At 40.8% G+C, this 72089-nt stretch overlaps 1 protein-coding gene across 2 annotated transcripts; it reads right to left on the bottom strand.

Annotated features, from left to right (window-relative positions):
• Positions 1-31013: 31013 nt before the first annotated feature.
• On the bottom strand, positions 31014-71796 carry plod2 (procollagen-lysine, 2-oxoglutarate 5-dioxygenase 2). 2 transcript variants are annotated; one of them, XM_050056887.1, is made up of 20 exons: positions 71341-71796; positions 57586-57677; positions 55095-55231; positions 51068-51231; positions 48568-48680; positions 48405-48468; positions 47969-48066; positions 46694-46795; positions 44535-44660; positions 44313-44434; positions 41986-42090; positions 40935-41060; positions 39983-40124; positions 39151-39213; positions 37772-37885; positions 37399-37464; positions 37087-37191; positions 34485-34631; positions 34144-34269; positions 31014-32066 (listed from the first exon to the last, which is right to left on the bottom strand). In XM_050056887.1, exons 1-20 carry the CDS (start codon positions 71441-71443, stop codon positions 31911-31913), a joined length of 2271 nt encoding a protein of 756 aa, XP_049912844.1. In that variant the 5' UTR covers positions 71444-71796; the 3' UTR covers positions 31014-31910. The 2 variants fall into 2 exon arrangements, with proteins under 2 accessions (XP_049912844.1, XP_049912845.1); XM_050056888.1 differs by lacking the exon at positions 39151-39213.
• Positions 71797-72089: the final 293 nt, after the last annotated feature.

Below are 72089 nucleotides of genomic sequence, written 5' to 3'. Positions count from 1 at the left end.
AGAGCACGTCTTTCATCATTGTTATCCGCAGTCATGAAAAATTGAAGGCCTTTTTTCAGAGAAGTGAAATCATTTTGCAGAAATGCTGACAGAGGCATCGTCACTTTTGGAGCTGGTTCCTGGGGAAATATTTATGGCTTTAACAAATTTGTCAGAACAAATGATCGTTCTGTTAAACCTCTTACTTTGGGCAAATGTATTAGATCAGTTACATTTATCATTTCACTGTGGATGGAAAAATGCAGTTTGTGACGACATTAGTTGTGCTCGACCAGGGGAGTACAGCTTATTTGACATGACTTTGCCATTTTTTCCCCAAAGTGCATGCTTAACATTTAGTAAAGAACAAGATGACCTGCTCACTGTGCATTGATGCCAGTGTCAACATGCTAACCTTACATAGACGGCTGGCATTTGACACACTGTCCTGACTGGGAGGTATATTAACTGGATAAGCTACTGAACCACAATGCCACCTGTGGGGATTTTATTTTTTCAGTTAATACGTTGTAAAAAACTGTATTTATGTATCTGACACTTTACACAAACAAACAAAATATAGCACCTGCTCTTTGAGCATGAGTGAAACAGGTGAGAACATGCTGAGCGGCTCCTGCTCAGAGAGTGATTTGATATGCAAATAATGTTGACCCATGGTCCAGGTCTGACAGAGTGGCCATCTGTTAGCAAGCCGCAGAGTGGCTGGTGGACGAGACCTCCAGCAGTAATCCCTTCTGCATTCAGCCCTCTAAAAATAAACCTACCTTCTATGTTTGTTGTTCTATTAAGGCAGCAGTAATAATGCAAATGTATTTTGCACACTGCATTTTTGTTGTTTATGTTTTCCCGTACAGATGGACGGTTCGTAATACATATATCAGCACATGTCCAGAGGGCACTTTCAGAAATATTGATCAGGATAGAGATTTTTCACCACCATGACACTTGATGTATATGCACTACAGTACAGGGCCCTCTGCAGAATCTCAATTTTTTTAATGGTTAAAGTTAAATTCAGGGCACAACAGCACATTACATTACAGTATGTGCATTGCTCATTATTATGTTTTGTCTCACTGAGGAAACAGAAATAAAAACATTTTATGTACTTAACCCTTGCAAAGCAATACCTGCAGCCTACAACAGTTAATATTCCATTATCATCATTACAGCGACCATCAGGTCTGGAGAACTTCTTATTATGAAACTTAAAAGCAGTGAATACATCGAAAAGTGCGGGCTGAATATTTTCACAAATGGCAGGATGATGTGTATTTTTAATGAAAACACAGGGAGCTGGCCTTGAAGTCTTTCTCGGCTCCACTGTGCTTTAGTATTTAAATATAAAATGCCCTTAGATGTGCAGAATACACCTGATATAAGATCACTGAGTTTAAAAAGCAGCAGCAGCAGGGGCTGAAAATGAAGCAAAGGTATGAGCAGCCCCAGAAAACCACATTTTAGTCAAATTTTTCACCCCAGTATAAATGTATTAAGCAGAATTTTAGCAACTGTAAACACACATTGAACAAAACCTACAAAAAGTTAATTGGGTAATAATTCTTGAGTGAGTAACTGTGTGTATGAAGAGTTAGAGTACAACAGTTAGATGCAATCATAAAAACCTGGAACATGAAGAACAATAATTACGCCATAGACCAACGTCAGGTCAGCTGCATGGATATTGATTACAGACTCGGAGCTTCACAGCTGAACACAATCAGGCTAATTAGCCATTCCATTACAGCTGCTGATTGGCCACGTCTTCAGGACTCGAGCACAGTGCCAACTCGGTTGAAATGAGGACTTAACCATGTCTGACCATTGACTGTAGCTGTCAAACAAAAAAATAAAAAAGGCAGTTCAGAAGAGAGGATTAAAGCATCGGAGGAAGCTTTGTTAGAATGAAACCACTGAGCTGCCACGGGCCAAAACATTTGAAAAGCCATCATTATTGAATTGGACTTAACATTATGTTTGAAACATCAAGTAAAAACTGGCATCTGTTGGGCGCTTTAGCATCAACTGGGGAGTTGAGATTCAAAGCACATGATATTTCTAAGAGGTCACAACCAGGACAAATGGAAATTTTACGCAAGGGATGAATTAACCTTTAGTCCAGTAGTTAGAGTTCTCTTTCTGTACGTCTGTTGAACTGTTACAAAGACACATATCACTGCTTACTGTATAGAAATCAATGAGTTTGTGTCTAAGGTTATGTCTGAGGTTACTGGATGTATGGCATAAAAATCAGAGCTACGGTTTGTAGTGGGTGTCTGAATCTGAGCTGCACTGCTGAAGTAAAAAGCAGTGAATTCTTACTCCACCAGATCTTTCCGAAGCATACAGTAACTCGATATGAGAGCTGAGCTCCAGGTTGCGAGAAAAAAAAAGAGGAAAAGAAATGAAATTAAATGTTTTCCATCTACTCTGCCACCAAAGAAAAACCTTATGCCCCTCATTTTCCGCATTGTGAAAGGCAGAAATAATGATTTCCTATTTGGTATGCATTTTTCTGCCTCTCTGGTGGAATGTTGATTCATAGGGAGCAGAAAGGCACTGCGGTGCCCGTGCCTTATTAAAAGTCAGCTCTGTGTTCGGTATCTTATCAAATACAGAGACAAAAATTACGAAAACAACCCACTATGCTAGATTGTCTGGCTGAATGGTAAATATCAGGTGAATAATTAGCTTTCCCTGTCGCTGTTTCCCTCTTTTGTAATGTAAAGTGGTTGAGCACCTCTGAGAGAAGGGTACTGTGTTGCTTCTGTAAACATCATTTCCTCCATTGCTCACGTCCCTGGGACACCCAGTATCTTGGCGGCATAAAAAGTGAACCGCATCTTCAATAAACCCAATTATGGGAAAAGTTCGATCAGCTGATCCTGGCCTTCTTGAATAACCTATGCATCTTGTTCCCACTGACGAAAATATTGTGGACTGTGTAGTAAGTATGTAGCGGTTTCGGCAATGTGCCTCCACCTTGTTGCCTGTGCATAATTACAGTCTAACTTCATCAGTTACACTTTAATTAACATGTATCAGCCTTGACAAACCTTAAATGAACCACTGATGATTAAATAAAAATGTGTGAGAAGCAAGTGAAGAACATTATATATGTATTTGTAACTGAATCGTACATTAGTGGAAGTGACAGTTAAAAATTTACATTAATTTATAATTCAATAAGAAGCCGTTCATTTTTCATACTGTTTTAAAATTGAAAAACTTGATTAATAAATCAAGTACAGCAATATCTAATGTTTGCATATGCCATTAAACAATGCTTAAATTATTTAAGACGTGTACTGTATATATATATGTGTGTGTGATATGTCTAAATATTAGTTGCCCCACTGCTCCTACTCTGAAGTTGAATTTTTTTTAGTCAGGGGGTGTACCTGGCAGACTGAACCAGCTACCATTGAGCTTCAATTATATGATTATATGAGTCATATGACAGGCAGGAATGTTAATAGTCAACCATTAACTGATAAGAATTTTGACCGATTAATAGTATCCCCAAGTCCTTAAACAGTCCGAACAAACACACTGACACACAAGGAGGCACAGGAATTAACCCTTCGCTCAGTCCCTGGCCAATCATAACATAGCATCAGGCTAGCTCAGACCAGGGTCCGACAACAACACAGCTGTGCTCCATTGACTCTAATGTAATCGTTCCAGATTTCCTTCATTTTCAGGCTGGTTTTGTGGATTTGGAGCTAAATGTTGTGCCTGGGGCACGTCGTGTATTAATGATACTCGTTACCTGGAGAGATTGGAAAAAGATATACGTTTCTTCCCTGTTCCAAAACCAAAACCAAACCCTGAAGTAGTGTAGGGTTAGCTAGCTAGCTACTGAAGATATAGCCTACTGAATGTATACACATGCTGCTTTTGATTTTTAATGATTATAACTGGAAAAAAAGACCGACCCTGCTGTACAGGAACCAGTGAAGGGAAGCAGGGAAACTTTGCTGATATTCAACCAGCTGTGTGTCATCACAGTGTGCGCAGATGAACGTTGTTTGGCTTCCCCTGCCTGTCTGGCAGTGGAGGTCCGGGCGCTGGCAGGGGCACGGGGGTGAAGCCAAACAACGTTCATCTGCACACACTGTGATGCCACACAGTTGGTTCAGTATCAGCAAAGTTTCCCTTTATATTCATTGTCTTGTGTGGTGATCAGCAGTGATGTGGTGGTTCACTTTTACACTGTGATCTGTAGCCTATAGTTCGACTTTAGCCTCTAACTATCTTTGTCTTTTTAACTTGATGTTGCTGCTGAGTCAGTTTGACATCCTGGATATATCCTTCAAACGCAGACTGTAGACCCCTCTGTCTGCTTCTCCCTGGAATCACTGTTTTATTTTTCCAAAAAGATTATAACATTTCTTCAGGGAGTGCAGTTAGTTACAGTGTGGGCTCCATGCTTGTTGGACCATTACAAAGGAGCGGGGCTTAGCCAAGGGTCAATTGTCGGTAACTTTATGTGATCAGTATCACAAGTGAACGTAAAAGCCCACCCTAGCTTTTTTGTCCATTTGGGTATACTTGTGTTTTTTAGGTGGAGTGTTTGTGATTTTTGTTGCTTCCTCTTGGATGCTTGCTGCCTACGGTCCTGCACCTGGTCCCTACCTTTTTATAAACTCCCAGGCTCACTTGTGCACTGTGCCCAAGAACGTCCCAAACACAGCAAAATAAGAGGATAATCAGAAAAAAACAGGCATACGGCAAAGTCTCTGCAAATAAATACACCACCGCACACTTCCAATGGGTCATAAGTGATGACTGAGAGGGATTACTTTTGTATGAGTCTATAGTTTGGCTGCGCAGCCATTGGCCACGCTCAGTCATGTAGGGACGAACAAGGGAAACAAAAGAATGCGGTATGTGTACGGCCCCTAGGACAAGACATATGAGGAAAGCTTTAACATTTGACCAGTTGACATTTTCCATCCACATGGACTACTGAAGTACTCCTTCGGCCTGGTAATCAGAGATTTAAATTTGTATTTTTTATCCATCCTTTTCTTTGGAAACAGCCAATCACAGTGAACATTCTGTGGGATAAATTGTATTTTCATGGATTTTGAGAACACACACAGTAGTCATAAACAGAATCATTTTCAAAAATCTATCTACAGTCTTCCTAAAGTCTGAATATATGTTTTCCAAACAAAGGATATTCCCCGTTTCCCTCATCCTATTCTCCTCACCACGCTCAGTTGCCTACCGTCCACACACGGGTATATATTAACTCGTGCCTCTGCTTGCTTTTTTGTTGTGATTTGTGGTTTTGTGGTTTTAAAAAACTGTCTGTATTTCTGTTCCTTCTGGCAGGATTTTACTTGTTTCATTCTGTTCTAAGTAAATAATGCGGAGACACTCGCATTTGATTTCATACTATTTTATTTTGTCAGTATTATTTTGCCCCCTATGTATGCCGTTTAATTATTTAGTAGACTTGTAATTCATTTAATGCTAATGAACTCACATCACCTTCAAAGTTTACAGTCTAGACTGCAGTAATTTGAGAATGTAGTTGCTCATCAGAGGTTTTGCCAACAGCAGTACAGATTCCTTTTTTCGTTGAATACTGTTTTTCTTCTGCTTTTCTTAATAATAGTGATATCTGTGGGCGAAGTACAAGTGTGTATCAGCGGTGAAATGAACATTTAAATCTAATTTTTTTCTGACATTGAAAGTATGCCAAGCTGCAAGATGCTCTTTGCAGTTTTTAAAAGAGAGTTTATAAATGTTGGTGATTACTTTGTCCTAGTGTTGATACTTCAATCCATACAACAAACAGTATGTCTCTACAGTGGGTGTTAACAGGCTGAATGCTGTGGATACTTTTGCATAATCCCAATGATTCTTTCCAAAGACAAAGTTCTGTACATAATGTAATGACACTAATTGTAAAATGATTATACTTTTTCTGCCTTTAAGTAACATCAACTGCATACTGTCTACCTACCGCATTTGCCAAACCTATATTAACATTTAGTCCCTCTTTTCTCTCTGTTTACTGCTTACACTTAACAAACGTAAGGCCTATTTGATATCCTCTGAAGTTAGTCAATCAATGTCACGGTCATCATCAACTCCGTAAGATTTTACAGAAAACATACCCAGCTGTCACAGCGACATGAGAAGTGAAGTTGCACTAAGGATTTTCAGACCATGATTCGTACTTTCTTTGAAATGTCAGTGACAGGACTCCATCTGTTACAGAACTACAGTATATATATCTAATACTGTGCTTGAGCGCTTTGATGGATTCTGCCATAGATCCTAAAATCCCACCAAGTCCTGTTAGAATGTAACAAGGACCATCTTGGTCTTTCTTCAAAAAAAAGGAAGAAAGACACAACCAATCTGTAAGTAAGCTTGAAAATCACAGTGTATTTTGAACTGATAATGGGACATTGCTTCTCTAGTGTGACAGTTTGGCTCCTACAAAGCAAGAGGTTACAGTAAAGGTCCAGTGTTGAGGATTTAGGGCTGCCCCTGACTAATTTTCCTAGTCAACCAGTAGTCGTCATTTAGGGCCATTAGTCAACTAGTCACCTGCATATTTACGATATCAATTTAACTATTAAATGATATATTCTGGGCGGGGCAACACAATGGTTTGAGTTGAAGGTGTGAGAAAGAATAGTATCAGTAACATTGTTAACACTGTGCTACATTACAGAGAAATACAAAACCGTACTAATGAACCTTCATTAATATAGGCCTATATTTTATCTACAAGTGCACGTCACACACTGAGCGAGCCGCCTGTTAATGACGCTGTCGGCAAAGCAGTAATGATTGTGCTAAGTGGCTAATGGGCATGTAGCTACTGACATTCAGACGATACGCCATGTTTGTAGTCGACCAATAAAGATGAGTTTACATATCACCGTGGGTTCGTCCTTCACCTTCTCAAAATGATCGCACACTTTCCTGCCCGACATGTTATTAACTAGCCTGTGGAATAACTGCAGGAACCAGCTCTGTAAATTAGGGGCCGTACACATGCTGCGTCTTTAACCGCCTGGAAAACGCGAGGTTGGGCGCTGGGTGCTACTCTTGTGCCTTTTTTGTGCCAGCTTTCAAGAGAGCGGTGGCAGGTTGCATCTGAGGTTGCTAAGCAACCTTAATAAGCATTGTATAGCCTATTTACTTGAAATCCTGAGTGGAGAGCTGATCTTCTTCCAGGCACTGTTTATAAGTGTGTAGACCTATCGTCTGTGGGACAGATGTAAAGCTCTGGGTAGCTCTGCAATAACATGATCAACTTTTCTATGTTTATCACAGGCTGAATATTCATGGAAGGCTCCTGTCTGACCTGCCAGGAGAAGTTGCAGCTGGTTGCAATCTGAAATCCTCACAACTAGATCTTACACACCACTCCTTTAAGTTTGAGATTACATTTAGAAAAGTAACACAAAACAAAATGAATTCAATATTAATTTAACTGAAATATGTATGCACAAACATAACTGCATTTGTAGCAGAGACCGAGACATGTTATAATAAAGAATTATAATATGAAACATTACAGCGCTTGTGGTCTAAGTGTTTACGTCCATAAAAAAGCTGATACATTGTTAGAATGCATCATAAAGACAGCAGTTAATACTTATCGGTGTGAAAGGGTTTACTTCTAGATGTATTCATAGTCCATAATTAGAGTACCCTTTAGTTTATGTCACTGTTTGCAGCACTGTGGTTGTAAAATGAAGATGGTACTCTACATCAACGCTCCCTCTCCTCTGGACATGAAAATGGTATGCTTTGTGAGGGCCAACCACCTGAATACTCATCTCACTTTGTGGCGTCACTTCAGTCGGTCTTACGGGATCGATGTCTCAGCCAGTCATTATTACTGAAAATACTACTCACAGAAGTTTAACGTTGCTTTTTTTTATTTTCACATTTAAGACTCTCTCAGGGCAGTTATGCTTATATGCCCCCCTTGTTTTCTTTCTTCTTCTTTTTTTTTTTTTTAATAACACCCACTAATCTTACAAATGCATACCATTGCGCATGTGTGCTTTTAGACTGTATGCTATATTCTCTTCATTAGCTGCAAAACGGATGTAATTGAAAATCTCAATTACAACAATATCAACATGGGCCTCACATCAGCAATATGCTCCCAACACACAATAACAAGTTTATCATGGCATTTATATCCTTGGCAGCGATAGAAACCCAGTAAATTGCACTGCGAAGTCTTGTCATCTTGATAGCTTTTGTACTTGTGCATCTTTCTTGTTTGCCTCCTCTGGCTGAGATTAATTGCTCCTGTAGCCAGCACTGACAACAGCGTTTATGGAGGGAGGGCTACGGATATGGGATGCCTGTATTTCAGGTCCTCTCCCCTCTCTTGCTTTTTTCATTCTCCCTGTGTCCCTCTTATTTACCACTTTGCTGTGATTCACCAGAGGAAAAGCACAGAGGGAGCATGTAATGGGAATATGGTAGATATGGCACTACAGGCAACTGCCTGCAGGGGTAGAGGAGAGGTGATGTCTCAATTTATGATCCCATTCCATCGTTTCTCTTAAATTCATCACCTGGAGACCACCTGCTGCCCTTCTGACGTTACTGATGCCTTTGTCACTCATGCAGGTACGATGACTGTAATACTATAGAGAACCAGTTAGATGCTGATATTGCAGCGATATTACCAAGAAATACAGAAAACACAGATAGTAAACGTTCGCACTTCCCACTTCACAAAATTCAAATAAGAGCTGAAAGGTCATAAGAACAGTTGGGTTTCTCATGACTGTGACATTGACCTCATCTCCCTGACAGCATGGTCTGAAATCAGATTGGCACTGTATGGACGCAATGGACAGAGAGCAGGGGCGACTACTCTCTGTTAATAATTCATGTATCTTTCTCACATGTGGGACTTCATCCGAGACACTGAAAGGTGTCTTTGGATCTGAATAGGTTTTATTCTCAGCTGAATTAATTCTCCTTGAGCATTGTCCTGTTGTACGGTTCTTGAGAGAGACTCATGGGGATGAAATGCTTTAAGAATTCAATGTGCTTCAGCACTGAGATACTAGCATAATGTCCTGAGTTGCTATTGAGCTGCGTGTTACCAGATAACTTAATAGACAAGGCCTTAACTCAATTGACCCCCACTGACTGTCAGCTCGACAGCCATTGACTAACTTAACAATGCACCAGAGCACACACACCAACATCGAGTTTTACCATTATTTTTGTAATCACCTTCTCTTTTCATATGTTTTGGGCATTGCTAATAATGAGAGCAATAATAAAAAGCAATTAGCAATTGTAGATTATTGATTACTTTTGTAAGGAAAAAAAAATGATTGTCATTATTTCCCAGATCTAAAAGTGACATATTTTTAGAGCTGGGGCAACTATAATAACAATAATAATGACAAATTTAATTCATACAGTGCTCTCAAAACAAAGTTACGTTGTGCTTTACACGGTTGAATTAGGATTAAAACATTTCATAATGAAGTTTCTATTAATATTATTAGCAGCAATTCAGCAACATAACTGGGAGCTAAACCAAGTGCTTGAAAGGTAATCAGTAAAATCTAGTTAATTCTAATACATAGTGGTAACCAGTAGAGAGAGGTTAGAATAGGAGTGATTTGATGGTGTCTTTAGTATTTGTTAAAACCCAAGCAGCTTTGTTTTTTATACTAGCTGAGACATGAGATAGTTTTTGAATACAGTGAGTACAATAATCAAGCCAAGTTGATATAAGAGCAATTATGACGTATTTTAGATCAGCTCATGTGAGAAAAAATGTTTTTTGAGATGCTCCTTGGTTAATAAAAACACAGCTGAAGGACTTTTGATTCTACAGTAGTCTTTCAAGAAAAAGGTCATTGGCACCAAGGATACAGGTTTGGTACTTGAAGACAAGGGGCCAAAATGTTTTTGTAAAATTGGGATAGACTTTGAAGGACCAAAGAATGATTTTAGATTAGATTTTATTTAGCTTGAGAAAGTTTTGAGACATCCAGCTCAGCATTTCTGACAACATAATTGAAAAATTGATGATAAAACAAGTTGCCTGAAAATTCACTTTTTTAAAAATAAATTTGATTATATTTTGTGTTCATGTATGATATGTCCCAGTGGCAGCGTGTGTAGACAGAACAACAGTGGGCCAAGGATGGAGCTTTGGGGAACACCACTGGTCAGACGTGCCACAGAGAAAGAGGCATCATCTGCCACTACCGAAAAAGTTCTGTTTGATAAATAAAACATGAACTGGTCTAGCAGTTATGCTGCAGTTAGCACAGTTAGCTGCTAGCCACAAGCTCAGCCACCTTCATGTTAAGAATTTTGCACATTTTGCCTGAATCAAACTCTGTCATATGGAGCTCCTTTAGGTAAACCTTTTCAATGATCACATTGTTTAAGCATGCCATTTTGTTGTGCAAGTCTGGAGGATTGTTCCTGTTTTATTCTATAGCAACTGCAACATCAGCAGGCAGTTAAGGATAAGGGAAGTCCGTCACTATATCTGTAAGAGGAAATGAGAGAAACAGAGGGTTTGGAGACAGGTCGGGGACAGTGTCATCTGGAGGACAGTGTGACAAGACGTCACACCAACTGAAAATCATTGTTATCTATGAAGTCTGTACTTGATAGATTAGGGGAACCGAAACACCCGAACTCCAACGCCCAATTGTACTGTATAAAAGCTTGCAGTAGATGCTCCTCAGGGAGCCTTTTCTCTGTAACCTCATCTTGTGTGTTGCACTGTGAAACGCTCCTCTTGTACAAGATAATAAATTCTGTTAAACTTTGATATTTCGGCTCCGGTCTCTATTTGCTTTAAAGGTCATTACAAACAAATTCTTATGACAAGTGTGAATATTTACTGTTTTTTTTTTTTTTTTTTGTCTTATATATTAGCAAACTGAATATCTGTCTGGGATTAGAAATGTTATTGGGACAAAACAACCATTTTAAAGAAGTCATCTTTAACTCTGGGGACTGCCATTTTGATCAGTTTTTTTAAATTTAAGGGCAAAAAGTATATATTTCCGTATTAATAGAGAAAGTATTCAGCAGTCTAATCTCTAATAAAACTAATTTTTGGTTGCAACCATAGATGTATTAACTTCATTTTGCTTTGCCAAAAGTCCAAAGAAAAGAAAAGAAAAGAAAAGAAAAGAAAAGAAAAGAAAAGATATTTGAGGTATGGGACAATTGCATGAAAAAAAGAAAAGCAGGAAATCCTCATTTAAGCAGCTAAAATCAGCAACTGATAATTGCCAATTTATTAATTAATTAGCATAATTGGTGAAACATTTTCTGGGGATTGACTAAACACATCAAGGACCAATCCCTTCAACTCTAATAATAATTCCATCCTTGTTTCTCGCTCAGAACATGAGTGTTGCTCATGTTTACTTTTACCATTCACAGTGTCTATGATATGAGTCAGTCCCTGGGATTTGTAAGCTGATTCAATATTGTGAGAGCAAAGTACTTTTGGTGCCGTCATTTATCAGACACAAAGAGCAGGATGAGAAGCAATTCCATTCCTTTGCCACCTGATGTTGTCTCTCAGGACCGCAATTTTGCTAGATAAGTGTCCTTATCCTCGGGTGATACGGGACCCACCTTGAGAAAAATCCCTCACATTCTATTGTGCCTTTGCCATCCGGCCAACACCTAGAGTCACGGTTACTACAGACATCCATCATATCTCCCTGGACGCAAACGCAGAGAAGATAAACCAAGCCTCCTTCATGACCATTCATCTCTTCTTCTACTTGTGCAGTCTCCTCTGATCTTCTTTAAAGCAGGATGCACTGAATAACAATTCTCTTTGACAACACTCTCCAACTATTCCCTCTTTTTGCCTCTGAAAATACTGACACCAATATGTTTGAATCTCCAAGGGGAAATATGTCTCAGATTTAAGTTTATTACAAAAGATATGGGCCATTCAATTTGTTTATGAAAAGAGAGCGGAGAATAAAAGCACATCATCTTTTATGCTTTTGTCAAAGGCATCAGTGATTCCCAAATTGTCGCTGTGCCTCTTGAAAACATTTACTTATACTTTGCAGATGAAGCTCATTTCTGATCACAAATTCACTGAAGGCACAAAAATCTGCCAGGCAGCCACATTAAGCCAGCAAATGTGCACTGCTGTTTACCCCCCCGCTCCTCGCCTCCACCCACCCCGACCCGCTTTCAAGCCCCAGTGGCATTCTTCTATTCAGCTGATGAAAGAGATTGCTTGGGTCTTGCACTAATGAATTGGCATTATTATTAAATGATGTTTGTAAATTATGACCCAGTTTGCTCCCGATGAATGGCGCAGGAACTCAAAACCCACATCGTCAATTAGGAGCTCACAACCACTGCGAGCAGTTAGTTGTGGAGTTAAACTGGATTTTGGATGCAGGTTGGAGTTTGGGAATTCCATTTGCAGCTCACTGGCGCTGCCTTGTGGTGTGAAGGCAAACATCCTAAATTTTCCCCACTTAAATGAATGCACTCTTAGAAGCTATACATGAAATTATAATACATTATTATTAATTTGTTTTTTAGGAATTATGGTTGAGTCAAACAGTCAATAAAACAGAAGGTTATATGCAAAAATAACCAGTGTTCAACATACAGAAATAATATTTCATGAGATTACTTTGTTGGCAAAAGTATCTAAAGGCATGGATTAGCACTTTTAAAATATGTACTTGAAAATCTAATAGTGTCTCCTTCATTAGGACTGATTTTATGTCCCATCCCCCGCCACAAGGGGGAAGACGAGTGGAACAGATGCAAGCAGAGAGCTTCTCATCTCAGTGATCAAATATTTCTTTTTCATTTGAAATTCTGCTTTGTTGTTAATGATGTTGACAACAACTTCAGTCAACTTGTGATGAATGAGCATTTGACAAATGCAAATGAGCAAATGTTAATTAGACTTTTGATCCAAATGGTTTTCAGAAGCATATTTTTTAAATCTCGCCCTGTAATGTGTTGATTATCTTGCATGAGAATGGTGGGGATTTAACACGCGCAGCACATCTGCTGAGGGTCATTCTCACAGTGACACCTTGTGGAGGTTGGCTCACACATGCATGGTATTCAAACCCAAGTGCGTCCAAACTTTGAACTGTATTATAAGATAACATTTTAATCATTCTCTAAGTCTTACTGTGCAGTTTTAGTAATTTAACTGGTGGTTATAAGGAAATATAAGCACTTGAGATTTCCCTTCTTACCCTCTGACTGTTCCCACCACAGATGTTAAATATCTTTGGCCTTTTTGTGGCTTAAATTGTCTTTAAGTATTTTGTTGTATATTTATATTACTTTAATGATAAAGATCCTACGCCTTTGTGAGTTAAAAGCTCATGCTAGACTCATTCTACCCCCCAGAAAACACACATGCAATATCAGTTCCAGGTCTCCAGTTTCATGATGTTTAACTTACACATGCCACTACAGTGTATCTCATTTCCTACTTTCCCCCCTGTAGCTTGCACAGCTGTGTTCACATTCTGCTCTAAAATGAGTAGGAGTTATCTGAGTGACGGGATCCACAACAAACTAAGGACACTTCTGGATCGAGCTGTTTATTCAAAGGTCTGCAAACATCAGACCATTTTGAAAGATAGCATGCAGCCAACATGCACAGAGACTACCGTGAGATGTCAAAAAGCTACAAACACAGATGTGTAGCAGTGGATTCATTAAATGAAATTAATTGAACAAAACAAGATGATCAAAATGCTCACTTGAGATGCATTTGAGACACTTTCTAACTAAACTGTCGTCCATCTCAAATGAATTGAGACACAATCTGGGTTGATTTGAATAAAAGTACATCTGAGCAGGGCTGAAGAAACTGGTCCACCTGTGTGTCTGCCCTGGGGCTTTATGGGCTAGTTCAGCGGTGTCAAACATACGGCCCGCAGGTCAGAACCGGCCTGCCGAAGGGTCCAACCTAGCCCATGGGATGACTTTGCACACCTAATATTAATACAGTTGTGAAGGCTATAAGGTTCCAGGGTTCAGTAGCAAGTTAAAGCGTGAGTAGCCTTCATGTAAAGTGCTTTTTTTTGGGGGGAGGCTCTTCCACCCTGATCAAAATATTAAAGATATTTAAAGATACTGAACATGGTGGACAGTGTCAATCAGCAGCTTCAGTACAAAAGCGTCTGCTTCCTCAAGAGCTTCCACTAGTGATGTGGTGATGACAGCATTATTACACAGTAGTGAAAATGTATGGAATAATGCACTTGTAATGACAGAGATTATTACGATGGCTGAATGTAGAAAAACTGAGACACACCATTGAAATTGCACTCATCTTTTTGAGACATCTCAGGCTGTTCATCATCTGCTTTGCAAATGAATCAACATTTTCAGAACTTCTTTACACTAAAAGAAAGGGAAACATTCGGAGGTGTTGTTGATTATAGATTACTATGCAATGGTTTTACCGGTCCGGCCCATGAACTAATATAAGTTTGAAACACTGGAGTTAGTGACTTTGTATTATGCCAACACATTCTCACTCTTAACACATCAAACACCCAAACCTGGTCAGTAGCCCTACCCATCAAACTATGACGCTCTAGGTGCCCCTCTTGCATCACTTTTTGACGGTCTTGGACGACGTGTCGGTTTCCGGTCCCTACCTGCCTAGTGTCTTTTCAAAATACACATTTAATGTAGGTTTACGTTTAGGCAACAAAAGTCCTTGGTTAAGTTTAGAAAAAAGATTATTTTTGGGTTACAAATAGCGTGTTTGTCACTAACGTAATGTTACAATGTACATTATGTGACTTACGATGTTATGTTGTTAAAGTGAAAGTGAAAGTCCTGTGTTTGTTTGAACCATCCATCTCCCTTCCCTCCACCCTACGCAGATTTTCTCGCTCTTTATACTATGCTGCTCAGAGCATCTAATAATGACGCAGTCTGCTGCCACTTCTGACTCATATATATGCAGTATCCCTTTTTCTTTGTCCCCAGAATTTTCAAAGGAGTTGCACTAAGGTCATTCCAATACAATGCTCCATCTGACTGGAATAATCTTCCTCTTTTCTTGAGATCTGTCACCTCTTTCCTCTTTACATTCACATCTCAAGACAACTCGTTCATGTTTTTAAAATGTCGTACTGAAGACTGCTATGTAAGTATTCGAGGTCACGGTATCCAATTCTAATTTGTCTTGTACAATAGCTGAGGTTAAGGGGGTGTGGGTGGAAGAAGGACGAGCGAGATGTCTGTAGTGTATTTGTAGTGTATGTTTGTTATGTAGGCAGTTTTGTCTGTATGTTTTTGTTTTGTATGTGTGTCTAGAGGACCCCCTTGAAAATAAATTCAAATCTCAGACAGACGTTAGAGAGTGCCTTGGTATTTTGGTTTCAGACACAAAGGGCCACTGACCAAGCGCTGGAATTTCTTGGCAGTGAGAACACTCTGATTATGCAACGAGGACTTGTATGTACTGTCTCTCATATGTGAAAACAACATCAGCGCCGATGGTAATTTCATAGATCACGAACAGACCTCCCGTGTGTACAAAGAAGAGGCTGCTGCTCTTCCTGCAGGCGGTTTAAGATGGTAAATATAACAAGAAAATGTATCTGTACATACACTGAAATAGAATTTCAACCACCATCATTATCTCCATGTACACTGGATTTTAGAAACACCACATCTCCTGAGAGTGAAGGTTTAGTGTTACAATATTGCACGATTGGCGAAATTCCACTCCCATACTTCACTGACCAGATGTCTGTCCCACGCAGCAGACGGGCTATGGAGTGTTTCCAGCCATAATGTATGACCTTTCACAGAGCTCTCCCTCACACATGATTTTAAACCACCGGAGGATTTATCCATCTTTATCAGCACTGAGTCACGGTATCAGTGCAGGCGAAGTTCCTCTTAGGAAAAGACATCATTTGCGGGAATGTTTTTTGGGTTTCCTGTGAATTTATACCTCCCCAATCCCTTCAGTGTTTCTCACTCTTGGTTTTCCACATTCACTTATGCGTCTTCCACAGTATTTCATCAGATCGCAGTAATAACACCATTCAATTTGGCATTTAGCTTTATGCTCCATCCTTGCCCGGGACATAATGGAAGAAAAACTCACTTAATGCCTATTTTTTTGTGGCACTACCCTGCAATTTGACAAGGCTGGATTACAGCGCATCTCTGTAAATAGCAGTCGGGGAAAATACCAAAATCATGCCATCATTTTGGGCTCTTATTATTTCCTTTATGCAGCTTAAAGTGCCTCAAGTGAAATTACATTATCATAGTGCCTCCTTATCTGCGGATCCCCACGAGTTGCTGGGTTCCTGCTTTTGTCATGCTTGACTTCCACTCAGAGGTCTGGGTGTCGGCGAGCCCCGGCTGTCTCCGCCGCAGATGAATTTCACAGCTTTGTCACATCCAGACATAGCGGCAGGAGGGGCTGGAGGGTAGGTGAGGAGGAAGGAGGGGGTCACATTCCAGACTCACTGAGGCTAAGAGGAAATGATGTCACCCTTGCCCGGACTACCATGACTCATTAGTTTCAGGCTGCGCTTTAATGTTGCCCTACATTTGGACCTCTGGCTGTTACAACTGTCTTGGCAGTACCAAAGAAACTCTATGAGGAAAAACACCTTGGCCATAACATTTCTCTGTCAGCACCATTTTCCATGTGTTTTTCTGCATGAAAAACAAGCCAAGGTTTTGATTGTGTTTGTGCAGGGTGCAGACTACAAACTGAATTCTTTCTCATAACTCTCTTATAAGGCACATTTAGATGTTCTGTGAGCGATCTGTAAATCTTTTTCTTCATGCGATTCTGTCTGTAATGGCAGAGTGTGGCACAAGTTTAGAGCAATATGCAGGATTGACAGTGGGTTTCGTGCAGGAGGCAATCCTGCAAGCAAAATGTTTTACGTTCCATCATGGCTCACTTGACAGCCATTGAGATCATTTTTACAACATACATATAATTTTCTCGCAGATTGTGTGGATACCTGCAGTTATAGAGAATGATACGCAAACATAAACATTGGACTTTGTGTTTTATTGTACTTCATTTCCATTTTTATCCCGTGCAATGGAACATGAGATCAGATCGGGCAGCAAACCACTAAACCTACACACCATATATGCAGCAATAAGGACATTTCTTCAAGTGTGGACTGTGGAATTTCACCAGCAGAATCAGCACATGGTGGGTGGGAGAGAGGGCAACCATCGCACCCAGCACTAAGTACACAACTATACATAGCTGGGTGGGCATATGTATACATTTAACTGGCTTCCTGTGCAAGTGAAAATTATGGGAAATTGTGTGTGAATATGCACGTAGGCAAACATACTGCAACCACCGATTGACCCCAGTTATTTCAGCCTACTGACTAAATCAAATGAGCGCCTTGAAAGAGCCTGTGTATGTGAGTGGGTGTCGAGTAGTATTGCATGTCTACAGCATATACGTGCACATTATCATGCCCGCATACATCCACTTAAGTGGGTGATCTAGTGATTTGCTCAAAAGAGTGGCAGTATATTCACCTTTGAATGTTTTTTTTTTTTTTGCTGGCGGAAAATCATCTCATTTGAGTTCGACATTCCAAACACCCTAAATCCTTTGTGTAACTTTGTGATTGGAAATTCCATAATTAAGATGCCATGGTAGTATTGTACCCATGAGAATATAAATTATGTGCATACCCGCAATAAAGTCCTGTTATCTTGCTCATTTATACACATAAATTAATCTTTGACAGTTAGAATCTATTGGGAATAACTACAAAGCTCTCAACAAAAATACAGAACAGTACACAGTCCCAAACGTTTGAAGTGCACGTAAGAAAAGCTTCCTATGGTGTGCCTCAGCAAGACGTGTGAATGAGGTCAAATAAATTTATGAGAAGGGATATTTGGGGGGTTGTTTTTCGATTACGGATGTTCCAGATTACCTGCCGGTTCAAGTTTGGGTCAGTCACTTCAGCTTTGTCAGAAGGAGATACCTAACTGAATTTCCCATATGCAACATATCCTCCTCCAGCTGTTTTATGAGTCTTTGTAAGCATGCCAGCATAAAGACAAGTAGTGAATTACGAGGCCATCTCAAGAGGCTTGTTATGTCCTTGGTCATGGGGAAACCTAGACTCCCCCACTCTTCCACATCCCAAGAACATCCAAGTGCACGGTAGGAGTTAAAGTTTCAAGTAGCAGTTGAGAGATTGACTAACGCCAATCCCTAAACTTCCCCTAACAAAACTTAGAGAAACTTTCACTGCAGTACACAAACAACTAAATGCTGTCTTCAGTTGTTGAAGGTAGCAGAGATGGAGGAGAGCAGTGCTGAATCCAAATGTCCACCCTCTGGAATTGCAGACTGAGCCCTTGCGGACTTCAGTTGTACGTAGACTGACGTATTTAAAATTTCATCATGTAAAGTCTGGGAGGGAAGAGACTGCAAGCGGCTGATAGACAGCCCTTGAGACTGTTTTACCCGTTGCTTTGGAAACATTCAGCTATCACTGTTGTCATATTCATGTCATATAAGTTGAAGAACAGTGCCGACTCATCTGTCGCTGCAGATAACAAGATATAAATCCCAACTATAACTCAATAAATTGGGTATTACTGACATTCCAAGACCTTCTTTTGTTGTTCTTCGTCCAATTTTTTAGCCTACTACACTGCGCAGCCTGATAGGCTACAATAATAAAATGCATTTTCATTCCCTCTACAGCCTATACTTATAGGCCTACATATTTCTGTATCATGATGTGGTCTCTTGAAGTCTGCAGAAAATCCGCTTGAGGCCCCTTGTGGAGTTGTTGGATTGTGGATTTGGACAGTACTCGGCACTCTCGGACTTCCCAGCAATGCGCCTGCAAAGTCTGCAAGTTTGCAAGTATGATAAAATGCGGACATTTGGATTCAGCTGTCAGCTGGTGTTTAAATTGAATGATGTCATCAGCGTGTCCAACACAGAGGCAGTAATCCCTTCAAAGGGACCAATCATGGGGCACCACCTGTTAGTTTTCAGTTTCCCAAAGTCCACCTTTCTTGCCAGCAAGGCTTTGATTTCACAGTTTCCTGTGGCATCACTGTCATCAATGTTGCCTTACTTCAAAGGTGCATTTTCTGAAATCTAACAGACTTTACACGGGCAAGCTGATTTACCCATTATTATTTCAATGCCTCATAGGCCTTGGCCCGTTTGCAGACTGTAAGAGGCTCAGAACAAAGAAGCTGAAGTGATAGTGTCTTTGAAAAATGCTGTCACAATCCAGGGTGCATTTGGGTATCAAGCCTCAGTGACAGCATGATAGCTTTTAGAGAGCAACAGTGTGCGTGATAGGAGGTTAGGGACCCTGTGCGTCAGGCTTTGCATAAGTAAGGCTGTATGTACAAAAGTGGAAACATATGTATGCTAGCAGTGTGCACATTTCCTGCTATAAATCATAGATATTGTGGAATCTTGCCACATGAATGAGCTCACTGTTTACTCCCAAGCCACATAGCAGAAAATATCATGACTATTTTTAACATTTATAAATCCATGGTCCCACATGCTTTTACAGCACCAGTAAGAGGAGATAGTGGTGGAGAGGGAAGAGGCAAGATAAAGAAAGAGATCCGAGAGAGGGAGGAGAAGTTTTGACCTTGTGAACCAGTCTCGGGCTTTGCATTCTTGGGAGGTTGTGTTTCTCGAGAAAGCTGTGTGATTTCTAGCTTTCACGACTCCCCTTGGTTTCTAACCTCTGTGTTTATGTGTGTGTGTTGGTGGAAGAAGGGAGGGTGAGTGTGGGGGTGGGGCTCCATGTGTGCTCCATAAAGACCACCACTTGACTTTGGCATTGTGCATCGCACTTGTTTCTCAACCAAGCCCTGACCTTCAAAGACTAAATTTACTCTGCCATCTTCCAGAGAGGACCCACTGCTAAGTCCAGGGTTTACTCTGTAATTGTATCAGGCCAACCCTAATATTACACAGAGCAGCACCTGACAGATATAGCAGCCATGCACTTTATCTCCTGCCCCCACAGACAATATGAAATAACTGACATAGACAATAAAGTCATTTTCTGATAAGGAGAGAGGACATTTTTTAAATAAATAAAACTTTCACTTGCCTGCGATTTTGAGGTGGAGTTATGGAAAGGTTTGAGACATGCCCTCTGTCAGTCCAGTTTCCCTTTTTTTTTTTTTTTTTTCAGCCACACTGATGGCAATGACGATTGGGTGGTCCATCACTGTGGGCTTTAAGGGAATACTTCACTACCCAAATAACCATTTGTATATCAGTTAATTACCCTGAATGAATGAGTGAATGAAGAATCCAGACATGGAAAATTCTTTATGAATTGAAGTCACAGGGAGCCACATTTAACAACAACAAAACTATATCAACACATCTGTTTACAAACTCTTACTTAACTTGTGTAATTTAATCCATGTTTCATTTATCCAGTTGTATGCTCAGTATTTCCTGAACACATTACCCTACTAGTCAACTGCAAATGAAACTTATCAATGCTCTCTTCAAAGCCAGACTCCATAGACAAAAACAGTAATTCCACCTTGCTGAACATGGAAGATGCTGGTCTACCACTGCCTTGATCAAGTTTGTAAGGCTGCCCCCACCCCCTGCGACCAATGGTCATCATTTAGGGCCATTAGTCGACTAGTCGCCTGCATGTTTATGATATTAATTTAATTATTAAATGATATATTTTGGGCGGGGCAGCACAATGGTTTGCGTTCAAGGTGTGAGAAAGAATAGTATCAGTAACATTGTTAACACTGTGCTACATTACAGAGAAATACAAACCGTCCTAATGAACCTTCATTAATATAGGCCTATATTTTATCTACAAGTGCACGTCACACACTGAGCGAGCCGCCTGTTAATGACGCTGTCGGCAAAGCAGTAATGATTGTGCTAAGTGGCTAATGGGCATGTAGCTACTTACATGTTTCAGATGACACGTCATGTTCGTAGTTGACCAATGAAGATGAGTTTACATATCACCTTGGGTTCGTCCTTCACCTTCTCAAAATGATCCCACACTTTGGATTTCCTGCCCGACATGTTATTAACTAGCCTGTGGAATAACCGCAGGTACTGTACCAGCCCTGGAAATTAGGTGCCATACACATGCTGTGTACTGTCTGGAAATGCGAGGTCAGGCACTTACCTTATTATTATTATTATTATTATTATTATTTTTATTATTTTTTTTTTTTTTTTGCCAGCTTTCAAGAGTGCAGTGGCAGGTTTTCTGAGGTTGCTAAGCAACCAAACAAGCATCGTACAGCCTAAAATCCTGAGAGCAGAGCTGATCTTTTTCCAGGAGCTGTTTATAAGTGTGTAGGCCTGTCATTCATGAGACTGATATAAAGCTCTGGGTAGCCCTGCACTAAAATGACAAACTTTTCTATATTTATCAGATGGGAGAACGGAAGAATATCTGATGGGTGTGATTGGTTTGCAATGTGACTCCTGTCTGGCTGCTGAGGGTGACCTCCCTATGTCTTTCCTTTCAAATTAAATTCACACATGGTCCAGTCATATGGGTTTTGATTTATTTTGACAAGGTGCAGCCTCCTAATAGAGTTTCAAATTTTGTTTTTTTTGGTGTGTGCAAATAAGTGACCACCTTTCTGGTAGGCTAACGTTAGATCGACCAATAGGGGCTAGCCCTAATAGTTCTGATTGTGTTAGTGTGACTTTGGCTAATCTGAAGTAACCCTTGATACAATAATGTGCACTATATTATTTTGTCATATGAGGGGTCCAAGCTATTGACTTTGCTGAGCCCCCATCTAGCATCAGTAGCAGGTCAGTTTCAGGACAAAAATTATGTACAGACATTCCTGGTTCCCAGAGGATGTACACTCATGATTTTGGTGATCCCCTGACTTTTCCTCTTCCTCCCACGAGGAGGACTTCTGTGGTTTTGAGTAAAATGCCCCAGTAGCACGCTGATGTTTGTGTTTGGCTCAGTGGAGCCTCACAAAGCTGCCAGCGTGGCTTTAGACTCTTTTTCTGGTTAATTTATTTATCTTTGGAGCATGATCACACTGTAACTACAAAGTTTATCTGCTCAGGTTTCACTCTTTCATCAACATTTGTGTTAAAACCTGACACTGCTTTGTGGTTTACATGAGCTTTCCTGCTCTGTTTATGGAAATGGATATCTCACTGCATCCTTTTTTAGATTTTGGAGCGAAACAGCAAAAAACTAGAAAAAAATACTGATTTTAAGTGAAACGGAAAATCACTCATGCGTACAGTTTTTCTGTGTTGTGTGCTTTTCTATGCAAATCCATCTCATGAAATCTGATATTAAAGTACTGCATGGCTAGTTACACTGGACCCAGATCACAAATTCTCCCTCTACGTAAACTTGTGAAAGTCATAACCAAAAGAGGGTTATGGCTGGGTGCCCAGACGGAGGCAGAATGCCACAACACTGCAGCTACAGACCACAACGTCCAGTGTGCTAGATTTCCTTTGTACATGCAACAGAGGTATCCAAGGGAAAAAAAATCCCTCACTTGTGGTTGGTCTTTTAAGTTGGAGCCAGTGGGCCAATTAAAATGATTAGGGTGGATCACCACTGGTTTTGTCTCAATGTGCTGTGGTCACTAGATTGCCAGTCTGCTGCCGTATTGCTTCTGGCTCCTCAGAGGGCAACAAGTTCACATGGATGGCTCAAAACAAACACGCCCCTACTGAGAGACTTTTCGTCCTCAGTATCTGATAGGACTTGAAGAAGAAGTGCTAACTACAAATCCAACAAGAGCCACACAACGTGGAACATACAATTATATCATACCAATGGATAGCTTTCTATGGCATGAGGTCAAGAGCGACGGTGGGAATGCTGTCATGTCACGAACCCTGTTCTTTTTCTCTTTCACAGGGAGTGGAGCACAGTCTATGCTGCTGCAGCTACTCGTCCACAATTGAGTTCAGAAGTGGCATAAATATAGACCCAGACACCGGGAAAGATGACTGTGGTTGATTCATTTTGTGTTCTTGGATGAGCCTTGCTTATGCCTTGTGGCACATTTAGATTAGTGAGATATTTTACTCCCAGTCTTTCATCTCAGTAGTTGCAGGTTCAGATAGATGGTTGCTACAGTTTGTCAGTGTGTTGTTGAAATCCACAGTTATGCTGAGGGTGTCTTTGATGTTTTTAAGGACCTAATATTTTCTTAGGGGAAAAATCTAAGGTTCCTTCTTGCTTGCAAATCTGATATGATACTGTTTGTGGACTGAACTGACAGTTGCTGGCTTCAGGTACCTGTCCAGCAGAACATCTTTGGTGTCACCTCAAAGTCTTTTTGTCTCAGAATTTTACATATTGAAAATATCACAATGAAATCCATTTTTCTTACACTAGTTAGTTTATTTATTTCATTTTTGTCTGTCTAAAACCTCTAATACATTCAGGATTTTAGGAAGATTATGAATCATATATGGAAATCTACCAAACAGTTATATTTATAGTGCAACTTAAACTTACTGTCCCCAATTACCAGATTCTCATGATGGACATGATGAGCGTGGGTGGCCATCCTCATTACCGTGCCAAAAACCATAAACAAACAGTGATGAAAGTAGCAAGGAAATCGAGTGCATGTAAACATAACAGACACTGTCACAAACATCAACAAACATCACAGCACGTAGCAATTTATGGTCTGTGTGAAAGAAGCATCGGGATGGACATTTAATCACTTTCCTGTGCCTAGCAAAGGGCACTGTCCTGAATTATAGTAGCTCAGTAGCACAGTAGCTCAGTCCATGGGGACTTGGGCTGTTCAAGTCCCTGTCCAGACCAAATATGGAGCGTGGTCTGGTGGCTGGAGATGTGCCAGTTCACCTCCTTGACCAAAGCACCGAACCCCCCAACCGCTCAGGGCGCCTGTCCACGGGCAGCCCCCTCACTCTGACATCTAGGTCCTGTTTGTGCATGTGTGTGTATTTTGGACCTGTGTGTATATGACAACGGAGTGAAAACATTGAATTTCCCCTCAAGGATTAATAAAGTATAAAAAAATATTGTGCTTAAACAGTCTTTCAGTGTCTGTGATGTAGATTGTGGCTTTTAAGAGAAGATATGCCAGCCCACAGAAATTACAGGGCCCCTGAAACGGTCCAGTGAGTGCGTTCTCTCCAAATCTGCTTTACTTATATCAATACATGGAAGGAATTTAGCAAGGAAATTCACATCAACTTTAGCTTATAATTAATTTAGATCAGTCAGCTTCTCAGGTCATGTGGCCAACCGCTTGTGTTTTTTTTCCCCAGAACAGTTGCATACAAAAAAAGACCCATACCCATTTCTGTTTATGAAATAGTCTTACACTTTACTAAAGCAACAATACATACAGTGGTTATTTTTATTGTTTTAATAAGCAGTAGTGAATGTTTTGTAGGGATGGGCACCGCCTCTCCCACATGAGAACATGACTTTTATAGTTTTCTTCTTCTATTTAAAATGGGTAAGATTTTATTTGATTTTAGAGCTGTGTGCAGTGTAAAGCTTCGCTCAGCGCCTCCTTGACCCATTGTCCTTCTCTTTCTCTGTTTATCATGAGACTACTGCTGTGAGAGTGTGAGCTACGCACCGGGGAACAGTTGGTGCGAGTCCACCTGCACACACACACACACACACACACACACACACACACACGCACACAGCGACAAGGCTTACTGTTGACATCACATTATTGTTTTGGTGTTGGATGTTAGCCACGGCTGCTGTGTGAGCTCATTATACCGGACAGACTGTTAACTGGTTAACTCTCGGGAGAGCAGCACAGAGACGGTCCTTCAGTGCTGCGTCTAACCTGTATAATGTCATGGCAGCAACTGAAAGTTTGCCAGATTATATCATGTTAACTTTCAATTGGTTTAATAGACAAAGTGAAGTCTGGTTGTTCAATAAATGACTTCAATCAGCCAATTGACATTCCCATTAGATTTCTTTATTTATTTATTTTTCTTTTTTTCTGCTAGCATTTGATTACTCTATAATAATTTAATGCGAGTACCTGAATATGGGAGTGACTTAAAATGTTCATCCCTAATATTTTGGTTGTCATTGCTGGATGAACATGATTATTTTTTAGCCTCCATGGCCCCCTTTTAGCGGCTGGGCCCCTGAAAGCTTTTTACCCCCTCAGGTACGGCTCCTGCGAGGGGACAAGAACAGTGAGTGTCATTATAGCTATAATCATCTTGAATCAGTACAAACAGCATATTTTATCTGATACAACAGCCCATAACAACCAGTTAGAGTCAGAAATTTTCAGTTTATTGCTTTCTGAGGCCCCATTTACCAGTATTTGCTCTTCATTACATCAGAGCTTGCACTTGTCATATTGATTCGTTGTCATAGATCTTGTCAGCAGAACCTCATCTGACCATAATATTACATCCAGACTCCTCACTTCACAGTGGAAAAGTGCCCACACGGGGGCTCTGGGGGTCTGAACACCGCTCTCCTGTTTCTCCCCTCCACACCCATATTGACCTAAGACACGTAGTCTCCACATACACTAAGGCATACACAGACACACACACACCCTGACACCAGAATACACTCCCATTCTTTCATCTGCAGTTGGACTTGGAAAGTACTGATTGAAGGAGGAAAACAAGACTAAACACACTAAAGGATCATTCAGAAGACCCCAAAATAGCTCATAAAAGGCACTTTGTGCCACTCATATTTTTCTTTGCTGACTATAAACTGAGCTTTTGTGGCTTTTGACAGCTCCCCACCCTCCATCCATCCTTCCACTCTGCTTTTGTCTTTCCATAAATCAATATCTGTCTGCGGGTGTGGGGCTGCTGATTGTTTTTACAGAGCGTTGCTGTGTAATTTGGCTAAATGGTACTTACACCGAGCTTACTCTGAGATGGTAAACAGTCTGGCTGGTAGAAAGGGAGTGTGCCGATAGCCACGAAGCATACAATCAGCTTTAATTGGTATTGTGGACTGTGGACATACTTGATTACTTACCTGGGAGATAGGCATGATGGCAGGCTCGTGATAATAAATACTATTTTGGTTAAATTGTAGATGGATCACATTCACTGCATCAAGTTTTACCTGACACGTCTAAATCCACTTTCGTATCACATATAATCATAGCTACTGGCATAATACTGCATGAGAAATTCACTGCACTGAGATGGACAGGGACTTTCCCTTAAGTTTACTGAAAAAATAGATAAATAAAATAAAACTTTTACAATGTGTTGGGGTTCTTGCTGTTGCCAGAGACTGTGGTTTGAGTTGTTAAAATTAAAGGATAAAAGGATCTCTCTCTTCAGCTGGTAAAGCACTTAAACTCACCATATGATGTTGGAAATTTAATCAAAAAGCAAATTGTGTGTGTGAGTGTGGTTAAATGTAGATTCCTGTAATCTTTTCGCAAACACAACTGTTTTGTAGTTTTATATTTCTAACAAAAAAGTAAGTTTTGCAAATGGTATCCAAGCATGTTGTTCTCTGGGGTTGCTTTGCACTATTGCAAGATGATAAAAGTTCACTTCAGATGCAAGTGGGTCGTCTTTATTAACCCGTAATGGTGGAACATGTGCAAGTAGCTGCACTAAACACTCTTTTATATATTTGATGCATGCTTATTTAATTCTCAGTTTCCCTTGGTTTGATGCAGGTACCCTGTACTGTAAAACAACAGCTCATACTACATTATCCCAATTCTTCAAGGAATGTTAAAAACGGGGAGGCTTGGCAGAGGCCTTTTACTGCCAAGTAGCAAATTACACAGAGGGGGTCTTGTTTCAAGCTTTCAAACATTCCTCTATGAAATGTATCTAGCTCTCACACACACGGCTCCTGCAATGCTTTATTCCCCGAAGCCCCATTTGTATGAAATGTAAAGTCTAATAAATTTGACATCCTTTGAAGTGCGCACACAAGTAAGAATAATAGACACAAAACTTACCCACACCGCCCCACTAACACACACACACACACACACACACACACACACACACACACACACACACACACACACACACACACACACACACAAATGCACTGAGTCGCATCTGTGCCCAGCTGTATTGAACGTTTCCTCACTGTATTCCTGCTCTATCCCAGTACTTTTCCACTGATGTCTGACTCACAATTGCACTGTGCATGAACCCTCATATCCCCCCCCCCCCCCCCCCCCCCNCCAGTACTTTTCCACTGATGTCTGACTCACAATTGCACTGTGCATGAACCCTCATATCCCCCACCCCCACCCCCACCCGTCTACCCTCCCCTCCAAATGTAACTTGAGAAATTTACAGTGAGTTAACCATGCAGTCGATTGTATATATGACACACACATACTTGGCCTGCTTCATATGATGATTTTTGGATCAACATATTGGACAAAATTCTTCACAGATGGCTTACTCCTTTAGACATGTCTGCAAATTTAAGTCTGATTTCAAATGAGTCACTTATTTATTAAGCACACTTTATGCGTGGCTGATGATAATTTGTATTTTTACTGGCAACAAATCCCATGAAAAGATGAAAACTGATGCTGCTAACCTGTCTGTGTATCCGAAGCCTGATACAGCTTATTGGTCTGTTCCATAGATCTTCTCCACTGTGTCCAAAATGAGCTCATCAGTGAGCTATGGTGTTGCATTGGGTGACAGTAGGATTAACAACGGCAGTATTGTTTATTTTAAGTCACCTCCACAAACAACCCTGATGCCAAAATACTGAGTAGTCCCCCAAATGCACAACTGAAAATAGTTTCAAACAAATGCACTGTTCTATTATTAACTTGGTAAAAGCGACAGTGCCCAGCTGTTTTAAGAAATTAAAGGTCAGAAAAGAAAGTTAAAATAAAGGAAATTAGAATAAAGTCAAATAAAACTGTATATTTGTGACCTGTTTCATTCACTTATGTGTTAATCAGAATGGGCTAGGGACAGTGTGAAAAGTGATATACTGCTTAACTTGGACAGTAGCTCTTATTTCCATCCTCTTAAATTGTATGCTTCTGTCTGAGGCATCATAATGGGTATTGATAACGACTGATAAGGACTATTAAATGGCTTGATAACATTTTAAAGGGTGCAGATTTTATGCCCCCACACCAAAATTATCACCACAGTTTGCAGTAAATATGGTTCTATGCACTTTAAAAGAACACTCAAAGTGATAGGAAGTAAAGAAAAAAAAATTAGTTTTTCAAAGTGAAGTATCTTTAAAACTTCTGTGACTTTAAAAAGAAAGATAAATTCCCATTAGACAAAATATGATGAGCTAAAAAAAAAAGTGTCTACGAAGGTGAGGCAAAAGGTAAAGTGAGTACAATGCAGGATTGTCGGTTACTGTTTGCAGACACACTCACCAGCAAAAGTAAAATGAAAAGCCAACCCCAGATTCAGTCTCGATTGGCATTTCGCCTCGCTATGTTTTTTTTTCTTTTTTTTTTTTTTTCTGGCGCTGTGTGTCTTGGATGCCTGCTGATACAGTCTGGCACCTGGTCGCTACCTTTTATAAAGCCCTGCTCTCAACTTCACCTCAACACTGTGGGGGTATTTTATTTTTGTATAAACTTCAGATCATCCTGAATAACCTTGTAGAATATGGAGAAGTTTCTTTATTTGTTTCCTTTTTTCTCAATATCCTTTTGTCCTTATTATTCCTTTATTTGATTTGATTTGTTTTATTTTCCTTTTATATGTATTTATTATTTATTTTTTAATTATTATTATTTTTAATGAGTATTATGTGCTTCTGTCTTAACCCTCTATTTTCTGTACTTATCCAGTTTTGTAGTATTTTTGGTGTATTGTTCTGTGCTTATACAAAATAATTTAAACATGCAGTTGTTTTGTAAATGCTGGTTATGTTAAAAAATGTAAAAACAAAGTGCCTAAACAAAGTTGGAAACAAACAAACAAAAAAAGTTCCATATACAGAAAATAATAGAAAAATAAGAAATTAAAGGCAGAGGCCAAAGTCTCTGTAGAAAAATACACCACCACACGCTCCTAGTGGATAACAAGTGATGATTGAGAGGGATTACCTCTCTATAAGCCCATAGACTGTTTTTTAGGACAATCTTGCATAGTATATCTTTAACAAGAAGATTGTTAAAAAATAAATTACGTAAAAGTGAGTGGGGTTACTGGAGAAAAAGAGAAAAAGGTTGTCGAAAAGACCGGGCAGTCTGCCAGTTTACAGCTTCTCCGAATTCCATGTGGCACATACCAGGTCACAAGGCAAGTAATGGATTAATGTCTTGATCATGACGAGGTAAATACCATGTTTAAAAGCGCAACACTTTAAATGACTGTTGCATGGGGCATGCACACAAGAGGCTTCGATACAAAATATACTTTAAGTAGGTAAATAGTGCATCAGATGCAGACTAAATATGCTGGAGACTGCCTATGACTGCCACATAGCACGACTGCGTCCAAACCACAGCCACCAGATATGACCACACATCAACTGGCCCCAGGCACTTATTTTGTCACATTATTGCAAACACTTAATTTAAATCCTTTGTTTAGTCAGGACCAGAGTGTATGCCGCAGTAATGTCTAAATCACTGTCTGTCACCGGGCACCCTGCAGTTAGTGGCACACTTGGATTTACTTTGGTATAGGATCATGTTTCCCATCTCTGGAGCCATTGACCCCAAGCATGGCTATATAAACAGGGAGTTCTAGGCCTCCTGGTGTGTTCAACTTTGACCGTAAAAGCATGAGTTACTGAGTTTAATCGTCTTAAAAGGAAAAAGGAACTGAAAAGGAACTAAAACCCCCTGCCTTTGCCTTTCTTTACTCTCCATTTGACTTTAGAAATAAACCAGGTTTAAAACATTTTCATCCATTTCTGGCTTTTGGTACAGCCATTCTTGTGAGAACCTGCTAGTTTAGAAGGTATGCAGGTTTTCCTGCCCGCCTGGCTCGGATCAATGTCACCTTTCAGAGGGTCCGACCAGGGGCAGACCGGGGGAAATGATGGCCACAAAGGGCTCTTTGAGTAGGAGAGAGCCTTTCCCCCATGCTGACCTAAATCTCCCTCTTCTCTCCCCCTCTCCTCGCTGCCTCACAGCAGCTACTCAGACATTCAGCCTTCAACCGGGCTTCACAGGGAGCACAAACGTGCGCCTGGTCAGGGAGTAGTCCTTGCCGGGTAAATAAAAACACAGGCCTCGGGAGGGGCGAGTCTTCAGAGGGTGTGGGTGCTAAAAAGTAATGAGATTTGGTAGGAAGGTGAGTCCTTAGATGATGTCATGAGTGAACTACTGATCTAAGTTTGAGATTGTATTTTGTCTCTAGGTGGCACACAGTTAGTGGTTTGCAATGGGCCACAGTTCTGTTGTTTGTCCGTCTCCAGTACACCATAGTTTGTTTTAGTTTTTCAGTCCAGCTGGTGGATTGAAATGGTAGTGAGAGATAAATAAAAGCGCACCGATGCGCCTCTCCAAAGGATGACAGGTTTTCTGTAGGCTCCACCTTCCATACTCTCCCCTTCTGCTCTGTCATCAGCCCTTACAACTCCCATCTGGCGCACTGTCACAGGGTTATGTGAACATGTTTACACTGAGCCCCTAAGGTAAACTGAACTACATTTGCACCGATGTACATCATCACACCACACCCCAAACACTTCAGTGCTGCTCCCCGCCGCAGAGCAGTACTCCGGTCCAGACCAGGCCTGATTGTTTCTACATGTGACGTGTTCCGTGGAGAACAACTTGACAGTCTGTGATGAACTGATGCAGTGATAACACAATGGAGGGCTGTCTGCGGTGGGGAGTGATCTCTTCCAGACACTGCTTTGCTTTTGCCAAAAGAATCGACACAGAGGACTGAATTTCTTGAATATCTGAAATTACCGTATGCTGAGTTTGTAGAAAGGCCACTGCGTGCTTTGAATGCAAAATCACTTTTTTTTATGATGCAGATAACAAAGAACAGATTTAATTTTTTTATAAAGACTTTTATTAAGTTTTGACAATAAGTTAAACAACTTTCCGAGTTTCAAAATTCATTCACACACATCTCTCAGAAAAATATTGCAGAAATGTCTTCAGAAAAACAAATGAATGTTGCCATTTTCCAAAAGCGAAGGATGAAAAACCTTTCAAGTAAAACAGAATATTGAACTTCATTCAAACAGAATTCATATTGAATTCTGCTGTCTCGTTTTTCTGGTGTGAAAAATTCCAAAAAAAAACATAGATTTATTTTTCACTGGGTACGTATCAAACTTGATTTGAAAATCTGAATCCTTTTTAGGGTAGAAAACACCGTCCAAATATGGAGTTAAATCTGGAATGTAGAAACGCGGAGTGTTGATGAGCACCAGTCGTAGATTTGGAGGCAGTATATAGGCGTTCAGTGACATTTTACCTGAAACAAAAATGATACAAAACGGCCATCTGCATGCTAGCATCCTTCATCTAATCGCTAGCAAACCAGTGTGTGATACTAACAGTTACCTTGACAATGTGAAATCAGTATTGTGAAAATCATGATATGGTGATAACTTACAGTACAGTACAGTAATTCCAAGTAGGATGTTGGTTTTCAATGGAAATGGGAGTGTGGCACTTTGTGTTCCCTGCTAGCAAATTTTTCTTTCTAATTTGTACATCTTAAGTGTGAATTAGTTTTGTCACTTTCCTCTCCACCTTACACTCTGTTTGACAGAGATTTCTTGAATGCAATCATTTAATCTTTTAAAGCTTTTGCTTTGAAATAGAACTGCATCAGCAAAACATCTGGGACACAAAACACCAAATGAAACAAAACAAACATGACCAAAAAAAAAAAGCAAAGCATGGTCAAAAGACTAACAGTATGATCAGATAGTTCAAGGGTCGATGAAGGACACTGCGATGTAGCGCGTTCCTTTGGTGGTGGGCAGGCCTTCGTGGAGGTGAGTCAGTCGTCCTGGGTGCATGAAGCTCCAGCCTTTCCTCGGTGACTCTATGGAGCAGTTGTACCGATGGAAACGGCAGCCCCCGCCCTGATACAAGGAAAAGAAGGAATTAAAAAATTGCACAATTGATTGTGAAATGGGTCATGGAGTCAACAAGAATACAGGGAAGATGATTAAAGTGAGAACACTCACATTAAATCAAACTGGATGACACCCAGATGCCATCAAGCATTCCACTCTAATATCAGCATGCTTGAACTCCTTAAAGGAGTACTGATGATCATTTTCATGACTTTTTCATGCATACCTCCAAGGTGAACGAAGAATCCAAAAAAGGCAAACCATCTTGATGAATTGATGTCATTCTTTTTACAGACTTTCATACAACTAGTGCAGTATAATCCGAGTCTCACTTATCCAGTCATATGTAGGGGTGTCCTGATAGTTTTTTGCCCCTGATCCGAGTCATTTTATAATGAGTATCCCACGATAACAAGTCCCATTCAATACTTCTGTTTTCTTAGATAATACAGCTGCACAGTGCACACTTCAAGTACATTAAAGTTACTAAACCCGATCCAATGTGTATGCTTGACAATTGAAAAGCTCTGCAATGCATCAAGAAGAAATCCCTGCCTTTGTTTATTTATTTATTTGTTTATTTATTTACAGAGCAAGTAAATAGATCTAAATAACAAACCCCTCCTTTAATCTTGTTGGCCTTGCTGCTGTCTCGAGGGAATGTCTCTGTCCCTTCAGAGAGTAGCCTTTTCTCCAGTGTTGGTTGCTTCGATGCAGCCTTTGCCTGAGTTACCTGATTGAATGGTATTTTATTCAGTTTATTTTCGCCGTCTGTGCATCTTTAGTGTGGATTAGGCTACATTGATATTGTTAAATCACAAGTCACACTTGCTCCTGGAGCTTTTGTCACACTTTGCAGTGGCGTGTTGACAAGATTGTCTTCAGTTCTTTACCGCTGTCTGTCTCTTCTACACTTGCGGATAAACACTATGCCATAATCACACGAGATTTTCACACTGAGCTGAAATGAAGCGAGTGCTCATAATTTTGGTTTAAAAAAAAAAAAAAAAAAAAACATAAATAAAAAGTGTCATACTGCTTTTTTGCTGTTGGTTAAGGCATGTTTTTTGCCGCAGGCGGGGCTCAGCCCCTGCTCTTACACACACAGAGGAGCTCAGCTGAGTAGAGGAGGAAAGTAAAGTAGAGCGGAGAGTTGGAGACTATTGCACTTAGTGTGACTCTGCAGGAAAGCTTTGTGAGAAAAAGCACCTTTATGATAGCTTATTTAAACAAAGGATTGGATCCTCTATACAGCTCAATATACCCCGAACTCCCTCCATTAAAAAATGCCTTGATCGGCCCTGATCCAGATCTTTGAGATCGGATCGGGACATCCCTTGTGCTTCCTAAACAGATGCATTTTTTGCAAAAATGATATATTTAAATCAGTGCTTCCAAACTGGTGGGTCGTGGTTCAAAAGCTGGTCGTGGTCCCATTCTTAATGAACTGCAAGTAACTCGCAAACATGTCAAGTTTGCTAAAAAAAAACACACTTTCTTTGAAGTACAGCGAATTATCAGCACAGAGCTTTTATTTTGAAGTGCCGTTTTCTACAGTAGAGTGAGGGACTAACCAACAGCTTTTACAAAGACAGCAAACTAGCTCAACAACATGTCCAAATGCAAGTATGACGCTCAGTGTATTAAATTGTGTGGACCTCGAACTAATGACGAGGAGAAATCTGGACACCGTGGCTGGACCAGTTGGGAAACACTGATTTAAATCATTTACGCATAAACAGCCCAGGCGCGCTACTTGTCCATGCGTGAGACTGTTTATGCAGATGTATATTAGAAAATGCAAACACAGGCAAGAATGCACTAAACATACAGCTAGATAAATGAGACTCGAGTCACATTGCACGAGTTGTTGGGGAGTTTGTAAGCAGAAATTTCGGTTTATTTTTGCTGTTGTTAAACGTGGACCCTGATGACTTGAATTTATCATGAATGTTCCCCTTTTTTGGATTCATGGATTTGAGGTTTTCTTCCCGAATTCAGTGTAACACAGGCTGAGTAACAAACATAAAACGACATAAAAATGGTCATTGGGGCGAAGTTTCCTTTGAATACAACTCCTTACCTGAAAGTCTGTGTCTTTGTTATTGAGGGCGATGTTGATGGTGAAGGTGGAAGAGTCGTGATGGGGCCTCAGGTACGCTTGCCTCTCCGGCGTGTATTTTACCACAAAGTTCATTAAAGCATAACCCTGTGATGAAGCACATTAATCCATCAAGTTAGCTGACAGTCAGTGTACCTTCAAACATAACCGATGGAAAACCTGTCAGCCATTATTAATCGTTGCACATGTGAGAACAGGGTCCATGACAAGAGGAAACTTTTTCTTCAGTTTAAGCTTTTGGGCAAATAGTGGCAGCGTTCATTGTTTATCTTTCTTTCACTTCTCCATGAGGTCACACTTACCTTAGTGTAGTAGCCAGAGAAAACTTTTAATGTGACGGGCGATATGAACTCTCGGATGAAGTGTAGCCACTCTTTGTCATAGCCGATTTGCTTCATATGAATGTCGTCCGTCGGCACCGTCTCGTAGCCGCCGGCGATCCGCTTGTCCTTAGAAAAAAAGAGAGGAAGTAAAGCATACTGCAGTGTGATTAACGACGGAACAAATGACCCACCATCCGCGACGTGTGCCATCACAAAGTGGTGATGATGATGACAACGTGCCTGTGTGTGCGTGTGTCTCTAAAACCGCAGGCTGTACTGTTGTCTGTCTGCATGAGGCTTAATGACCCATCCAGCTCAGCCTTTTTCCCCACACAGAGTTAGTCAAAGAATCTGTACACATTTAGTCTCTCAGGCAAACTTTTAGACGCGTTAATTACCAATTTCAAACTACATAAAACAGGCCACATGGAATAGACACCATAAACATTAAACACAATATCATAACCATTTATGTGGTTATATTTAAATGATGGACCTGGACAGGATGGTAATAAAATTAAGCATGTGTGTACAAGTACCCTGAACACCAGTGGTGTCTGTGTGTGAGATTGTGCATGTTCTAACAGGATTTTGAGCATTTAAAAGAATAGTCCACTCACTAATCCCTACATCTGGCTAACATTCGACCCCCTTGACCCCTGAAGGTCGTGAAAGTTAGCTTGAAAGTAACAGCTCACCCAGGCATCAAAGACAACAAAGGCAAGGCTGTTACAATAAAGTTTACAAGGCAAAATGAGGGATTATTTCCTGCCTTCCACTTCTTCCTATTGATGTCTGTGCTGGATTAATTACAACAAACACTTAACCACAACAAGACGTGGAAGGCTTTGTCTTTACTATGATAATTATCTTACTCAGGCAATTTAAAAGTTGTGAAAGTTTTTTAATGTGTACTGAATAAATTACAGCAAATGGCTTCTTCTGAAGGTTAGAAAATTAGCCCTGGTGTCTCCAACTGTGTGCAACTATTGCTGCAAATGATGTGTTCAGTAATAGATGGGCAACCTATTGTTATTTAATACTAAAATATTGAGTTTATGTGAGCTTGTTTCAATCTCATAAACTGATTCTTGTAGCCCCGTTTTTTTTTTAAGCCTTTAACAAATGCAATTAACAAATTAGCTTTTAGCTCAAAGCATCGTTGTGCCTCAGCATAACCATATTTAAGTGGGATAATGGCTGTTGAGTCTTAGGGCCCTGTTTTACACCCGGCACAAAGCGGAGTACAGCGCAGCACAACTGGGCGGCTGTAGCTCAGAAGTAGTGGAAGATTGGTGGTTTGATCCCCAGCTCCTCCAGTCTGCATCCTTGGGCATCATACTCAACCCCAAATTGCTCCCGAGAGTGTATGAATGGTTACTGAGTAGTAGGCAGCCCCTTGTATGGTAGCCTTGGCCACTAATGTGTAAATGTGTGTGCATGGGTAAAAGAAAAAACCTGCTTTGAGTGGTCTGAAGACTAGAAAGGTGCCATACAAGTGCAGTCCATTTACCATTTACTGTTGAATTGTCATTGCTAGCTTCAGACTGATGCAGTTGTCATTTTCACGGCCAGTGTCCACACTGTGTAAGTAGCAAATGTGCTCTTGCTCCTCTGTGCGCCCATGGACAGACATCAAATGCATCATTGACCAGCAGAAACCTAGCCTAAAGTCAATACAACAGTATTTTCCTGCTATTTAAAGGGCACATTATTCAGATGGTAAAATGTGCATACATCGGTGGGTTCAAAATGCACGTGCACCCTGCTTATTAAACACACAGGGAGCCACTGGTGGTTTGCAGGTGGGTGAAATAATTCATCATTAATGAGGTGAATATTAATAACATTCTCTAAAATGTGAACGTAGCAGAGAGCAGAGCAGAGCTGCTCTCTGACTCAACATTAAGAGAGATGCTGTGCACATTTACGCTTGAGAAGCAGCATATCTTCATTGATTTTTCATTAGTTAAATGTCTAGTTCTGTTTCCTCTAGCAAGTGTATAACTGAAGTTTTTAATGCTACTGCTTAAATGTCCCGCAATATTTGCTGCAGTGACATGATGGCTCTTACTGCGTTACTCTCAGCAGAAAACCACTCGCTTCTTCAATTTGCCAAATACACCTTGTAAAAAGCAATGTTAGGTATAGGTGTCCTGGCTTTTAAAATGAAAAGAAGATGATACTCTGATTTATTGAATTAATTCAAAATGAAATACTACCCCTTTGCCCCTTGCACCTTATTTTGCACCCAGATTATGCATCATTTAACTAGCAAAAGTGGAGTTGGGGAAAACCTAAATACACTTGCATCATGCACTTTAGACCACGCACTACAGATTGCTTAAACAGGGCCCTTAGTCTTGTTTTTAATAGCAATTGTCCTATACTTTTTGACATTTTATGGATGAAAAAAAAGTAAAAGGTGATGAAAAGGACAAGTATTTTCAGCCATAATATTATTCTTCACACATTGTCTCCCTCACATGGACGTGTGAACATTACCACAGAAAAAAAGTATGTGCCTGCTGTGTGTTGACTACAGCTCTGTGTTCAGTGAACCTCAGTTAACAGTACTGACCTCATGTTTGCCTCCGGACCATGAACCATAGTGCTCCATCTCCTCAACTATTTCATCACAGGCCTTCTCTGTGAGGACTGGGAACCAGAACACATCTGGACAAGGCTGCAATACACAGACATGAGCAATGAGACCACGGAGAACAGACTTGAGTCACACCTTCACCTTTAGCAGCTGTGACTGAAATGTAATACCCAGAGATGTTAAAAGCAGATGTGTGGGATTTCTGTCCGACGTTATGTCATTGTCTTTCACTGTCTCTCAGTCTGTATCTCCAGCACATGCAGATATACTCGCAGAATAAATACAAACCTCCTCCAAGTAGTTCTCAGTGAAAATCTGAGTGTAGTTTTTGTGGATGTACTTCTCCTTCCAGTCCTGCGAGGAGAAAGAGTTGCGGATTAGTTGCCATTTTTGTAGACTGTTAGCTGACCTACATACCTCACAGAGCTAATCCCCTCTCCCACAGGGCAGGTCCCAGCGTGCCAAATACAGTAGTAAATCACAAAGCCTTATCAGTCAGGAGTCTTATCACACTGAAGTCATTACTTCAGAATCGTCTCACATCTGTAATCCTTCCATTATGGCTAATAACCTTTATAGGTGGCTGCGCGTTTATCTCAGCTATTCAGAAAAAATGGCTTTCTTTGTGTATGAAGAATACGGAGAAAACATAATGACTTACCACAGGGTTTTCAAATATCTGCCACAAGTCATTGTTATAATGAGAAATGTTATAATTGGCTGTGGAAATGAGCCTCCCAAAGTCGTGACGGTTTGTTATGTACATGAAGACTCCCTGCAGCAAACGGGGGGAAAAAAAAGAAGTTCAGTCAGTTTCACAAAAAGTTGGAGTCTCTTTAATGTCTCACAGGCAGGATTTCTAACAGATCCATATCTACATAAACATAATTCATGCTCTGCAGGTTATAATTATGGTAACTGTTTATGACTTGAACACTCATCGATGGTTAGCACCGGCATAAAAACCGACAGTTACTCGTGGCAAACTACTTTAAAGCTTCATTTGCCCCAAAATGAAAATAAAGTGTGATTTCAGTGTGCTTTAACACACTGAAATCAAGTAGCTTTAACTTAGATAGAACCAAAAGAGACAGATAAATAATCTAAGATTATTTATGGGTGGGTGGTGGCGGGGCTGCAGGGCGTTGGTGGGTTGGGGAACAGGACAGGGTGGGGCAGTGAGGTGAGAGGAGTGGGAGAACAGGGACAGAGGGGTGCTGGGCAGCTTGGGACAAAGCAATTCCAGGAACGATACTCTATCTACAGTGAAGCACGGGGAGGGCGCCGTGTAGGGGTGGATTTGGACTCACTATCAGACTAGGCTTTGAAAAGAAAAAGAAATGATGAATTAGACAGGGTTTTGCAATATGCTGGTGCAAGTGTCCAAATTGCTAATGTACAAAATCATCTTGTGAAAGCTGTGATTTAGTCCAGATGGTTTACATGAGTGAAAGGAAATATTATCGGAGCCTAGTCTGAGATCAGTCGGTGTGTTTAGAGGGAGCAGCTGGTTACATATGTTTCCTGGAAGGTTTGGCGGTGTGGGGTAAAGCATCAGGACAGGGGACTTGCATGTAAACTGACTCTCCAACCTTCTTTCTCCTCCTTGATCTGCTCTTGGAAGGCATCATAAAAACAGGACAGAAAACAGGTCTTTCTCTCTCTATCTTAGACAAATATCTGTTTTTGGACCTGAACTCAAGCAAAGAGATCAACATCAATTTCCAAAGAGCTGCCAGACATCCTGAGCTTTTCTCTAAGGATATAGGCAGCAGCTCAATAGTAAATCTTATTACATGTTTGAATATGTAATCGCCCAATCTGAAATAGTGATTGACAATGCTCAATTCCAGTGGAGAATCAAAAATGTGTCTTTGCTTTACTACACATTTACCGAATTTAACTCAGCAGGGCCAAAAAATCCTCAATCAAATCAGGTCTTTTTCATGTGAAAAAGAGTCTGCTATGAAACGGCTTCTGAGCGCTAACCCATTGGAAATGGATGTTTCAGAAAACAGAATAATCAAAACAAATGGAAACCTTCGGGGGCCTGAGCATATGGAAGGCTTCCGGAGAGGGGGAGTCTTTTTCTCTGTGACTGGTCTAAAATAAAGGAGAAGCATGATGTAAATACCATAACATAAATTACTGTTTCAGAGTAAGAGAGAGAGTGACAGTTGAAATATGTATATGTCACATACATAGCAACTCAGGAGGAGAGGAAATGCGCCTGCATGAGAAAGGAGCAAGGTTCCCTCTGAAGCTGATGTTTTTCGTGGGTTAACACAGGAGGAATGCATGCCGGGGGAAAAAAGCCAAGCAATCCGAAAGTACACCATGTTTGGATCAGGCATGGTAGTTGTTTAGGTCAGAGCATAGGTGACATGTCAGTGGTATAAAACACAGCTGGGTGGACAGTTTATAAGTGGAAAGAAAAACACATCACACAGACAAGACAAACTTTTGTCAGCTAGCCAGCCAGGCATTGCAACCGGTTGCACTGTCTGTGGTCATGTAACAACGAGGGCAAGAGAAAGTGAAGGATTATGGGATACAAGTGGAGGAGAGAACCTTAATGCACTATAGAGCAACCATAAACAAAGGTTCATGCCTTGATGACAGACAGACATTTAAAACCGCTTATACTTGCCAGTCTTTGGTTTCCGTTGAGCTGTTGACTTTGTCAGGGTTAAGAGATTCTAAACTAGCAGTACTGAATCTTAAAAAAAATATTCAAATATAAATATCCTTACAGTGGTTATGCCCTAATAAAGTCATGTTTTTATAGACGCTACAGTGCATACTACTACTTCACACTATGTTTACAGTACTGAGACATGAATCCCTCAAGATGGCGGCTAAGAGTTCTTACCATTTCTCTGGCATTTCTACAAAAAGCCATATCTGGGTCTAGTTTCTCCAGCACAAAGTAGTTCCTCTCTTTCAGTTCATTCCTCAAAGCACTGCCCTTGACAAGGTATATATGTGCCATGAAAGGAATGTTCCACACACCCCTAGAAACAACAAGACAGAGACAAAGTGCTCATTTTACAGTAACTGGGTAAATTTGCATTCTTGGAGTGCTTGAGATTTTTTCATTATAATCCTCATGCCAGCCATGACTACAGCCATGACTACAGGTGTGTTGTTGGGGAGCTATATGGCGAAATAAGGCAGCATGTCAAGACTAAGAAAAGACGTTATCATAATATTTAGTCTGTCGAGTTACAGGTACATAGCAGTACATTTAAAAATACTTTTGGGTGTTTTTTCCTTGACCCTTTTACTCCCACTTTTGATGACCAATTCCACTTGCCCTACCATCTTTGTCTTAGAGGTTTATCCCCAGATCCCAACCTTCTCTGCTCACGCACACTAACCAACCAGTAGGAGTTGCTTGCTACAAGGACCTAATCCCTCACTGTCTTCCTCCCCACATTTTGGCGGGTGATTAAATCTGGGTTTTTACTGTAGTGGGTGAATGTTTACTCCTTTGCGCCATCTGGGCGCCATTTCAGCTTATTTTTAAACACATAAAAAGCGAGAGAGAAGAAGTGAATTCGACTACAGCTGCAGGCTCTGACACTCAGTGCTAAATTACTGCACAGGTTGATTGTGACTCTAACGACTGTTCATATGTGTATTCTAGCATGTAGCTTGTAATGACGGCATGGCTTTAACATGGATGAGAACTGTTTCGGCACAATAAGGCAAGATTTATTTTAGTCATGGTTATGCTGAGGGATGCAATACCAGTGTGTGAACCATAAAAATGCAGGGCTGTTGCTGTGTGCGTGTGTACCCTCATTGTACTTGTGACTTACACACGCTTTCTCTGCACAATGTCGATATAATCTTCAGAGCGGGCGTAATAACCATCCAGACTCAAGGCTCCCCAGAAGTTGGACCACAGCTTGCCGTGACGAGTGACAAGGGGACCAATTATTTTTCTGTAGGGAAGCAGAAGGCAGAGTGGAGAGATGGTAATTCTGTCAGAGTAGATAAAAAATCTGTGACATCTTACAGACAGCCAACCACCTAATGCACTGGGTCTCGTAGCGGTGCTGCATCGAGGCGATCAACCTCTGTGGAAAGATATGATCAGTGCCAAGTCACTAACAGATCGTCGAAGTGCATAATGCAAACCAGAGCCGTAAATCATGCTCGACTGGATTGAGTGTAGTGGCTTGCTGCAGCAGGCTTTTTTACCCCCTGAATCTAGTCGATTTCTTTGAATTTGTATGAAATACAGTAACACAGGGTTTGTTCCACTGCAGCTCTTTTAGTCGTACAAACCAAAACCACAATGAAAGGGATTTTTTTTCTATGAAATAAACTGGGCAGACTTAAAATAATTGAGCCATAAATCACAGCGATGGTTGATAGAGATGCAGATGGATGCACTATGGTATACTAATGCAAAGTTCTCATGGCTGAGATAGATTGGAATTTTCCTCCCTTGACTTCAGTCCCTGGAGAGAATTCTCATGCTGTCTTTAAATATCCTAGAAAGGGGTTTATAGATTGCATGCTTCCAACAGGTCACAATGCCATGCCACTGCCACAACGACATCCAGTTTATAGGGAGGTTTCTTCAGAATCACGAGCTGCAGAAGGGAAAAAGGGTTTGCATGTTTGTTTTTTGTATAATGCAAAGTGGCATTTCGGGGTTAGCGTAGTAGACCGTTTCACTGTTTCCGTGTGGCCAGGCAAAAAACAGGAAGCCAGGGCGGCTTATTTTTAAACTGTCATTCACCCGGCTGTAATGTTCCTGTGGTTTTGCCCCTTTGAATGGTTCGACGATCACAACAACAACCAGGGAGGCTCCCTGAATGAGTTCCAGCGTGGTTGTTATTCCAGCTACCATATGATTACCTGTTCTGCTCGATGAGGAGCTTCAGTGTCTGTCTGTTGGTGAGCATCACATCTGAATCCATGCTGAAGTAGTAGTCGCACGTGGCATCCTTACGGCAAAGATCCCTAATGAAATCAAAAGCACAGACATGACGTAGAGAGTAGTGATTATTCAATCTGGGGCTGATTACAGTCAATGAAATACTTGAAAGTAATCACAGTCGCAAGTTGAAATGTATCAGCTCCTAAGTATAAGATGTCATTTTCAATTGCAGAGTCAGACTCTCACTGACTATCTTTAAGCCTCCAGTGGATAATGTGATTTAAGGAAGATTAGAGACTGCTAATAAACCTTAGACTTCTTCATTATAGGGCTGTCCTGACCAATGCTTTTAGGCATACTGTGTTTTTGATAGGATCTCTGTGATGAGGCCTCACAGATTGAATTATCCCCATGACAACAGGCTATTATTTAACACTGAGCAATGAAAGAGAAAGGGCCCATATCGGAGGACTCAAGGAGAAATACTGCACCTTTTTGTGCTGCTGTGCAATACATCACACAAGCCACACATTTTCTACTGTGCTCTCTAGCCAAGAAAGGACACATTATCTAAAGTCTAGAGACATAACTATTGAGCTGACAATATTGCAAACTCACTACATATATATGCAGTGAATCTTTTAGTTTGAAACGAACACCTGTTCTGCAGCATAAGAGGACTGTTTTATTAAATACATGCTATCACCATCTAGAGGTTTAAATGTAATTTAAAGGGTCAAAATTCAGGGTGTTTAAGTAGTGCGGACACAAATCTCAACATGGATGCTGCTGAGGCGGCGGCTAGCAGCTAACAATGCTAACTATAAATAGCGCTAAACAATGAAAACAATAATGATAGAGCTAATGGTGTTAACCAGGGTAGAAATGGAGGGTGGGTGCTACATTCCCATGCCGCTGCTGTTCCAATACTAGCGATAACCACCGTATGAGCTCAATGCAAGATGGCGGCGATTAGCTAGCCAGTGGGGGCTACACATACAGGCACTCACATGCACTAACACGGACTGTCTACCACAACAAAGAACAGATAAGCTTAGATTACAACACACACAGATGTAGCATGACTTCATTCTCTGCTCAGGATGCCGTTACTTCACTATATATTCACATTGCAAAAGTGGTTTGCTGCTAATTTAATGCTCTGAATGTGGCATACAGATCCTCTAAAGGGGAACTACATCCATTTTAAGAATTCACGTTATTCCTATGGTCTAACACAGTCAAAAATATTCATTAACATGGACAGCTCCCAAATTCAAAAGCTAGAGTGCTAAAACTCAAATTTGTGATATCACTGGGTATAAAGTCTGGAACTGCCTTATAGACAATGAATTGGGAAAGATGTTATACATGACACTGATACCTCTTTTCTACCAAACTAGCTCTGGTTCTTGAACCTCTTCTGTGCAGGATTCTTGGACCCTTGGGGCTGTCTAATGAATCAGCCTGTGTTTCCATCAGTTTTAAGAGGAACCACTGTAATCAAGAGCGTGTCCTTAACAGAGGGCATTGCACAATGCACAACAGAAGTAAGCAGCAGTAGCAATTACATTGATTATGTTTGTTCTGTTATTACAGTTGGTTTTACCCGAGCATGGGGCAACTACCAATGCAACCACTTTCTCTTCTGACAATTTCTCACTTGACTTCTCCATAGTTGCCTTCTATATCCTCTCTTTCCAATCTGCAGAACATGACGCCCACTGATGTTGTCATAGTTCACAATTTAGATGAAGGAAAACCTGCTATTTTCTGGTTCCAGCTGAGAACCAACTTTTCGGCTTCTAAACCAGTTTATTTTTGGTTGAAATACTCGGTTCAAAATAAGATGCGGGAACCGGAACAGAACTGTTCCATGTTGGTGGAAAAGTGGTATGAGAGCACCCGGGGGATTATTCTCAGTATATTGGTACATTTGCTGTTTCAGAACTGAAAACACTGCAACAGGAAAAGCTCATTATGATGTAAAAAAGAAAACAAGCATTCACTGGTTTCACAAAATCCCATTCATTGTCAATGGAGCAGCTCAAGGCTTTACACTTGATTACATCACAAGTTTGAGACTTATTTGAGAGAGAGTAGCTAATGTTCGCAAATATAGATTGAACTTTCCAAGGCCGTGGAAATAACATATCAGATCTCTTAATTTAGGTGGTGTTCCTCTTTAACGTGCAAGTTCTCTTTTAGTTTAGGATCAATCGAGGCCAAAGACATCATCATCTAGTTGAATCAATTTTATTCCTCAAACCACACGTTCTGAGAGATGATAGATTTAGAGACATACATGCCCATGTTCCTGGCCTCTCCTTGGCTCAAATTTTCTTCTGGACCCACAACCTTGAAACTGTTGAACACATTCCTGTTCTCTTCCCAGAACTTCTGGATGTGCTTCTCGTGGTAAACCTCCTGAGCAGGGAGCCAATATTAATGGATTAGGAGCCACATAGAAGGAGCCATGTGTGGTAGAGCTCTAGAAGATAGCCAACGAACAGCTGCATAAACTCACATTATTGTGGATGAAAACATTTAGTTTATCTTTGGGATAATCCAGGGTGAGGAGTCGCTGGAAGAATTCAGGGAGAAATGGAGTTGGCTGCTCAATGAATACTCCAACCAACACACTGGGATACTCCTGTTTAGATTAGAGAGGAGACAAATTAGTACTATTATACACAGAGCAGGTTTTAGTGACGGACCACTGTTTAACATAAATCAAGGATGATGTGACATTTCACTTTAGACATAAGCAAACAGTGAAGCTTCAACAGATGGTGTCCATGACAGCATTCCTTTTGCTTTATTATCACTTAATTGCTCTTTGTTATATGACGTGATGGCTTTTATTCATTGCAGAGGTCTGTGTTAAATTTAAGCAATATATTTTTACTGTTGACATTTATGATTAGCATATTCTTGCCAAAAAATATGAAAAGTTCTACAGATGGGGGCAGTGGACATCCAACTAGGTATGCTCTGCTTTACAGGACATTCTAACTTCTAACCCAAATTGCCATGTATAACTCTTTTCAGAAGACAGCCCAAAATGTACTGTACAAAATGATGGTTCAGACAGTTCGGGCAAAGAAGATATATAGAGAAATGCAGCAAAAGGCACTGAGAAGAAAGGAGGAAACATTTTCCCATGACACTCTGCTCCAGCCCACACAGCTCAGTCTGGACTCCTCATCTTCCAATGACCAGTTCACAGCAAAGGTCTGGCCCAGGGATGAAAAGGGATCCGAGCCGAACCGTCTAATTTGCAAGTTCCGCAATGACTGCGTTGCAGGCACAAGAAGGGGGGACTCGAGCATCTTGCCAATCTGAGCTTAAATTGTTACGGACATACAACGGACAGACAGTGAAAGGAAAGGAGTGGCAAAAAGGGCAGGGAAAAGAATAACCAAAACATCTATTAAAACCGACAGAAACAACAAAGACTTTATTTTGAAAACAAGAGACAAAACTAAGTAGTGACGAGATCTAGGGAGCTCAGTGTAGGGTAGTAGTGTAACACTCGCAGTATCTTTGCAAAGCCTGAGCTTATTCCCAGAAACGAAGTACACAAAGAACCAATCTAGACAGTAAGTGACCTGGATTTACCCCACAAGAAAGGCCTGGACACAGTATGACCAGTGTTTCCACATGACCTGATCTCACAGACACCTCTGTCCCAAACACACAGAGTGGCACAGTGGAATGAAATATCACTGACTTGCCTATTATTGAGAAGCAGCATTTTTCGGCATTCATTACGGAAGGTCACTGGGAGCAGCTTTTACAGAGATGCCTTTCATGTAGCTGGGTTTGTATTGAATCGGCTCCAGGTAAACTACTGAAGCACTTTTATTTATGGAGCATACAGAATTACAGTTAATGTTAAAGGATTCATTAGTAATACACTTCACAGACATTGGGCTTTTTGTGTAGTGCAAAGATATTTTGTAATTGCAAAGACAGGTTTTGTTGCACTTTTGAACAGGTCTGTACCAAACTAATTTACAGAAACAAAGTAGATAAAAAAACGATAATAGAATATATTAACTGGGATCTTGTGTATGCTTCAGTGCTTTGACCATGAAGACAAAGTTAAGTTGCGGAACGTTGTTGACAGACACAGCTAGAGAAATTTTCTAGAGCCTGCCATTCTTGCTGTCTATACATTGCCAGCCTTGGCTGAACTCTGTGACAAATTTTCAGCGTAACCACTATAACTTACTTTTGTGGATATAACCCATACTGAGAAGCCCACTAAAAGGCAGGCTGGTCGACAGTGACACCCCTTTAAATGAGCCCTTCTGAAAACCCCAGAAGCCATATCCTGCACCACAGCAGTGCAGTGCTTCCTCTTCCCCAAGTAGTTTCCCTGGCACTTATGCTCTTTTAAAAGGGTCCAAGACGACCAACGGGCACATAACCTATTATTGCTGGAAAGAGAGTGCGTGCAGCACCAACAGTCTTGCATATCTGCTGAAAAGCTGGGCTCCACTCCTACTGTCTAGACAGTCACTGATAGATGGATGGTTGACACTGGAAGACCAGGCGCTGTTTCATCCTTTGTGTCCAAAGGGAGGTGGCTCATGACAAACTTTCCGCAGCAGCACTTTTAAAAATGGACTAAAGGAGGACAGGAAATAGAAGAGAGATTGTTTCATTTGAAGCACTTACCTTTAACTGAGACAAGTCCACAACATCGTCATCACAGTGCGCACAGCCGTGTTCATAGTTCCATGTATCAGGGACATAGTTGGCCAAGTAGTTCAAGTACATCTGCGAGGGAAAGAATTCAGAGCAGGTGAATGCCAGGTTACAGAAGATTAATATCAGTATAAGCAAAAACCTTTCTCTGACTCAGTGGAGCTCCCTTTTAGCGCCGTGATGTGTTTGGATTATTTTGAAATATGACTCTGGATATCCAATTCACTTCTTTATGATAGGAATAAATGACCAGGTAGGATGAGTAAGCAGAATTACTTCAGACTAAGGTCAGACTGAAGACCATAGGGCCATAAATGTCTCTTCAAGTAAAATTGAGACTTCAGTGTCTGGTGTAATTATCCCTTTTCTTCTCAATTCTCTTCATAAATTTCAACGTATTGTAATCATAATTATGTCTGCTCTTTATTTAGTGTGCACAAAAAGTTCACGTTTATGGGGAACGTAGTAGTTTCAGTTCACTGCTGTTTACGAATCCCTTATTGCAGACATTAACATTGAGATCACATATTTGTAGCCAGGTTGAACTTGGCACGATAACTGGAAAAAATAATAATGAACTAATGGTAAGGAGTCCAACCAGGCAGCTCTACCGGCAGGAACCACACTGCTAGGACAGGGATTCTGTGATCTACCATGCAGAGCTTCTCCACCAGATGTTGAGGCCTCCGGGAAGAATGACTCAACAGTTTGGTGGGTTTGGTTCATTACCAGGGAAGGCCAGAGACAGGCGGCTGGTGGTGGAGCAGGACTTGTGAAGAGATGGGGGGAAGGAAAAAGGCAAGAAAAAGAACTCCACAGAATGATGATGGTATCATACGGACATCCTGCTTTTCAGCTTGCTGAGCCTGTCACTCTATTTTACAGAGAGTGAAAAGAAAATGGGGGACACATGGGCAAAAGAAATATACCCCAGTTTTGGCCAGACCTCTGTCCTCCACTGAATAATGAGCTGATTTTTATGGCCAGGACTACTGGCAAGTGAACAGTATGTATATTTCCTGAATGTGTGGGAATTTATGCACTGAAATGAATATTTGGTGATTAATGTCAGTTGGATAAGAACCTAAATGACATGAGCCAACAGAAACTCATCAGCAAAATGGAAAAGAACAGTTCAATAACTGAGCAAGTGTACAAGATGACAATAATTAACTTAAAAGTGTTTATGCTGTGCCATAAGTACGCTATGTGAGGTGTGCCCTGGGGGCGTAACTTCTTACTCACTTTGGTGTTTCCGTTGCCATGGACTACCACTGGCAGGGAGTCGTACACTGTGTTTCTAACTCTGACTCTGTCTGTTCCAAACTTGAGGAGCACTTCATCTGCCAAAAAGAGAAACAAGAGACATTTCAGGCCAGGTTATGAAAATCGACTTACCACATGGGCGAGAGCTGTGAAGGTTTATAACTTACTGGGTAAAGTGCCAAGCCTACAAGTTCTCTGAAAGTATGAAATCGTTCACAGAGTGTGGGAGCAAAACGGTATGGTGTTAGTTCAAGTTGGTGCAGCAAAAGTTATTTAATGCCCTAGTTTTCATTTTTTTTCATTTGCAAGTCAGCATGAACCTGGTGTTTTAAATAACTGAGTTTAAAATATTTGACAAAATTACACAGATTAGCAGTGAATTGAATTATGGAATTTAGTTTCTGTGATGTCTCACCAACAGCCCCATTTAGGTTCTGGAAAATCTGGCACTTGTGGTCCAAAGTCATATTGAGAGTTTGCTGAAAGACATGAAAACATAAAGTATCTTAGTCATCCATGATGTGTTTGAAAGGGATATATTTTCACATTAATCATTGGCATTGACATAAGGCACTCACTCGCTGTAAAGGATCCAAGTATATTTTTGTGTAGAAGAGCTGGTCATCATCGTTGTCATGGAGATTCCACTGTGAAATAACTCTGTTGACGTATGGGGCGTAGCCGATTATACCTGCAAGTAATAAACAGTGTGAAATACGCAGCCAACGGTAAAGTATAGGGTTGAGGGAGGTTTACAAGGTCATATACAACTGGCAGACTGTTGGTGACAATTACAGTATACAGCTGGAATGCCTTACACTAAGTGCGATTTTTGGCACTAACCCCAAGCACACAAGTAATGGGCAGGGACTCTCTTTTCCCACAGTCTGGGGATAGAAAGGAGTGCAATCATGGGCAGTAAGGAAGCTGTACGTTTTAACTGTCTCCAAGCAGTGTGTGCAAAAATCACAGCCTCTCTAAATGTACATTCTCATGGCAGTCTTTCCTCTAGTTTTACCCTGTCTACTCTTTTTTTCTGATTTTGCTTAAGGACACTGACCACAGTGACAGATTGCAGGGTTTGGTGATGTTGCTGGTGTGCTGCAGTTTGCATCCCATCATTTTAAAAAAAGCTGTAGACACTGTAAACAAGTCGGCGGGTAGACGTGACATAATCTAAATGGCAGGAGCGAGAAAAAGTTAAAAGGAAATCATGACAGTTTATGCAAATCATATTGTTGGTAGCTTATCCACAAAATGATGGTTTTAAAGAGTGCTGGGAAGTGCATGCCTTTTTGACCCAAAAATTCAAAGATTTTTCTTGCCCTGCTGGAAAACACTGTGCAATATTCTGACTGCAAAGTTGTCAAGAAAGCATGGAACACAGAACAATAGGACTTATCACGCACAATACATTGAAAAGTTCACGACTGTTGAATAGTTAAGAAAACTCTTTCATTTACAGCTCTTGCCACGCTTGTTGCTAATCCCCCTCATTGGTTTTCGGTCCCTGGCTTACTTTAGTAATACTGTAGTCTCTGTGACAATGTTGCGTGGTACCAGATGCTATAAAACATTACCAAATGGTCACTTGGGCGGTAGCCCTAGGAACATAAACAAGACCTGCAATTTTATACAAACTGTGGCACGTTCTGGGGGCCAAGACAAATCCACGTCATGTCAATGACAATGAATGCTATAAACAGTCTGTGATCTGTCTGAGACAGCTAGGCTCCAATATGGGAGGTCAGACCAGACTGATGACCACAGGGAGAGCAGTAATTCAATGTCCTGAGCAACTGGCAGGATTCAGCTGGCTATGGATTATGGATGAGGACTTACTTTCACTGTTTCATTTGTTTAAAAGATCTGTGAGTCAGAGTCTGATTCAGGGTGCAGCACATGGAGCTCAGCATAGAGCTGAGCCAGTGGCTAGTAGCAAACGGTGCTAATTCCATAAACAGCGCCGCTGACAATGGCAACAGTTAACGGTGCTGACCTGGGAGGAAATTGGAGGGTGGGTGCCACGCTTCTACGAATATGATGTGAGTCAGGACAGCATTATCAGCAGTACCCGCTGTATGAGCGCAGTGCAGATTGGCGCTGATTAGCTAGCCAGTAGGATACACAAATAGGGACTCACATACATTGACATGGATCGTCTACCAAAACAAATAGCAAAGAAGCTCATATTACAGCACACACAGAGAGGGAGCATGACTTCATTCTCTGCTCAGGACACAATCTCTCCACTGTGTCTTTACATAGCAAATAGTTGCTCGCTCTGAATTTTGTATAAAGCTCCTTATATTATTATGCCTGCAAACATCTTTTACTTGTAATGTAGTTGCATGCCAATGCAAAATTAAGAAAGGTGACCACTTAGAAAGTGGCTGAAAAGGAACAAAGTTCGCATTCAGTATTCACATGAATGGGCTTCTGTCACCTCCTGTCTACTTGGACAGGAAATTCCTCAAGGAGCCAGTTTACAGGGAAAATAAACTTCCGTTTTATGGCAAGAGATAATAATAAATGTCTAGTGGTTTTATATTTTAGAACTAACACCAGTCTGTTGTCATTTCTTGAGGTTAAGCCAACAACAGTGAGGCTGCACTGCTGCTCAGCCTCCTGAATTCCAAGGCCTGCATGACTTCAGTCTTTGACAGCTGATAGTTTAAAGTACAAACCCATGTGCACACATTCAAGTTGGTGTTTACAACTAGATTACTCTCTAAAAACTAGTTTGTGGGATTCTTAATATTGTCTTCATATGATGAAATTAATTTTATTGCATCAATCTGTACAGATGAGTGTACGGGTATCAATTAAGGTTAGAATTACTCGGGGTAGGGTTAAGGGTAGTAGGGTTAGGATTGACCATGAGGTTGGGGTTGGGTTAGGGATACACCATGGTAAGCGTGACACTTAAATATCTACTTTTATTTTACAGAATACTTGAGCAATTAAGTGACTTTGCATTATCCAAGCAATGTGTTAAAATAGCATCTTGCTAGCTGTGACAGAGAAGATTCAACAGGTCAAAACATTTTGATCATATTTCGAATTTTTGGAACCCACCTCCAGAGTTGAGGTAGCGCTTGCCGCTGCGAATTGAGGGGTACTTGTCAGCTAGTCGCTTATCTGGCCATATCAGTCCCTCTGCAGCAAAAAGCACCTTGTGATTGGCTTGCTGGAACTTCCTGAGAATCTCCTCTGGTCCTCCGGCAAAGATAAGATCATAGCTAAAAGAAAGGATTTAAAATTAAATACAACAGATCAGTATCATGCTCCTCCCTTCAGGGACAGCCTGGCAGTTTTCTTAAGGTATTTTATCTTGAATCTGACACATGACTTGCTTGAGACAGATAGGAATCTAAATGTAAACAGTGAGCATTCTTTGTGAGTGAGCATCGTATAGGCGAGCATTTCTCGACTATTACTGAAAGTCTTTCCCAGAAGAGTCCTGCTTTGACAGACATTCACACACAGAGCTCTGTGACAGACGGAGGAAAAAGCGCCTAACCCTTTAAATAGGCCTTGTGGTGACTTGTTTAAACGCATGTTGTAATTCAAAGGGCAGAATTTTTAGGCTATGGAAACTCCTAATGTTTCAGGCGATTGTACTTAGAGGTGTGAAGTCATAACAGTAAAAGAGCTGATTCATCTTGGTGACACCATTTCCACACAGTCACTGACTATAAAACAACCTCTTCTGGAAATGACTTCGGTTCTGTACTTGCGTCTGTGCTCTATACACAGTAGTCTAAAACTGACCAATCCAAAAAAAAAAAAAAATCTTGCACATTATACACTTAATTTATATAAAGTGGCAGGAAATGGAAAAGACATCCTGAACCACCTCAGTCAGGCATGTGATGAGAGGAAGAGAAGTCTAGCGTAGGTGAGAAAGCCGTAAGCCCTACTGTATCCACATCTGGCCGACACATGTCCATACAAGAACCCTCTGTTCCTTGTTAACTCATCAATCATAGTCACTGCTGTATAAAGAGGATACAAAACATTCATGACCATGTTTAAAGTTAATTATTAAAAAAAAAATAAGACTAACATGGCCTGGGAATGAACTGTGTCACATTCTCTTTGTGGGTGATGACTTTGTTATCATTGGAGATTGCTTCATTTCTTTGCTCCTACAACAGAACTAACTGTGACTGTGACTGCGATATTTGCTTTGGACTTGGTTTTAGAGGTTATCTTAACACTAAGATCACTCTTGGTATTCGAAACCCATTTAATTAGAGGACTCATCTACACTCGAGTTACCAGTGGAATTCTATCAATAGCTCGCAGGGCAGATATAGATTAATTCTCCTGCTCCTCCTTAACTACACAGTGCACCACCCAGGTCTGGAGCAAAACAGACAGCCTGCTTGCTGCATGTACATGCATCCCACCAACTGGTTTCCACTGGTAAGCCCTGGCCACTCTGCACTGCTCATTTGGTGATTACAGCTAGCAAAGATACTCGTGTATAAATTAAATCAGATTCCAAACGTTACAACACTATATGCTGTACAAATTTAAAGTTTTTTCTCATTATCTGCTAGCTTAATGTCTGATATCAATCAAGGGTAAGATCATGTCAATTGTTGCCAGAACTTGCGAGAGTATGTTGCTAAAACAGAGACATGATTCCAACAAAGTTAATTTTGATTTGTGTGTCTGGGAAAAAACGCCATTTCAGTGTCAGAATGTCTAGAAGGGTTCTGGCTTGTACACAATGGGTCCAATATCTACGTAAGTGACTATGGGACTAAGGGAACGATCTTAATCTGTACTCCAGGAAATAAATCTAAAGTGGGCCATCTCAGTTTATCCACCGTCCTTGCCACTAGTAACACCATCCCAACCCAACACCATTGCTGTAAAAAGATTGTGCCCACCCTCTTGTCACCCCCCAGATCATCCCAGTGAGTATGTGTCTCACTGTAAGCTCTGTTAGCACTGTTGCCAGTTACAACACGGCTAGTGCTGCTAACATTGTTAACATTGCTAAAGGGGTCTTGCCTCTCAAAATGAAGCCGCTTACTCACAGGGGCTACGTTACCCGCAGTAATAGTAAATGAGTTGAGGCGCTAGCTAGTCTCGCTCACCAGACCTTTCTCAAGAAAAGAAAGGTCTGGCTGCGCCGACTCTCACTTTAAGATTGGAGAAAAAAACGCCCCGGCTTTTTTTATTTCTTTCAGCCAATCACAATCGTTCTTGGCGGTGCCACAGCAACGGTGCACTTGAAAACTGCTACACAACCGGAGGTGGTAGGGCGGGACTTCAGCGGGTGGCTCATTCCGCCCAATGAGAGGCTGATCTATGCAGCGAACTTCCGCCCACTCAGACTAGGCGCTAGCTAACCTAACTCCCACCAAACTTAGGTGGTGCGCACTGCAGAGCGGCCAAGACAAAAGTAAGCTAACCAGTGGAGATCGGAGGGTGGGCAGTGGGCACTATGTTTTCAAATGTTAATGTAGCTAGTCAGTTGTCCGTCAGCATACCCGACAATACATTTAAAACACAAAACATTAAAATCACACCACCTCTAAATGGAAAGTGCTTTGAAATGATATGCTAATGCTCACACTGAGTCAACAAAGCATATACCAAAAGGAAAAGCCTCTTGTATTTCATCTAACTTTGCGTTTTTTCATGAAAATTAACCGGATACTTATTGGTTATGGATGTCAGGCCATAACCAAAACTGACATCCCTAGATGGGAGCTATGGTAAATTCTAAGAAGCACCCAAGGAAAGTGTCTGAATCGGATGCTCCAGACACGTGCCCTTGAAAGAGTGCTCCTGAAGGCTGGAAGACACAGCAAGCTCACCTAGTTTGTGTAACTACTCTCACTGCCAGAGAGGGGAGACAAAAGTTCCTCACTGGAGATTTAAGTAATTAATAGAGAGCACTTAAAGCTTATGTTTCAATACATATTTAATGATGGACAATGGACTCAGCTGTGTGTTTGTATACTGACTGTCCCCATTCCACTGGGTTTCAACCATGAATTAGTGGCTTTAACCCTTGTCACACCCACCAAACTGGCAAACATATCTGAAAGTGTTGTGCATCAGTGAGAGAAAACATAACTCCTAAACTCTAAAGTGAAAACCACCACTTTTTTATACTGGCATTACAAAGGTTTGGTGTTTGAAAATACAGAAACCTCCCTAACTGGTTACATTTTCCATTTTAAAAGCCCAAAAGTCCTTACTACATCCATGACAAATTCCTACCAATTGCAAATGTGCACAGAGCAACCGAAAATGTTCTGGCTGTGACTGGCAATTGAAGTCTCTGTTCAAGGTATATGGCTTTTGAATTGCATGCAATCATTCTTTTCATTATGCGAATTTCAGCCCACGCTCAGAGCTCAACAACACAGTGAATAAATTTCAACTCAGAAAGTGAATTACATATATGGGACAAAAAGTAAGGCTGTGACTGAACCAGACACTGTCAACCCTGGCAAGGTGGTCCAACAGGATTAAAATTTTAAAATACATAAAATACATTTGAATGTCTGAAGCACAGATGCAATTTACTACCTGTTTGAAGGGTGTGACAACTTCGCACAGCAATTATAGCTTGCATTATTCATGTGACATGGTGCACTAAGTATCATCATCTTCTGCTCCATTTGAGGAAATATGGCCTGCAAAGCTGTTATTATTCTAAACCACTCACATTAACTCAGTAAAACTTTCCATCGGCTCTGAAAACTCATCATTCAGCTACCTGCACGTGAAAATTACTCTCCTCGTATATTTGCCGACGCTCTGTAATAATGCCTTAACATGAATGAGCGGAGGGCGGTTAAGAGCTACATGAATGGGCAGGAACCCCTCTCACGGAGGAGGCATCGCTTTCAAAGCATTCATTATAGTCTGTGATTGTGAAAATTAGTTTGATTTCTAATTCATAGATCTACACAGTGATTAAAGGTCCCGCTCCCGTTATGGGAATGTTTTATATGGCGTTGTTTTATTTCATATCAGAGCTCAACCTCAAAGAAAAGTAACACAAGTGAGCAAATAAAACATGAATAACAAACAATACAAAAAAGCTAAAAATGTCTGTTTGTCAACATACCTGTCCACAGAAAGGACAATGAGATCCTCCTGGTCAGCCAGAGCCTCCATGGCCTCCTTCAGTAGTCTGACTTTTTGCCCTCCGCCGATAGAGCGACCCACATCACCACCCTTCCACGCTTCTCCCATTCCCAGCACCTGAGACAAAACAGATGAAGTTGTAGAGCCCAACATGAAATGGCTTGACACCAGACTTCACCAGAAGGCAGCCTAGCAGCACTGTAAAAATAACCAAACCTCTAAAGGCCGTCACTCATTTTTTTCAAGACTGGGTAGTAATTCTGCCAATGGGAGAGAAATTCTCACTTTCTAATATGTAAGACATTTCCAAGAACTTTCCTGGAGTAAGGCAGAGTGAGAGGGTCCACTAACCCTCAGTGGTAACTTGAGTGGCAGATTTTTTTAAGCTCCTGTGTGTAAATGCTGCCAAAACACACTTCACTAAACAAGACACAATCTCACTGGTTAGTAAACAACTGTGAATGAAAATAAAGTATGCAGATGTGTGGCGAGATGTAGATAAGAGCATGAGGCAAGGCAGCCTTATAATGGAATCCAAATGGGCCGAGTTAAAGGTCCAGTCTGGAGGATTTAGGGGGATATATTGTTTGAAGTAGAAGATATTATAATTGGTATGTTTATTTTAATGTAGTACAGTGTCATACAGTACAGTATGACATTTTTCAGTGGGTGGGGCTTAGCTGGAGGCAATACAGTTCTTCACAGACATTAGCTAGCGCTAGCTAGCAAGTTCTGTTGGCTTGTTTTAGACAAGACGAGTGGTGCATTCAGAAATACTTATTCCAAGTGCCTGAGTGCACTCTGGCACAGACTGGACCGTTCATAAATTCGGAGTGCTGTCGGAATGTTCTATTAGGTTATCCAGAGTGCCGCACTCTCAGAGTGGCAGAGCGCAGTGGATGGATGATTTGGCAGGATTGCTGAAGGTGGGATGGCCGGCGTTGTAAATGATTACGATGCCAATCTTACAAAGGAGGACGACACTTGAACGGTTTCCTCCCGTTTGTTTTGCTATCGAAGCTAACGTTAGCTAATGCTCTAAAAAGTTAGCGTCACAGAGAAATCCAATATTCATCTTAATACCTCCCCAGTTTCTGATGAGGTGGACATGATAACCCTTAATACACATAATGTTATTTATCCCTACAACAGTAAATACTTCTTCCCTAACCTTATATGAAGTGTGCGCTACACATGAGCATTTTTGATCATCACCTCCATCTAGTCCTTTCATCTTATCACATTTAACCATAGTTGTCTTTGTTTATGTTGAAGGGTAACGACTGTAATGTGATAAAAGTTAACTTTTAAGCCATGACTCCTTCTATTCTAGCACCCAGTCACACATTTTAAGACTCCTATGTAGCCTACAGCTCTGTGGTGGCAAGTCATGTTTCGCTCCCAGCTATCAAATTGACGTCATTGTGTTGTTGGCCCTAAAAGCTACTATAAAAGTCAGCATGTTTTCATAACCGTAGAATGAGCCGTTTATATCTACATAGGGAACGGTCTGGCATGCCAAACAACCTTGGATTTGTGACATGAAACTGCTTTGTTCAGTGTTTTTACTGGCTTAAATCACCAGGTCCTCTTGTTTTGGAGAGGAGGAGACCTCTGTGGACAATTTGGCTCATGGTAAAAACCTCCTGAATGTATGGATCAGAAATAAGGTGAGCACACAGTAAGTTATCAGAGAAAATCGGTAAGCAAACATTAGCAGGTGGTGGAATAGCGTCCCGTGTGCGACATGCCAAACAACTTAGGAGAATCACTTACTTGTAATGTGAAACTGCTTTATTCACTGTTTTTACTGTTTTTAATCAACTGGTCCATTTGCTTTGGAAAGGAAAAGACCTCTGCGGACAATTCAGCTCATGGTAAAAATTCCTGCACAATGAACACTTCAATCCTCAATCTGCAATCCTCACCAGTAGCTGCCACTAAATCCCCCTAAATCTCACACACACAGGATCTTTAACATTGAGTAACACCTATGCTGAAGTAAAATTATCAGATACTTCTTATTCTTTGTTTACTTATAAGTCTCATTGGGTTTGCCGTACAAAGATGAGTACACACCAAGCCCCTAGAAGGCTGGCACAGTAGCTTGCTAGTATGTTTCGGCACAAGATGGAACAAAAACATGTGCAGCAGGGTCACACAGAATGGCAAAAGCCTGAGCAAATGCAGGCTGCGCACTGACTCTGACCTCTGAGCATAAAAAACAATCTTTTTCATTTTTTTTACTGCTGGTTTCAACCTCAGAGGGGAATTCCGGACCCACTTTGAGAAGTATCCCTTTCAGATGGATGTTTTCGTAGCTTGCTGCACTTTGTTTCCTTTAACAGGCCCAATCAATCTTGGGAAGTGTGTGTTGAAAACATTTGGCTGCTGTGGGAGTGTCGCTTCGTTAGCGGGGACAAGACGCACATTTGTGGGTATAATTTTAAAATATGAGAAGACAGTCTTACCTTCACATTGTACTTGAAATAGTTTGCAGACTGCATAAAGCGGAGGAAGCCATCTGTTTCCTCCGTGGCAACAGTGAGGACGAGTAATTTTTCTGCAAAAGACAGAAACACATTTCCACAACCTTACTTATGGGACTTATAAAGTCATCACATATTTTTTGGTGACCAAATTATAGGGATACGCGGATATACTCTTGCGGCATTTAAGTTGTGAATTTAAAGCAAATTCTTGGTTTCCACTGAAGGATATCCACAGGAATATGTCTAGTGTTTGACGCTTATATATAAAGTCCTGAGATTCCAAATTATGTCAACCAAGCTCTTTTAAACCTCAGACTTATGTCAACAAACTGGTAGCTATTTGGTTTAGCCGGCTAAACCTACATCTCAAATTAGTAACATCTACTGTAGTTATGATCTGATTCAAAAACAGAAGCGTATTTTTAAACATAATTTCTTTCTTCTTGTGTCAAAGGAACTCCCATAAACCTCCAGGACATTTCCAGTGGCCATGAGTGCTGATGTCTGAGGTTTAAGGAAGGGTTAGACCAAATACAAATTAGCACCATAGCCTCATGTGAAGCTGGACTAGATTACACCCACTAAGCTTCTTTTCACTTGTTCTATTATGTTTTCTAAAACCATCTGAGGATAGCCTTGATAAAAAACAAAAAGGCTGAAATATGTGATTGTGAGCCAAGGAAGGAAGTACCCCCGGATCTCTAGATCCGGTTCATCAAACTCTGTTAGTGCATGAAGGGGGACTACACAGCATTAGTTTCCAGCATCCCAGAGATATATTCAAAAAGTGCCAAATGTTAATGTTGCTCCGGCAAGCAGTCAGGCAGGCCAGCAAAAAGTTAATGACACTTTAATATGGCTTTATAGGACCACTTGAATACTAATCCTGCTTTTCATGTTTCGAGAGCCAATCTGCTTTCTATTTAATATACAACACTATGTTCCACTAAACCCTTGTAAATGATTTATTGGACACTGGCAAGTAGGATTGGAAGTATTCTAGAGAACACAGTAGGGCCCTATAAAGGCCCCGAAAGTGCACTCTGCCCCAAAACACAGTTAAAAAACTAGAATACAAAGATTAACATGCCTGCATTGTTTCATTTTTGTGGATATTTGCCGTTAGCCTGGTGCTCATTTATTTATCTTGTTGACTGCACAGCAAATCTCAACATGTACATAAATATTCACACTATAAAAAAAGATATATTGATGTCACTTTTCATTCAGTACAAGCCCCCTCACCACAACTGTGTGATCGTACAAACCAGCTGCCATAGAAGAGGAAAGTTGGAATAGGGATATAGAATAAACCCAACAAAAATAATCAGAAACAGAAATAATATGTGCTGAACAGTCAGTGCTCTGTGGATGCTTAAAAGTTGGACATAAATTGAGATTCCTGACATCCACTGTATCTGTACTTTATTCTCACACCGGAGAAGTAACTAACAAAGCCTGAGGGCATACAAGAGCCAAGGTCTTATACTAAATCATTATGTGTCAGCAAAATCAAAATCACCCATCTCCCACCCACTCATCCACACTTTAAGTCCATTACATGCAGCCTCCTTGTGGCTCTTTTCCATCCATTTCCTGTCAATGTGACTTAGCCATTCTGTCATCCCAGTCTAGCCTGCGGCCCTGTCGTCGCTCTAATAGCCATTCCAGTACTCCTCTGACACAGAGGTTCTTTTACAGGTTGGAAATAGTTCCCTGTCTGCCTCGAACTGAGCAGATTCAGAGCAACGTGAGTTTTAAATTAAGCACTGCACAGAGGGAAGGGGATGCCTTTTCTGGGCCACAGGTGAGTCTATGTTCTTGTTCTTGGCTTGGGATGATGAAGCGTAGTGCAGAGAGGGGTTAGTATCTCACACGTTGTGGAAACACATTTTCTGGCAGTTAGATATGTTCAATGTAATATGTGCATGTGTGAGGACCAATTCGTCTGGCAAAAAGATACATTCTAAATCAAACTAGGCTTCTATTTTTCTCCGTTCTTGCTGTGTGAAGCAAACCTTGGGCAAAGCTAAGGGCCTTTTTTAAACAAAAATATATCTTATTGATGTTCAAATATGTGGATAATGGAGCACACTTTCAGACAGTCTCTTGTGGAGGCCATCCACAGTGTTCCAACATCAAAAGTGCCACACATTGTTACATAACAAATGAAAAAAGAGAGCTTCAAACTGAGTTCAGACACAGCTTACTCTCTCACCTCTGTACAGCTGGTCAATCACAGCGTAAAGTGTGTGTGAATGTTGGAATGTCTGTATTGGAAGATTGCAGACATGGTTGGACACAGCCCCTTCAATTTAAGGTGCAGTGGGGAGGGGGTGTCCGAAGGTATTGGACTGTCTAGCAGGCAGCTCTGACTGGTGTCTGAAGAATGCTCTGCTGAGATTTCTTGGCAATATTTGGAGACCTCCAGGAAATTTCACTATTCATAATGCTCTGATTACAGCCAGGACACATGTTTATTCATAATGCTCTGATTACAGCCAGGACACATGTTTTGTATTTCACTCTGCAATGAACTCAGTTATTATTTCTGTTCATATAAAAAAAAAAAAAAAAGCATCACCAGTAGCATTGTTTGTATTTGTGCAATAAATGCCAGTGGTGAGCTGGAGGTTGTGCTTCCTGCTCTAGTATCACTTACATATGTTAATTTCATAAATGCTAAACTACTAAGAGCTGTGCTTTTGTACACATTTTTAAAACAAAAACACTGACTGCCTGTGATGTCACTGAAAAAATGTGCCTTCAGGATGAAATAGGCTGACAGCACCCACCAATTACCCCTCGGTGACTTTGCCCTGACCTTATGGAACCACTCACTTTCCTCCAGTTGTAAACATGCAGGCCACATCAGTGCATCTCAACAAGCAAGCTCCCTGTTAAGTACAGCCTGGGGATGCAAACCACCTTTGATTTAAAAGATATGAGACGGACACTTTTATTTCCTACATTAAACAAACACGTCAGCAGATCTCTTTCATGGCTTTTCCATACACAACTCCTGGTGGAAAAGAATCCCTTCAGATTTACAGAGGCCTCATGTGAACTCAGCTGGAAACCTTGGCTGGATTTTGTGATATTGTCTCCAAATACATCACAAAGCACATCGCGAAGACTTATGATCTGCAAATTCTATGCCAAGCCAAGGCCACATGTCTACTTTTCCATATGATGTTGAAATGAGGGTTGTCAGTATGCTGCTTTGAATCCAGATTTTGATTGGGCTTTCTGTTTCTTGCCTGGTAATTATCTTGTTATCAGTTTGGCACAATATTTTAAGAAAGACTGTCAAAGGTCCAATGTGTAAGATTTATGGACATCTATTGGCATAACTTTATTACATTCATAACTATGTTTTCATTGGTCTATAATCACCTAAAAGTCAGAATAGCTGTGTTTACATGACCTTAGAATGACCAGTTCATATCTACATACAGAGCAAGTCCTCTTCCATGTTGTTCTACTGTAGCCCAGAAAGGACAAATCAAAAACTGGCTTTAGATAAGGCCAGTCGCATTTTCGCATTGGCCCCCATAGTTCTCCTACACACTTGGCACACGGGAGAAGTTTCAGTTCTGCAACCTTACCACTAGATGCCACTAAATCATACATGTCTTTAGCTAAATCCTTGATCCCACCCTGTGTCTGTATGTTTGCATCCACTGGGGTCCATCACCCACAAATATAGTCCTAGCGTCATTGTTTACAAGGAGTAAGGGAAACAATTATTCTTAGATGCATCACAAAATAATCAGAAATTTAAACCCAATTCTCAAAAATTATGTAGGACCAAGCTGTAAGTTTCTTACGACTCAACCAATCGGATGGTGAAATATAACATACATAAAACATGCATTGTGCTTAGGTTCTACTACTATTATATTGATAAAAGATAATGGAAGAAAATTAGTTTATTACAAATGTGCTATGTTTTAGAAGTATCAAGTTGCCACACAATGATTAAAAATTATCATGTATAGAAATAAATAAAAAAATTGATATGTCTAGATACATCTATAATTGTTTTGTAATTGCATCGTAGCCCTCGAAATCAGAATCAAATTGAATCGTGAGGTACTTAGAGAGTCCTACCCCTAGCATGTATGCAGATGACAACCAATTCTATGCTACACCATTGATTAACGCCCACTTACTGTTTTATTTCAAATACACATTTACTAAGTTAAATCTTAGGTTAACAACCTGGGAATTACTCTAACGTCACTGATTAAAATGTTGATATCTGTGTGTAAAATATTACCATAACAGGCACATATCATTTTCAAAATTTTGCCAAGGTAACCTAATTATTGTCATATTTGGTTAGCTCATGGTTCCATGACTGTGCTGATTAGTCTTTTTCTTTCATCCCTAACACACTCATCTGAAAAAGCCAAAATGCCTCACTTGATTTCCCTTTGCCTTTAATTTATGAATAGCTCAGAGGTGTCAAGACCAATCAGAGTATTTGCCTATTTCATGCATCATGCAGACTGTGTATGATTTTCTGTTAGTAAGGATGCTTCTTGTGCTTCATTGTTCAAATGAATCCCCAAGGAGAAGAAACAATTACTTAAGGATAAAAGACGTACAAATCTACTTTCTAATCTAATGACAGATTTAAATCCTGGGTCAGCTGGCCAGTCCTTTGATGTGTCTTTTTATGTGAATCACACTCATAATGAAATAAAACTGAGATGCAGATGGCAACCCTTAAAAGGAGATGTGTTTAGATCAGTGTGATTGTGGAGGATGAATGTCTAGTCAGAGTTAACACAGGAACCTCTCATGTCAGCACTGTATGAACAGCCCACAGGAGGAGAGGAATGCAGCTCATACAGTGCCGCTATAACTCTTCTCCAAGAAAGGCATCAACACCAAATGGTCTTTCACTCCCTCTCACTCTTTCTTTAGACCACATGGGACTGGCCGTCTAGGTAAACTTTCACACTTCGATGAGCAAAAGTTCTGACTCACTGGCTGGAGCCTAAGCTTAAGTAAGCATTTCTTGCAGAACGGGAAACGATATCATGGGAATGTTCCCTGGCCTTGAGCGTAAGGATAACAGGATCTTTCCTCTTTGACGAGACATTCCTAGTTAGTGAACACAAACCACTGTTCTTTCTATTTTGGTCATTCAAGTAAACAGAATTCACAAAGAGTGTCAGGCAAAGGAAAGTGCAAGGAGTTTAATAGTCCATATTCCTTTGTCCTCACATCTATCTGACTGAGTCTGCCTTTAATCTCAAGGTAAAGCAAGGGGCTATGAGATGAGGGGGGGGGACATTGCTTTAAACCAAATCAGATCTGATTTATACTTGCAAGGATTGCACAGTAATGCTTAATTCTGCTGTTTTCTGTGAGTGCAACCCAGTGTGCCATGCCTAGACCTGGAGATTTGCCAGGGGATGAGCACCCTCCTGAAAAGCCCGCAGTCATTATATGAAATGTGACTTTAACTTTATCTCACGTCAGTGAACCGAAATAATGAAAGTAGATATCACTATCAGGGTACATGGAGAGTGGTAAGAAATTGTTTAAATATGCTGAGTGTAACACTCCAGGGTGTTTACTCTTCATAGATGAGCCTTAGCATTTGAGCTTTGCCAAAATTTCAACAGTAACACACACTGCCACGTTGTACTGTTGAAACCCCTCATGGTATTACTCAAAGTCATGTACACCCTCCCCATCTTGGTGACTGTTTACTCTAAAAGATTGTGGAATTTCAAGCCAGGTTGCATATCAACATTAGAGTTTTCTGTTGGTATGTAATGCGTGGTGGATGTCGTCATAATTTGGCCACCTTAGCAGGAATACAAATGGAGACAGACTCGTTGCACATGTCCGAAGTAAATGCAAGGTAATGCCTAAGTAGAGAAAACTGAAAGGCAAGTAAGGCGGTGGCCTACAGCAAGGGGAAGACAGCATTTTAAAGACATCAGTGTGTAAGCAAAGACAAGTCCAAAATCCATATTTTAGACTGACCAAGCTAATTCAGAGAAGAAATGTCTCTCTGTCCACAGGGGCCTGCAAAACATTCCTGATGGTCATTCAGATCCATTTTGCAGAAGATGAAAGTGTCATGTTCATGTGTATGTAGAGGTTACTGTAAATCTGGCACTACCTGTATTTTATCTTACGATCAAATAGTGGTTTTGTAACTTGGAAAAGTTGTTCACTTTACTAAAAAAAAACAACATTCAAATGCTGCTGCTTAGGGACACAGCTGGAACTAGTAAGATGCTAATCTCGCCATCAATACAAAATTGCATTTCATCCAGCTGTAATACAAGACATTACTACTTCTCTGGACTTCATCAAATGGACGAGGGGTAGTCTGGAGAAGCACGATGCCATTTTTAAACCTCCAATAGGTGATGTTTTTTTCAGTTTGGGGGCAGCGGAAACAGATTGTGAACATATGTTAACCTGTCATCACCTTTTAAGATAATGTGGTGAATTAGTTGAACAGTTGCTTACTACACATCAAGCAGTTAAGGAGTAACATTAACATTCATTTGGAGTCATTTTTTCTGGCCACCTGGTGTATGTAATGCCAGTATTCTCTTTCAGCTCTGTTTTTGGTTCCCTACCAACACCCGAGGGAAATATCTGGCTCTTTAGCTGCTAAATGTGTCTGTCTGTCGTTTGGTGCTGAGCAGGTAGTGTACAGTGGGTTTTTAAAGCTTTTCCAGAGAAAATAGCTGCCTGCTGTGGCTGAAAACGAGGATATGATAGCAGTGAGAGGGAACCAAAACAGTAAAATTGCAGAGCAGAGAGCTACAAAATGAGCTGAAACTCTATAAAGCTCTGTAAAGCCGAGGGGGTCTGCAGATTCAGGTGGTAATTCTCTGTATATCCATCGCTACAAGCCACCCTTTTCACATTGTCACTTGATATATTCTAATTATAAAAATGTCAATCACAGCCAGTTTGAGGTCTAAGCACTGGGATATGCTTGGAAAGAAGTAGTTCCTGCTGTGTTGTCCGACCTGGTTTGAGGTTAGATGTGTTTATACCATGGACTGTATCTCAAGATGGACGACATGACAGCTCCCTAAAGTGAAGCCAAAATATTTCTTGTGGGTGGCTGCAGTATAGGTCATAAACCCTGCACCCTCCACGATAATAGATGGGACATGGGCCAAACTAAAAATTAAAGTACAGGTCTAAAACCTTTTCCTAAAGCTTGTCATTTTAGGTAGTTGTTATCATGTTGGTGTATGTTCACATGCTCACTTTTCTGATACATTTGGTTTGAATGACTTATTTGATGCTATAATAAGGGGGTGTGATGTCATGATTGACGGCTGTGTGTGTCAGTCTGTGTGCTTGCAGTTAAGTTGGGGTCAGGCGGGTGTATGAGCAGGACCTCAGTACTGTGGCTCCACTTCTCAATCACTCTCTTGGTACTTCTCACAGTCAAGGATGCTTCCTTGGTAGGATGGGTCATTCTGAGTTGGGTCCTACAGAGGCTAGGCAAGACTCCTTCCTGGCATTCAGTGAAAACACATCGGAACAGGCCAGCAAGAGGCCAGGTGTGCATCACTGACTTCAGTTCTGGCAAACTGTGTGCAAAGAATTGTGGGTGCTTGCAGCTGAGGATACACACTTGCATCTTTGAAAATTCTCTGAAGGAAGGACCTGAATTCGAAGGCTCTTTGAAATTGGAACAGTCCTTCAGTGGGATTCAATGACATAGCCTCCTTGAAATTCAGCCATTTAAAGATCCTTCCTTCGCTTTGAGAAGCACCATCTGACTCTAAATGATGCAAGATGGCAGCACTAGTATTTGGGTTATAGTTGGTAGTATTTTCATACAGTGGGAGGAAGCAAGTGGAGACATGGTGCCAATCTTTAGAAGACAGCTGTAGCTCAGGAGGTAGCGCGGGTCATTCACCAATCAGAAGATCCGTGATTCAATCCCCAGATCCTGCAGTCTGTATTTTGAAGTATCCTTGAGATAGATACCGAACCCCACATTGCTCCCGATGGTTGTTCCATCGGTGTGCGAGTTAGTTATGGCTGTGTAGCAGGTGGCAATATAATGGAATGAGAAATATTAGCATTAACTGACTCAGCAGCCCCACAAAGTCCTCCATATATCACGAGTTTCGTACGGGTGGGTTGGACCTAATCAGAATGTCACTACATAGAAAAATAAATACAGTTTGCTAAAATGAGGGCAAAATTATTTTATCAGTGATTGTACCATTAAAAATCACATAAAAAAAAGAAGTTAAGAGGCTTTTCATCTCTTTACATTAGGTTGATATTCTGATAATTCCAGGGAGGAATACGTATAATAACTTTTACGGAAATGACTACTTAAAAATATACAAGCACAGACACAAGCATGAGGAGTAAAGCCAACAAAATGATTCGTAATAAATCATAAAACAGCACAGTGTAATCAAGTGTAGCCTTGCACGGTAGCCTTGGCCATAAGTGTGTCAATGTGTATGTGAATGGGTGAATGTGACTCATTGTGTGAAAAGCCCTTTGAATGGTCGGCGGAAGGCGCTATACAAGTGTAAGTCCATCCAAGTCCACTTTATATATAGTCTATGGTTTATACCTGATCCAAACAGCCACAGGTGAAGGTGAAAAGCCGGCTGTCATAGAGAGCGGAGAGAAGAGATATAAATCATGTATGGGACTGAATGTCTGAATGTACAGTCTTCACATAAGTAATTCTGCCATCCCTTTATTCCTCAGCCCTCAGTCAAACATAGCATGCTACTCAACCTAAAGTTTCTTTTAAAGATTTTCCAGCCTTAGAATGCATTACATTTTTATTGTAGGTACAAGCACAGAGGTAGCACTTCAGATATCTAAAAGCCAGAAGCCCCTGGACGTGCAGACATTCCTAGTCGCCTAAAACAAACCATTGTTGCCAGGTGAGTAATCCATGTGTTTGTAATTATCTGTAGTCACCTTATTTAAGGGACGGTTGTGCAGGGGACTAGAAAACCTAATGCATACAGGTTTGTTGGTCAGAGGGTATTTTTAGCCGCCCACAGCTATAATAGAGTTAATCTTCTAGTGCCGTTTCAGAGCCACCATAATTGATAAAACACACTATTTCCATAACACACAAGCCATGTAGTGCATCTGCAGAATAAGCCTGTGTTTTCAATTACACATGTCAAACCACAGGCACTTTAGCCCTAGGATGTGGCATGATGTCACCGGTGCAGGGTCGGGAAACAATTTGGTAGTCTCGTCAAACGTCATTTTGAATCAAGATTAATTTATTTATTCCACCCTACAACAACAACTATAACGAAGAATGAAATAACTAAATTGGTGTATGTCATGCTGTGCTCCTGTCCGGGGTAATGATTACAGTTGGGGCGGTCATTTCCTCTGTTCACCACAATCCGGTGCGACTGTAGAGCTTCAAATCCTTCACTGTTGACAGTAACACACCTAGTTTAATTCAACATAATGAACTTAGAGTTTACCAATTTAAGTTCTAACTTGTGCTTTAACTTTTGTGCTGAACTGCTGTAAGCGTTAAAGCAGAACACAACTTTACGATATAAGCTATTATATTTTGATAAAATTTCCAGCAAAGAGAATATGAGCCAAGTCTTTAACTGTACAACCACATGCTGCTTCTTTCAAACGGTCCCGTTTCTCTACCTGGAAAGTGAATTGAAAATGCTTTAAGAGGAGCAGTGAGCTGCTCCCAGACAGCATGTTTGGCATCTGCGTCGTCTTCTCAGCTTGCTGATTTATTTAAACAGGCATCAATGGTGACTAAATACAATCTGCAATCCCTGGCTCTTAAAAAGGACAGGAAAATGGCAGTACTTTGACATTTTTTCCTTGGAAATCCCTTTTGTTAGTGTATCAGTTAGTCTGTCAATCACCTAAAGTAATAACCAGGAACACTTTCATAAAAGTAAATGTCTCTGTTTATTTTGTATATTTTTTTACTGATTATAGCTGTGATTCAACCTAGGGCAAGTTCCCCTGGATAAAGCTGCAAACGTCTGACAGTCGTACACTGATTATTTACTGTGATGTCTCATTTTCCTGCAGCCACTTCTCTCCTTTTAAAAACTACATCACATTGACATGTTACAGTGAATATTCCAATCTTAGTATCTGCAATATGTTGACAACTACTGATGACTACAACTTAATTTGTGGCAATTTGAACAGTTCACCATGTCAGTTGTATCAAGATTTAGCCAACATGTCTTGCCAAAAATCAGCAGCTGCTCAATTCCCACTTTCACACTCTAATCATTTAAATGACTTGCTACGTAGTACAATGGGATATTTGTACAATAGCCATAGTCCTGACAATTTCACTGAATGTCATCTGTTTTCATTATTGCTAAAGAGGAAGACATTGCATCATGGGAGTTGTCTGCTTGATATCATGCCGACCTTATCTCTTTGACAGATGGCAGAATACCTCAGATGCAGCTAAGAAAAAAAAGAGACAAAGAAAAAAGAAAAAGAAAAAGAAGACGACACAGCGCATATTTGGCTGAATAGGAGGCACGAAACCAACCTCGTGGTGATATAGTGACAATGTTCTGAGGCATGATTGCAGGTTTGGCTTGCCAACAGGGTTTGTTAGTTTGTTAGACTGGAATTACAGGCAATAGAGAGCTCTACTGAATATAAGGCATGGACAACTTTAGGTGGAGCTTCCTTTTCTTCTCTATAAAACGCTCCCTGCCGACACGTCAGTGTTGTCTGGGAAAGGTCTAATCTAAAGACGCCTTGGAACAGTGGGAAGCAGACCAGATCATACTGAGTAATGGCATTTATAGTCTCCGGCGTACACGCACACACCAAGAAATATGGCCTTGTAACTGTCAGGGATACAAAAGTTGTTGCCAGGTAAACAGTGTCAACATCTCTCTGTTGATACTGTTGATATTTAAAACAGATCTTGAGAACAATAAACCTTTTACCGTTTTTAGAAAGTGGCATCTTTATGTTCAAACTGATAGTTGGCAGTTTCACTTACTGGGACACCAGTATTGTAAAATGTCTCAGGGTCTTAGATTAGCGGTCAGTGGCCTAAACTCACACAACAAGAACTACAAGTTCAATCCAGTATATTTGCTGTCAGCATGGCATTCACACAGTCACTCAGAAATAAGTGAAAGGCTCCATTCAAGGGGCCGGACAGTGGGGGTCTGCGCCGCCCACTTTTTGTAACTTTCCAAAACCGACAAACCAACAGCCACGTCCACTGTTCATAGCGACTGGCAAGGTGTACATAGGTGAGAAATGGGCAGAGCTCTGCATTCCTGCTTCTTCTAATGTCCCTTTTCATGGCTGAATTACGCCGTTTGCATCTGCGCTACTATCAATGGAGAGGCATTGTGCTCTTAGAGAAAGGTTGGAGAGGAGGTATCAGGATGTGCATTAAGTTTAAACCACCAGAGAAACACTGTCCTTGCATATCAGCTTGCACAGGTGGCATTCATACTGTAAATGCACAAGTTTTTGTAACCTTTTGACTATTTCTGCTTTGTAATACCCCATCACTATGAAGACCTGCACCTCGCCCCATCTAAAACAGTATGTACGACTTGTTTTATTTTTTGATGTGGCATTCTAATAGAGAATATTTATCAGTTATTTGCTTCACTTTTCACCCCATTACTCTGCATCCTGCTTGATTCTGGAAAGAAAGAAAGCTGAGAACTTGGAGGGGAAAAACAATGACTCATCAAGTTGATATTCTGCACTGTTAACACCTCATACAATAGGTGTAACACTCGAGTGTTTCTGACGTTACCACCCAGACAGGCCCCGGGATTGCTTGAGTGTTTTAGCAGTGTGTCCTAGTCCAAACTACAGGGCTTCTATTTGGAGCAGAAAAATGAGAGACACAAAAGAACTTACGCAGTACATCTCAAATCTGGGCATATAACGTGTAATGCAATCCCTTACGCAATGTGTTCTGGCTTGTGTGCTTCAATAAAAGTTATGCACTGTAACACGGCAAACTATTTATGGATTTATACTCCATAAACTGTTAATTGAGTTGGTAGAATTTCTCGCCAGTGCCTTGTGTAATGCATCAAAACATCTTTAGAGGTTAAAGTTCACCTATATATATATATATATATATGTATGGTCTGGACCATGTTTTACTGTTTTGCACACTGAGGGAGTTTGCAGAAACATCTGTGCATGATGTTCCTTTGGCAATGAAACGTAAGGAAAAACTTAAAAAAAAGTAGGCTAGATTTTAAATGTATGTTTGGTGACCCAGCCCTTTTAGTACACAGATCAGATCTATATGAACCTCAAATGCCTCTATTCGAAACAGAAAAGAGCTTTTAAGCTGGTGAAGCAAGATTGCAAGATGTAAAAATCTAATTTTAGCAACGGTAGTGCATCATATACTTTGAAAGTCTCTCTGTAAATGTGGCACCTGGTTAAATCTAAAGGGATGGAGCTAAGTAGCATGCAGTTAACCACGTTTACATCACTGAATGAAGTCATTGCACTACTTTGTCCATTTAAAGTGTGAAAGGTTTCATTTACAGCTGCTGATATACCCCAAATTCCATTCATGAGGGATTAAGTAGGCTTAGTGTATTAATCCCAACAAGCTGTATCACTTTAACCTCATGATATAATCCCCCCCCAGGTGCACTAACAAGGCTCTCATAAGCAAACATTTTAACCCTTGTAAAGTTAATGTGGCTACTGTGCGGGGGTTAGCCCTGACCAGAGGACAAAACAAGCTTGTTGAGACTGAAGGCAGCTGTTGTTCCCTGACAGTAGACTGCCCCCCCCCCCCACCCCCGCCCCCTCCACCCCCTCCTTACCAAAATGCATCATTAAAAAGTCCTAAATTTCCAGACTCAACTCACGCATCAGCCCACAGTACTTATGACACCCATACTGGTATAAAGACACACATGCACCCACTTATGTTGTTGTTTGCAGTTTTTTTACAAGGTGCCCTGTGACTGTAAAAGGGGCTGTGTTGCGCTGAAATGATTTAAGGGTAATTTAGAGCAATTCAATGCCAACAAGTCAATAAAACGGTGACACATTGGGGGAGCTTAACCTATATACACGCAGTGTGTGTCTCAACAGCTGAGCACTCAGGTTGTACCTGGCTCCACTCCATCAACCTTCAATTATAACAGCTTTACAACCGCCTCTCTTGTTTCTCAAGCACATAATTGCTTGTTTGCTGTTAAAATCAAATACTAAAGGAATTTCTGATTTATGTTGAATGCTGGCTAATAAGTGTCTGATTGTTCTGGGTTTCATTCAAGTCTGACTGTAGCCTGAAGCAAGTGTAAACAAGTGAAACCGACCAGAGTTATTTCTCGCGCTGACATTTTACAGCTTGACATGTGTATATAAAAGCTGGTTGCTGCGTGCTGCCAGACAACATAACATAAAAACAGGATTGTGAGAAACCGCAGACGGTTCTTTTGTGTTGAACACTATCATGTAATTTAACGCTGCAACATATGTAGAGCCTGACACAGGCAGATTCACGCACAGGGAGCCACAGGCATGCAACCTGCGCCTCTTTACATGCAGCCGGTAATTACATCCTCGAAAATACATCATTCATATCTCACACTTAGCGCGACAGCTCAGACAGATGTAAAGATGTGTTGGATTAAATGAGGAATAATATGATTTTGATTGTTCTGTTAGGGGCGAGCTGCAAACAGTAGGAAGGAGGAAAAAGTTTACCTTTAGGAATAGGCGCAGGAGCTTGAGGTGTTTCAGTAGAGTAGACACAATTTGCAAACTTCATCCAACATGAAAACACAAAACAAAACTTGAGGTACTCCATAGTTCTTGCGCAAAAGTGCGACTGGTCGACCGGACTATTACCACCCAGCCCGAGAACAGTGGTCAGGGTCGGCCCTGCAGGCTCGTAATGTGCGCTCTCGCGATAATAAAATATTAAAAGTTAAAAAAAAAAAAATCATCCAATGGATATGAAGTTGTCTGGTCGAGCAGCTCCGGAGACAGCCTGTGCTCCAGGGGACGGGTAGTATAAGTACTGCAATTCAGGGAAATTAGAGCGCAACAGGCGTGGTTGCTTAATTGCGACTGCAGCCACTTGAGTTCCCGCTGAAGTCACCGCCCATAGAGAGACAGCGGAGGAGAGATAACAGTGTTCACCCCCTGACACAGGCACGTCCTGCGCGAAAGTTTGACTAAGCACAGCTGTATTTGAACCCCCACCCCCACTCCTTTGCCATTACATATCCCTCCCCTGGTCCCCTCCCCCTGAGCACCGAGCGCCTGTCTGACCAACACTGCACCCCTTCTGCTCCACAGTCCTCACTCAGCCTCAGTGCATTCAGACTATAAAAAACACATTTAAATGCGGCAGATCAGCATTCTATAAATGCTTTTATAGCAAAGGCAATATGTATTTTGTAGTATTTTTTCTATACAGCACAGTTAAAAGTTTAGTGTGTTGTGTTTAA

This window comes from Epinephelus moara, chromosome 11 (assembly GCF_006386435.1).
Source record: "Epinephelus moara isolate mb chromosome 11, YSFRI_EMoa_1.0, whole genome shotgun sequence".
Taxonomy (NCBI): domain Eukaryota; kingdom Metazoa; phylum Chordata; class Actinopteri; order Perciformes; family Serranidae; genus Epinephelus; species Epinephelus moara.
The sequence above is the reverse complement of the archived record's forward strand: the minus strand, read 5'-3'. Positions and strand labels throughout refer to the sequence as shown.

Excerpts from the sequence above, each read along its gene's own strand:
- plod2 (XM_050056887.1), bottom strand. The coding sequence starts at position 71,443 with ATGGAGTACCTCAAGTTTTGTTTTGTGTTTTCATGTTGGATGAAGTTT. Across the intron at positions 42,091-44,312 it reads GAGGCCAGGAACATGGGCAT|GGATCTTTGCCGTAAGGATG; the intron begins GTATGTCTCTAA and ends TGATTTCATTAG. Across the intron at positions 37,192-37,398 it reads CTGAGAACTACTTGGAGGAG|CCTTGTCCAGATGTGTTCTG; the intron begins GTTTGTATTTAT and ends TGTGTATTGCAG.